The sequence below is a fragment of the Anguilla anguilla genome, chromosome 13 (genome assembly GCF_013347855.1).
Source record: "Anguilla anguilla isolate fAngAng1 chromosome 13, fAngAng1.pri, whole genome shotgun sequence".
In the NCBI taxonomy this organism is placed as follows: Eukaryota; Metazoa; Chordata; class Actinopteri; order Anguilliformes; family Anguillidae; genus Anguilla; species Anguilla anguilla.
This window is the reverse complement of record NC_049213.1, coordinates 16,429,282-16,501,370: the sequence shown is the minus strand read 5'-3', so window position 1 is coordinate 16,501,370 and position 72,089 is coordinate 16,429,282. Positions and strand designations below refer to the sequence as shown.

General features: G+C 42.7%; 1 protein-coding gene across 1 annotated transcript; it reads left to right on the top strand.

Moving 5' to 3' along the window:
• Window positions 1–49,702: 49,702 nt before the first annotated feature.
• Window positions 49,703–63,199, top strand: txnrd3 (thioredoxin reductase 3). The gene is made up of 16 exons (XM_035388424.1): window positions 49,703–50,089; window positions 51,776–51,836; window positions 54,118–54,227; window positions 55,606–55,710; window positions 55,878–55,950; window positions 56,067–56,186; window positions 56,530–56,672; window positions 57,180–57,295; window positions 57,433–57,658; window positions 58,006–58,098; window positions 58,800–58,876; window positions 59,564–59,720; window positions 60,276–60,383; window positions 60,703–60,798; window positions 60,917–61,051; window positions 61,634–63,199. Exons 1-16 carry the CDS (start codon window positions 49,973–49,975, stop codon window positions 61,694–61,696), a joined length of 1,800 nt encoding a protein of 599 aa, XP_035244315.1. The 5' UTR covers window positions 49,703–49,972; the 3' UTR covers window positions 61,697–63,199.
• The last annotated feature ends 8,890 nt before the right edge of the window (window positions 63,200–72,089 follow it).

The window sequence follows — 72,089 nt, the reverse complement described above, 5'->3', positions numbered from 1 at the left end:
AGCCCAGTCTGGACAATGTGTGGGGTATAGTGCCATTTCTACCATTAAAATTTTTAATGGCATTGACTGGCCACTAATCAACATTGGACCTGCCTATTTATCTGTCTAGATAAAGCATACAATGCTGTGAACCATGTGCTACTGTGCTACAACATTGGTTTAAGAACTACTGCTGATGATTGGTCCCAAACTCATTTATGTAATTGGACTTAGTATGTTTATGCTGACACTGTAATGTCTGACTGCTTGAAACAATCAATGGTGTTCTGCGATGTTCTATTCTGGGTCTAGGTACATAAATGATATGGCCAATGGAATTACAAAGGAGGCTACCCAATTCTTCCTCACACCCTTAGTGTACGATGAAAATCCCAGGCTCTTTCCGGTCATATAATAACCACGAATGGCACTGCAATTGAGAATATTTTATTTTACAATTATTGTACATACTGTACAGTAGGTCTTAGGTTTAATAAAAATCTGAATGTTTAATTTGTATTGACAGGATGGTCAAAAGATTTGCTGTTCAATATCCTATTCTGTAAATCCTTCATTGCAAAAGGCCAGAAACTCTGCCTCCTGCCCTTGATTTTGGTGACATACAGTAACAGGCATGTTGCAGCCTCACCCTGTGTCTTGAACTCTTTGAATCATGGGGTCTTACAATTCAGCGCTGGTTTAAACCCCTTACTTATCACTCCACGCTGTGTCATCAGTTGCGGTGGTCTCCTTAGAGACCCACAGAATATAATTAATTATATATATATATATATATATATATATATATGTGTGTGTGTGTGTTTTAATTTATATAGCTTTACTTTGAACTTTCCCTCATATCTGTGTGCACTGAAACCTTTGATCATAGTTCTTATTATCTCCTCTCTCAGTCCTTGGTTAAGTTTCAGCTATTGCGAGCAAGAACTGAGGTAGCGAGGGAAGCTTTCAACTCCTTGGTCCTGGAATAGTCATCTGAAAAGACTTTCTTGCTGAATTCAGAAAGCATTGGTGGACGTTTCTCATCATTTTTAACAAGTGGAATTCTTTGTGTTTATTCTGTATCGCAGTTGTCTGTCATTGTATAATTTTCTGTATATACCAAGCTGGCCTCATGGCAAGGTCTGTCTTGTAAAATAGATTCAATATATCTATAGCTGGTAAAATGAAAAATAAAAAGAAATGTTTGATCAGGAATATTCATGAAGGGAACATGGTGAGAGAAAATGCAGCACAATGCATGTTCTGTCCTTGGCCATTCCTTATCAATAGTCATATGGATAGTCATAAATTTGTATTAGTTATTTATTGGCAGTATCTCCTGTTACCAACCTGGAGACTTTTGTAGTTTGGAAACAGAGAGAACAGAAAGAAAGTTAGTTATAGTCAAGCAATTCTGTGAGTCTCGTTACTGGGGCATCCTGTAGTTAGAGAGATGTTCATACAGTCATCGAGATAATGTGGTATCAAAAACTGAAGGAGAAGACAGAGGAACAGACATTAATATATGTAGGCAATTCTGTCCCTGTTCATAATGGCTCTCAAGAGATCCTTTGGAGGAACAAGTCTTTTCACTTATGCCCTGTGTTTGGGTTTTGCAGCCTATATATTTCAGTTGGAAACTACTGTGTCCCTGTAACCACTCCAGTTTAACACACAAAAATCAATGGCTGTGATTAAGTGGCATATAATTAGATAGGGACCAGTCACGTGTTTGGCGCAATGCAACAAATTATTGAGTAGTGGTTTAGGCTAGGGAATTCTGACAGTGACAGAAACAGTGACACCTAATAGCATTTTATTGAACAAATGCGAGAGGCACTTCACACTTAGCATCAAGCAAAAAGCCCAAAATCACCAGTCGACAATTATTCTGTTATCGATCGACATTAATGTATTAGAGACTCATTGTCGTGAATACTGCTGGATAAATGCGTGTCAATAGCCATGAGCACTGCTCCATGAATCAGTGGACAATTGCGTGTAATTAGTGTCATTAAATTACTAATTGAGATGATTCAGGTACTGCAAATGAAATGGTTGGTAATGATTGCTCAAGAGGCAGCTTCACGAGGACACTGTTGTGGAATCTTAATAAAAATGATCCCCAATTCCCGATTACACAGAACCCAAATAATTACACCTGCATTTGTTTGTATTGTGCTGATGAAACTCTCGTTTGAATTTACGGTCAAGATCACAATACTGTATAAACTTAAACCTGCCATCTTGTAACCATGAATGCGTGACAAAGGAATAACTAATGAATGTTCCGTCACTGCCGTATTTATTAATTTTACTGATATAATAGCCTTTGGAGTTCAATTGGATAACATCCATGGAGTTTTTGGATGAGACAGAGAACAGAAAGATGGAGAACTAATGAATTTGAATGTGTTTGAAAAGTTATTGGCTTTCTCAACTAAAGAAATTTGCCTTTGCATATAGTCTTGAGAAAATTGTTTTCTGGAGCCTCTGTAATTTGGGGAATTAATTTCTGTTCACAGTGTGAGTCCTGGATCTTGGCCTGATTTCTCTCTCTTTTGTCCCCCCCCCCCTTATTTCATTTCCATTCTGTGCTGTTGATGAGAGCCATTGCGCTTTACAAAGTGCTGCATGCCAATTAAATTCCTCCTGTACTCAGTGACTCCTTAATGTTTCTTAAAGCGTGTGTGTGTGTGTGTGTGTGTGTGTGTGTGTGCATGTGTGTGTGTGTGTGTGTGTGTGTGTGTGTTTTGTTAGGAGCACAGAGGGAGTGGAGCACTAGGGGCTGCCAAAATGAGACTAGACTTATTGAGTAGAAAGGGATAAAAACATAAAATATTAATTGCAGGTCTCCCTTGTTTAATTTCTAATGCCCACATTGCATTGTGAATGAGAGCTAAATTGATCAGGCAATCATTTTTTAATTACTTTAGAAAATATCAAATTAAGGCACAGTGAACTTAAAGCTGTTTGTGATTTCTCTTTACATGAATCCATCTATTTTTCTTTATCTCGGTTTAATTATTCCGTCGAGTCTATAACTGCTTGGAGAGACAGACAGGCATTGGTTCTGGGCTTCCTGTGAACTGATTAAATTAAATATCTGAAGTTAAGGCAATATAATTAATTTGTCAACACCGAGCAATTACGAACTGTAGAGCTCTTATAAGCATCCACCTGGGTTACTGCCTGCTCATGCAGGCAAACGCTGGTCTGTACTCACGTCCTCTGTTCTTCAGTGCGGTAGTCGTGCAAAAGCAGGATTGGAGGCGATCCTGGATAAGAGCTAATTAGCTACGCGTTTGTGCCCGTGTGCCGTCGTAGATCAGATGTTAATAGCTCAGAATGAGCCACAGAGCATGAAAGACCAGTCGCAGTGTCAGAGATTACAGTGCCGCCTACACCGTCAGTCCAAAAATACGCACGCCATTTCAAATCAGTCGTCGCTTATGTGTCGTGCAAACTATATTTGTTGATTATGCCGAGTCACCTCAGTCAGCGGTGAAAGGAAAATACTCTTAGAGGACAGTACCGTGTCTGTCTGTATGTATGTTTTATCTGTCAAAGAAGGAAAAATAAACACTTTCGTACCATTTTTTGTGATTTGAAAGAGATGTAGCCTCAAGTATTGTTTTTTTTAAATGAATAAAATATTCAAACATCAATGAGCATTCTTACTAAGAGACAATATAGGACTCAACAACACTAACATGCACCAAAGTTAAACTGAAAGCACTAGTTTCCAGCTCTCTGACTCCTTTTTATAGTTCTTGCAAAATGTAATTGAACATAATGGAAAACTGAAGGGCTAACTCTCAGCTGAATAGTAAGTTATTTGCAAAAAGGGAACATGCTGCAGTTTCAGTCTGAAGACGGATGATCCCCCCCCCCCCCAGCAGTTTCAGTCCCTGCAGGTAACCCAGTGATCAAGACAAAATGCGAAATGACTGTTATTGTATCTCTGAATGTCTGTCCCTGTGGATTCCTCCTGAGAGGCGATGGAGGAGCTGTGTGGTGACGGGCGGGCGGGCGGCGAGGCGGGGGGGGGGGGGGGGGGCGGAGGCTGCGTGCCGCGGTGCGCCACCACACCTGTGTTCCGCCAGACTACACCACAGCCCTGGCACAATACGCTCAGCGGGCAGCCGAAGCTCCCTCCCCCCCCCCCAGGAGAACCACGGCTCCCCCCTGCACCCCCGCTGGGAGTAAACAGGGAGAAAAAAAAAGATTGGGAACACTTTTAAATACATACTGCGAGCAGCTATTACTTTTTTTGTGTGCGTGTTTAAATATACTTTTTTCTTTTTCATCCGCTTCCCCTCTGGCACCAAATCATTCTGTTGCTGGGTTCCAAAGAGCAGACTGCAAACCAGGGGTTACTTTGTGTTTGGACATGTTTGGCGCTTTCATTTCCACACCCCCATCATTTTGTCTTTTTGGCTCTTTGTTCCCCTCAGAACTCTTGACAGTGTAAGCGTGCTTCCTCAGCAGGTGGCTGGGGAGGGAAAAGCGGGGACCCCTGCTAACTCTGGAGACTGGAGAGGAGCCTGCTTCCGTTTTAAAAATGTCATATATTACACACATGAAAAATGTGTGGTACATGCATTTACACAGCATTACTTTAATAAAGTCACATTGCTGATTTTTTAATAAGAAGCTTGTCGTGCGTGTTTTGAGTGTAGCATTCTAAATTGTACGTTCGAGTGCACGTGTGTGATTACCTTAAAGTTCCATTACTGAATACACAACACAAAGCGTTTGCTTGTGATTCATTCGTGCACGCTAGTGTTATTAATGATGGGTGTCTGAGCGCAGTGTGCAGGGGCGCGTGTTTCTGTTCTGTGCCAGTTTATCATGTGCACGTGCCGCTAAGGGGACTTGTGTGTGCCGTGACTGGAGCTTGTTCACTTGTGGGTCCCTTGTCAGTGTGAATTGTGCGCCTGCTCTGTGAGGGCTGTTGCACAGAAGTAAGTCTGGCTGCGTGAAAGGCATTTTCTCTGTGGTCTCTTGGACATTGTGCTGTATGAGTGGGAGAGTGTGAGGTTGTGGGAGTGGCATGTGGTGGGTTGTGTGCCTTCATGGGCCCTCCCTGGCCATCTGCAGCACAGGTTGGCCGCCTCAGAACCTCTCTGAGGGACTTGAGCGGGGTGTCGGAACCAAGAACAATCCCACACAGCTTGGACAAAGGACGGGAAACTCGGACAACTTTTTGCTGGAATCTTGCTTCTGATTCACAAAAGCATGAAGACATTTTGTTAAGTTTTACACTGTATGTTATATCTCAAGAGTCTCCATCAAATTCGACCAGGATTTAGGAGTCTTATGTTTCCAGTTCTCCTCACTCTTTCCTCAGGTAGTCTTTCTGTATAAAAATGAATAAAACAGAATTTTAGACATGGTATCATGCATGGTTTAACAGATACAGGGATTTGAAGAAGTTCCAAAATGGCTGCCAGCTTGAGGCTTGACACTTTTAGCTGATTGTATGTAAGGATATGAATTAAATAAAAATCTGAGTTAATTTACTGTATAGCCATTATTTTACATAGATGGCTTGTTTTTAAAGTATGAATAATTTATTTCCGTTGGCCTAGTAATCTTACAAAAATAATTAGATTCTTCTCCCTATTTTTCCTTGAGATACAGACATCTGAAAATGATGCCTCAGTAAAAGGTGGCCATTTTGGATGATCATTGATAATTTATTTCTCTATAACTATTTGGTATTTGGAGCTCTAGCTTCAATTTAGTCTTTAAAGATAGGTAAGGAATATGTACATTAAAAATGAAGGGATTATGAGTAGCAGGCCCGACAGCCTGGTCCATTTCCTGTGGAATGACTCCATAAGTGTCCATCCAATTTTCCTCAGTTTCTGTGTGGCTGGATAATACAAACCATTCCCAAAAGACTGCTCTTGCAGGACACTTCCCCCACACAATCTGCAGTATTTATATTGAAATGTTGTATTTTTTCACACTTGCAGTATGCATGCACATTGATGTTCTCATGAGTCTAAGGGGGATTGTCTTCGCTTCTGTGGTTCTGTCTCCACTTTACATTAGTTGCTTTCTGATTTATGAATCATGTAGCCTCTCAAACTGATATGGAGGATTGTTTATATGGAGTAGATTGTTAGAATACTTGTGTGATGATGCCTCATTGACTTTAAGTTTCATTATATTATGGAATATTCCAGATAAAAAAAACTCTTATAGGAGAGTGGTCATTGTTGATTAATTCAAATAAGAGCACTGTATGCTTGACTTGTGGCATGCCAGTGCTTTCCAGCACACACAGATTTTCAAAAAGGGACTGTGCTCTATGTGGCTTCATTTCTGTAGGACTGTGTAAAACTGGGAGCTAATTTCATGTCTATATATTTATATATAGTATTAGCATTGCACACACAATATTTGTATTTGCTAAAAATTCTCGCAAATTTTTTTTTATTGTTAAGATTGCTGTTTTATTTCATATAATGTACACCAATGGTTTGGACAGTCTTATCATGTATGGTAAGGGTGTGATGTTGCATGGCTTTTAAGTCTGTTGAGGAGCCACTGTGGCTCAAATGTTACTTGTCTATGATGCTAATAGTTAAGTTGCACTGGGGAGCACACACAGTCTGAACCTGTGTCCTTTGACATCATGCATAATTTATTGAGGAAAACATGTGCCCCAGTGCAGATCTCTGTAGTGTCACTTAAGTGCATTTCTGTTATATATGGTGTGTTAATACCTCATTCCAGCTGGAATTTTGCCTGCAACATTTTATTTTATTTTTTTGTATCCACTGTTGATGTACAGCAGATGGAGATCACTAGAAATGGGCAAAGCCACTATTTCCTTTGACATTTCAATATTGGCATTTTAATTTAAGGTGTGCCCTGCATCACTGTGTGAAACTCGGGCCAGAGGAAAGATGGAAAATAACCACAAGCCTTGGGGTTTTAACAGTTACCATCTGTCTAATTTTCAGCCATTTTACAACATTTTTACTGTTGTGATAGCAGCGAAATAATAAATTGCCAATATATGTGGATTCTATTTTGAAAGCCCAAGAGGGGGGTAAGGTGTGATATGGGAAAACAGCTGCTTTGTGCTTTTGATTGACAGCACCACCTGGCATGGCAAGTCTTCTAATAATAGAATCAAAGGTGTTTGCCACAACGGAAATTATAAGAGAGAACATTATCCACTCTGCAACAAGATATACTCACTGGTTGAAGAAGGGTATTTTGTTGTATATTAAGGTTTACAGTAAATAAAATATAAAGTTTGTATATTAGCTATCACTTGTGTATGTGTGTGTGTATGTATATATATAATGATGCACACAATGTTATGCATCATTGAGGAAATGTTAACAGGAGCTTTTGCTTCAAATCTAGATTGAAAGGCCAACAGAACTACAGGAGTCAGAGTAAGATTTTTGGTTGTTCCCTAGTGATTGATGGTAGGGCAGGGGTTTGTACATGCCATATAATGGGGACTGTTTATCACAGTACTAAACAAGCAAGAATACCTAGTCTTTGCTTTGCCTCTATTTTAGCACAGTGTTGATTACTTCCTATGGACAGGCTTCATGAAAAGGAATGCCACACACACTGAGTCGAACGAAGCGGAAGGAACACAAATATTACGCTCTCTTTTGTGTAGTAATATCACAAACAACAGACAAACTCATACACCCATTCACACACACACAAAGTATACCACAGGCACACACATAGGAATGCATTCTAATCGCATACAGGCACACACAGCTACTGCCCAGGGTTGGGAGACCCTGAAAGTGAGTGTGTAACTGATTTATCACGAGTCGCTGTGATCGCCTGTTTTTGACGCTACTGCAGTGCTTGGTTTCTCCGGTCGTCTAGCCAAACTCTTCTGTGAGTGCCTAACGCCTCGATAATGGAGCCTCCTGCCATCCTGTATAGCATCCCTTAGCACCTGCTGCACTCCTACATCACAGCTTGTACATGCACAACACCTCATATCCCAATGAACCAAGCTGAATCTCAGGAACACATTCTGAGGCAACAGCCACTGGTTCTTAATTGATTCTTATGTGGTTGCCATGGCAATAGTTCCTGCCCAATTGGGCACTGATTGGCAATGGGAATAGCATAACAACGTGTGTGAAACCATTGTGAAACAACATTCGTTAAAGAAGAAAAGAGTCTCCCCTTAACATCTTTGAAGGATTTCCTCAGACTCTCCCCCTTCCCCCACAGCACAAAAAAGGGATAGCACGTGAACCTGCAATGTCATGGGTTTTACACTATACCACATACAAACAGTGTTTAGCATATTGATTGGTGAAACCGTAAATGGAGAAGAGGGGATCAACAGAAGCAGGGACTTAAAAAGCAAAGAAGGATGAAAGGAGAAGGAGTGTAATGTGTAATGTAAAGTAGTCTAATGAGGTGGAAGAAACAAGTTGACCGAACATGGTTCCTTTTTTTGGCAGAGGGGGTCGGGGGTTGGCCTGTTGATCTGTTTGAAGAGATGAGCAAGAGGAAACAGTGAAAGTGGGAGGGGTACATGGAGGAGGAGAGGATAGAGGAGAAGGAAGAGCTGTGGGAAGCCTGAGTCTGAAAACCAGACAGACTCGCAGGAGCGTGCTAACTGAGTCACTGAACCCCCTTAATCAAACACAGCGGCATCGGCGGAGCTGACTGCTTGGGGTTAATGCTGCAGGGACTCTCAGTGAAGAGGCTGCCGTCTTCATCATGCTCACAGACAGAGACAAAAACAAAAGCAGCACCTGCTGGCGTATGAACAGGTCTCTCGATAAAAGAAGTGAAAACAACTTTCCAAAATTTGTGCTTTGAGAGTTCATTTTCAGCACTGCCATATAATGGTTCGGGAACTATAGCCGTAACCATAGTGCTTGCGAGATTGATTTTCAGACGTCAGCGCTGCAATTGTACCTTTCACAAAGGTACTGAACCTGAATTGGCTGAATCACCAAACTTTGTTTTGCGGGGGAAAAGCAAATGTAGCATTAAGAAGTCAAAATGAAAGAGAAATCTTGATTGGATCAAGGTCAGCGTACAAAACAAGAACCTTGCCCAGTTTGTTAGAGTTCTGAGAAGATATGAAATAAACCGTAAACTCCAAAATTAACGGTATTTACCTTTGATTTCCATATGAAACACCTAGTTTAATGACACAAATAAAAATACATTGTGGGGTGTACTTTTTGGGTGTACTATGTCCCAGGAAACAACAAGCCTTGGTTTATAAATACTTGGCTTGGGAGAGCACCATAATCAGGTCATATGCAAAATAATGCAGCTTTTAATACCCTTTAATGACTTGCTTTGCATCGCTTTTAATATGAGCTTAATAGCAAGAAAGATCTTGTTACAGACCAGTGATCCCTTTTGTCTGCACAAAAGCTTTGGCAAAAGCAAAGGAGTTTTTAATGCTGTATCAGAAAGAGAACATGTGAGGATTAGACTGCACTCGTTCTCCAAGGACATGCACGCACGCACGCACGCACGCACGCACGCACGTACGCACGCACGCACGCACGCATGCACGCATGCACGTTCCCACGCACACACACACATGCAAACACACACGCACACACACACATGCATGCGTGCACGCATGCAGGTACACGCACACACTTGCATGCACACGCACGCATGCACACACTCACATGCACTCGCACACACACACACACATACACTCGCATACACACATACTAAACAAAACAATTTTCTTGTGTAATTTGTTATTTCGTAAGTTACTTTTTCCATAGCGGCATTTCATTACAATTTCTTATTTTGTAAGAACACAAGGTTGTAGGAAAGTGTTTTAACCAGAATAGACCATTCTGCTGATGCTTCTCATCTTTGAGACCCCCACACCTGTTTTGACTGGTTCATCTTCACTGGAGGAACTGGTCCAAGTGGTTAATTAAAGAAGCATTTAACAGCAAGAAAAATAATAATCTTCTTTTTTTAACAGTCAAATTTGGACTTTGATGAAAGCTTAGATTGTTGCTACATTTCTTGAATCCCTTGCTGAAGGGCTAGACTTGTGAAAATAAGCAAGCAATGCTATATGTTTTACAGAGCAGCAATAACATTCAGTAAACTCATAATGGTATTCATCAAGGCTAAAGTCACATTGTGGGCTCTTGATTTTTATGTATGAGATGCAAATAAATAAACAATGAGGGTGCTTTTTTTCCAGTCTGCTTCTTTGATCTCTTCTGGATATCTGCTTAGGTAGTCTGGTGAAGTCAGCGTTACTAACGTTTAACAACATGTTCTCTTTTGATACGTTCCCGTTTTAGTCAGAAGGAAGTCAGCCACCAGCGACTGCAAATATGGAGTCCCTACTTTGGGCATGTGACACCGACAGAAGTACTTCAGCTAGAGACGAGTATTATGTTAGATTCGAAACGGCTATATTGGTACCGGGAAGGAAAATACCTTTTCCTTTAGGCATGCTAATATGTGTGAGGCACAGTTTTGGAAGCTACATTAAGGAAAGCTCCGTCCCGCTCTCTATCTTTTCTGCCCTCTTGCAGCCTGCCTCCAGAAAAGCTTCAGGTATCAAATCAAAGACACCCCTGAACCATCAACACTCCCCCCAGGAAACACTCTCGACCGCAACAATGGTTCCTCTTTATCTCCCCTAAAACACCTGTGATGCTTGTTCCAACATGTTATGATTACAGCCATGACCATTTTGAGATAATTTACCAAAAAATTGCAAAAATAAATACATAAAATGAAACAAGGTTCAGTCGCCGCTGCCTGGTAGACAGGAATAAACATGTTGCTGAGTTTTGAGTTTTTAAACCGCTGTAGTTAAGTAAAATATGAATGTGGCCCAGCCGTTCAGGCCAACAAAACAGATTTGATAGTGTTTTATCAGTTTGAACTGCCACAGAGTGAGAGAAGTCACACATGAATACTTTTTTTCAGCTGTGCATTTCATTGTGTGTGTGTGTGTGTGTGTGTGTGTGTGTGAGGGAGAAAGATTTTCTTTTTGTATTGAATATTTAATGTGAAATATCTGGACCCTCAGATACATTTTAGAAGCTAATCCCCATCTGAAGGAATTTTTATATGGAATTTGTATGGAATGTTATATTTGAATGTTATCTGGCAGTTTGGCTTGTTCCTTACATGTGCACTTGTGCTGAAAGGTTGTCCCTGTCTGAAAGGATTGGTCTTCTGCTCAGAGAAAATGACATGACAGTGATGCGGTCCGAACCCTGTCCACTCGCCAGGGATCTCTTCTCTCTCGCCAGTCCTGCCGCCGTTCTTCAAGAAGCAGCCTTTTGATTGGGTGATACTGAGAATTAGAACATCATTGTGTCAAGCAGAGCATTGAATGGCACATCAGACTCATTAATGTGCCCTAATGCTGCTGATAAATACTACATTACCTGAGGTCTGTGTAATGTATTAGTTACTCTGTAATTATACCCGAGGACCTTTCTGTAATCTATTTGTTTATATTGTCATTCATATATATTTATTTGACATGCTGCTTGAATCATTGTGGGCTCTGTTGTAAAATTCTTTGCAAAATGACTGCGGTCTCATTTTGCGAAGAATTTCAGATTTAGCTATATTTAGATTTAGCTAGAAACATTGTTTATAGTAAGGAACAATATGGTTAAATGATATTTCTGTAAGTTGCTTATTATTAAGGAGTTATGATTGGCAAATATAATTGTACAATCACAAGGATTAATCTTTTTATAATGATTTTTTTTTTTTGAACAGTAGAATTAATAGCAGTGATAGAATTAGGATAATTGACAGAATTATTATATTGCAAAATGCAACAATATGTTGTTTATTAGCTGGAGTATATTATTAATTATCCTGCTGTATGCCTCAGAGACCAGAGAGTGTATGAACACGCCAGTGTGCAATACTGTTGAATGCAGCACCAGTGCACAACATAAGCCTTCCTTAGGTACAATCAAGTGAAGCAAAGACAGGCCAGTCTTTGCTTCCTTAGGCCAGTGATTACTGAATGGAGGCGGAGAGTCTCATGCATTTACACTGTTGTGTTAATGTTAGTCTCTACATGTCAAATTGCATAGTCAATAATGATGGACCTTTTTATTACCTTTTTTTAGCTGAGTATGTACAGTTTTGAAAGAAAGAAAAGGACTCTCTTGAAAATTATATTAATTTAATAAAATGTAAGAACATTCGTTTAGCACGTGCTCTTATCTAGAATGACTTTACTAGAGAAGGAAATGCTTCATTTGTGCATTTTAAATGCATACAGACTACACCACTAACAAGGAAGAGAAACAAAAAAACATAATAATACAATCCAATACCATTACCTTGATTAACAGAAAAGGAGAGGGTGGTATGGGATGTGGATGGGAGGGGAATTCACGTGTTTTTGGTTGAATAGCATGCAACCTGGATTCAGCTCGCACGGTGAAACCGATCAAATCACAAATCATGTCTCGTCAAAAGAGGTCTGATGAAGTGTTCACAAAGTGAGATGAATGTGTACATGGTTCTTAACTGTTACATTGAATACAGACCGCTGGAAAAAAGGTAGTTATACGTACGCTAGCATTAACACTGTATGTAAAACTCATGTAAAATACTGTGTATCTTTTGAAACCTTTTGCAGCAATATATTTTTTTATATTTTCCATTCGACATACACTTCCTATCGACATACACTTCCTAAAGTGAGCATGTAAAAAAACTGGAGGAACATTATTTTGTAGTCAAATGCTTTTGTGAGTTTGATGCAACAGGCAAGACAGCAGACGGGGGGACACACCATTGTGCCCCAGAAATGTACTCGCCATTAGAGCACGTGTTCGGTAGTGTTTTCAGCCAAATCAGTCAAGCGGAGTTTGTCCCGTCATAATTTCCAGTGACAGCAGTCGTGCTCCCATTTTCTCAGCTGCTGGAGCGACAGTGGGGCAGCAGCCATTTCAGCAGCTCTGTCATTTCAGATGATCCTCTCTTCCGCCTCCTCTCAAAAAATATCTGTTTGTATTTTCGATCAGTAAAAAGTCCATCATTTCATTCTTTCGAGACGGGCTTTGAATTTCATTATTAATGTTATTAGGGTACAGCTGTCTGCGTGCAGTGCGCCCACCAATCTGTCATGTGATGCTCTGCTTCCAGTCCGAGGTTTCCGTCCATCTAAGTGATTCACATGATTAATATTTATTTAATCCTAACTGATGTACACTACATTGATATATAGCCATTTTATTTTAATATGTATTTTATGGTTATGTGATGGGTATGTCCTTTGCAGGGCAAGATCAATGCATGAATGCAATTACAGTACAGATGGATGTTTGTACACTTCGATTGCTATTTAAGTTACATGAGAAGAATGGTGTTGCAATAGCAAGATCACCACCTCATGCAAGCAATATTTAGGGACGATTGGTAATAGAGAAATAAGCTCTTTAAACAATGTACACATTCTATTAAGTTGTTACAAATCTTTAACTGCCTCCTGTACATTTTGAAATGATAGAACTTGTGAGCTTTGCAGGTCAAATTTGGGCCCACAGTGTCAATTTTTCTTTCCATTTCAAACTTTTCCTTCCATTTCCCCCCAATTTTGCTGCTAAGCACCCCTTTCAACTCTAAGAAATTATTTTAAGATTTTTGGTTGGAACTGGTATGACAGGAGCATACAGTATCACAGCTTAGGGCTAGGTTCAGTCAATGTATTTAATTAGCTTTAACTCACATATAAATGCGAATTTTCACTTTTGTGTCAAAAACCCAGTTTGACAAGTTCAGCAAGGATCTCACCAAACTACATTTGTGAACAAAAACCACTTACAGTGCCATGAGAAAGTATTTGACCCCATCCTGATTTCCTCTATCATTACGTATTTGTCACACTGAATAGTTTCATATCTTTGTAATACAGACAAAATGTAATATTAGACAAAGGGAAACTGAATACAGGAAAAAATAAATATGCAATAATAGAGGAAATCTGGATCCGGAAATTCACGGCACTGTACTTTCATTTTCAAGTCAAATTTAAGGAAGGGTGTTGTTTCATCCTAGGCCTCAGTTATTGAAGTTCTGCACGTGAACGTCACCATGTCACTGCGCACATCCATTTGCATTGCTGCATGTTGCAAAAGACCGCATGACGATAGAAATGTGTAGTGGTAGTGTAGTGCTGTAGAACTGTTGAGGAAATGGGAACTGCGAAATGGATGATTGTACCTCTCAGACAACAGCAGGCTTCTGGGACCGTTAGCCTTAGGCTTGGATTCAATCAATATGTGCTCCTACCTTTAACTTGCAAATGGACTTGTTTCTTTTCTCTTTACTTTTATAGACTTTTTTCTTTGTGCATCAAACTTAAGGAAAAAGATTTTCACAAATCCAGCCGTGATAATCATTCTGTCATATGAGAGCCCATGTGTGATATTGCATTTCCATAAGTATGTATTAATTGATTTACAAATAAAAAAGAAGGTTGCATAATGTTTATGGACCAGACAGGATCCCAGAATAAATGCCAAAAAACAGTGCATTCAAACCTTCAACAGCAGTCATGGAAAAACTCACAAATTACTACAATATTTTTAATCCTATAATCTTTGAAAATAACTGAATCACTAGCTACAGTTGCTACCTGCGATAAATCCGATTCCACATTTATGACTGCAAGTCACAAGTGGACACCTGCCTCAACAGGGGCATTACTTTTAAAGAATTTTCAATTAAAGCAGAAGTTTATTTCTCATTTCCTGAAATGGGTGTACAAGCTTTTCAAAGATTCAGTGGATTTAAGAGCCCAGTATATCTTCAGAATAGTCCAGTTTCCAGATTCATCCATGACTAGAATAACCTCAGTTTTTTAGCCAAATGTAATGCAATACACTTAATAACATTAGCTGCACAACTCATCCAAAGTATATATATGCTCATTTTGGAGGATGTTAAAAAGTTAGATGAAAAATAAATTCAAATAAGTAACAATGTATTCTGGATTACTAACAGATGTGACCCTCATCTCATATCGAATGAGCTTTACTCCTATTAGTATATTGTAATTTGGATTAACAGATTTTTCAGAGAGCAAGTAAGATCCTTCTCTTCCATTTTTTTCTGTGTTCAACACACAGGCCTTCAAAATACTCTCTGACTGTGGGTTCATCCCCATTTAACACTGGATTCTTTTGATATTTGGAAAGAGAGTCTAATCTTACTAATTAAATGAAGCAATACTGGTTGGACTAGCACTGGTCCCTTGGAATCATGGTCTGGATCTTCTAGATGCTTCTTTTGTCTTTGGAAAACTTAAGTGTCAGTCCTGCTTTGAATGTATTATCCTTCACTGGTTAAAAAAATGCAGCTTATGACCATAAATTACCGTGAGAGTGTTTTGTTTTAATAAGAGAGACACACTGAAAGGAGTTATCTATAGAGAGCTGTACTCTGGAGCCAGTCTTTTTGGGGTGGATGAATATAAGCGAGGCAATTGCAAAAGAGACTCAGGAGGTCAGCTTATTACTGCTGAAGGGCCTTTTGTTCTACGGTAGGAACAATGGCCTTTATAACATGGGCTCCTTTGGGCCTTCTATCAGATTGAACATTGTTCATTCTGAAATGTATTCTGTGTTCTAAACATCCCATGATATTTTTCTTTGACCACAGCCATTTCATCTTACACTTCTGCCATGTATGTAATAATCAATCTGAAAAAAAAAAAAAATCAATAATGCAACTGCAACTCTGTCTTGCTACCAAGCAACCGGACATCTCGAGGGAATATTCTTTGGAAAGTTCCAGAAGAGGCCAGACATTCTTCTACATAATTGGTTAACCTGCTGTGCAATGCCTTTATGAGACTCAAAAGCCATGTTAGATGACGGTCAATTGTTATGCTCTTGTTTTTCTTTATTTATTTCTTCCACAAGAATTTCTTGAAAATATTTAGAACCACATGCGTTCAGTCAAAATATGATGCGTTCAATGTATGTTAACTTATTTGCCATAGTTATACCTAATCTTACCTCGTCAATAACATTAAACATCTCAAACATGAACCATATCATGAAGTAGTCTGGGAGCACGTAAGACTTTTACATAAAAATCCCAAAATTAAACTATGCTCATTGCACTGTTCACCAGTGTAATAAACATAATCTTAAATAACTATTTTACTTATTTAATGAAGAACAACCCTGACTATATAGAAGGAGAAGGTGGGCGAGAGGGGGCTTGGCTCAGTGTTGATAGAGGTTTTCTGGAGTTTTAAAAGGGTTCAATGAACTGGATGACTAAAGCTGTTTAGGCTTGAATTCTGCCAGTAGGAGACAAGGAGTCCTTGCTGGAATTTAATTGAAGTTTCACACTGCTTGGAATTTTTAACACAGGGTTTAACTGAGCTCTGGGTGCATTCAACATCTGCTTCCGAGGTCCTGACTCTACTTTGTCATTAAAGATCCCTTCACACTTATCATAAAGGGTAGGGGATTCCCCAGTGCTCTGGCCCAATTCTGAACGAGGCTCTCTTGATCTGGCCACAGAATCATCCCTAAGTTTAAATGAGATATAAATCCCCCTGCCCTTCTTCACCTTGGTTGACGTGTGCTGAATGTTCTGGCACAAAATGGCTGCTGTTTCTTACCCAGGTGAGTGCACACATTGGGGGTGTTTGAGGGGGAACGTTCCCTCTACAATGTAAAGTGCTTCCAGATCCTCAAAGTGTTATATAAATACAATCCATTAGGATTATTACGTTCTCTGTTTGTCTGACAACTTTTGACACATCAATTTGCCTGGATTCAATCAACATTTATAAACACTTCTTCATAATTTACTTCCAGATAAATTCAAGTTGTACTTGGAGAGTCAGATTTAGTGCTAAGGTTTGGTGTGTGCAGAAAAGTTCAGGACAGCTTAATTGAGTTCAGGCCAGTGTTTCAAAATTTCCTTAAAAATAACTACTCAGCATGCCAATCTTGTACAGTACCATCTTGCAGCCTCTAGTTCGGGAGGAGAGTGCTTGTGTTGAAAGTCAACCATTATACATGAAAAGGAAAGTTGAAAAGGAATGTAATCCCTTTTATTCCACTCCATAACACTGGAAAAAATGGGCTACTTCTTTGCACCCACTCTTTGGAGAAGAAAAAAAAAAAAAAAAACTAGTAAAAAATAGTATTTTCCCTATGGAAACAAAATGTATTTCCACCTTCAGACATTTTAAAATTGCAAATTAAAAGTGTTTTAATTAGTTTAAGGGCTGTTTGAAAAAAGCATATTTCATTCCGAGTACATTTTTGTTTGAACACATAAAAGCATTTTCTTTTGATGTGAACTCTTTCTCACTTTAAGACAAGGCGGCCGCTTGCTTATCTCTCTAATGCCATTGCTTCATTCATTTTTTACATAAATAGAATTCCATTTTTTTCCCAGCTTTATCAACATTAAAGGACCGTTTTCTTGTATTTGCTTGTAGGATTATTGGGGGGCGTATGAAATGGCATGCTTTAATCACGCTCCGTGGCGCAGTGTGTGAGAGATGCATCCGAGCACAGCACAGCCTGCGGAACAGCACAGCCTGCGGAACAGCACAGCCTAGAGTACAGCACAGCCTGCGGAACAGCACAGCCTGCGGAACAGCGCAGCCTGCGGAACAGCGCAGCCTGCGGAACAGCGCAGCCTGCGGAACAGCACCGGAGTCCAACGCAAACTCAGTCACCGCTGACATTTCCACTGGCAGGTTTTAACAACAGTTCAAGTGTTGCACATTTTCCAACGTATGACAGAAACAGTACTCACACTTTCCAACGTATGACGTAAGCGGTACTCCTAATTTTAAAAGAAGCAGACTTTTCTAGATCCGTTTGTCCAAATTCGCTGGATTACCTGGCAACTGCGTCTCTTCTAACCGGTCATTTTTTTTTACAATGCCAGAGCATCTTGGTATTTTTAATGATGCTTATTCCTTTCAAATAATGGGTTATGTGTGTTGTGGAGATAAACGTGTCTTGTCGAGTGGATGCTGTCTTCCCGCACACAGTCTGGTTCAGCTGGTACTTTCAGCTGAATGACAGTTATTCAGGCCATGCCTTGAGCCTGCCTCTGGGCAGGTTTACCATATGCTATATCTTCAGGTTCCTAATTCCAGTTACCTTGAAGCCAAGGGCAAAGGCCCACTAATGATTCCGGTATGTAAACTCATCAACATGTGCAACTGAATTCAAAATTCACGACTTCTCCCAATTCAAATTAATCCCATACATGGAGCACGCAATGCTGTCTTTCTGTTGAACGAAATGCAAGTTAGGCGGTGCTCAAATCAATAAGGTACAATGTGTGTTTTGGAGCAAGGCGTGTGCCGAATGAACTAATGAGAAATAAATGTTACCTGAGGCAAGAGAGGGCAAAAAGCCTATGCTTATTATCATTTTTGCAAAAAAATAAATACATTTTTAAAAAGTCTCGACAACCCTTTTCAATTAACCTAAGGGCTCCAGAGAGAGCAACATGCCCTTTGATGTACGCGTGCGTGCGCGTGTAAAAGTGGAGACGCTAACAGCATGTTTCCTCCTCTGGCTCATTTCCCTTTCAAATGATCTGGAAACACTTTGGTGATTTTGCATGGCCGCTGGTCCTCTGTGTAAGCGCTGGCTTGAGCGAGGAGTGGCCGCAGAAGGCCAGGATTCAATTAGGATTCGTCCTTAACTTTGACCTACAAATCCGAGCATTTGTTTTTTTTTTCCCACAAACTTTGTTTGGCTGTTCCTGAACTCTCCAGACTATGTTTAGGGGGTGGGAAATGACACAAGCTCCTGAATTTGTTTACATTTGTTGCATTTGCCGTAGGTAAGGATAGATTTTGATTGAATGCTAATCATTAGCGCCTCAGTCGCCTCTTCTCTCCTCAGTCTTGCGCACGCACTTGGGCTGCGGACGGTAAATCATTTCTGCGGGGCCTCCTTCATCCTTATCGAGCCGAAGCCTGGCCGCAGCGTGAGAATGCTCGCGTGCGAGCCGGCCGGCCGCTCCCGCGGTAACGAAGGAGGATGAAGCCAGAGCACACCCGCCGGGTGCGACTAGCGAAACGATTTAATCAATATGGCAATGTTTGCTAAAACACGAGCGCGTACGAACAGGAGCGGGGCTGAAAGGATTGGCCCGCGGTGATCCGAACAGGAAGCTCGGTCTTGTGTGGAGCTCAAACACTGGAGACGGGCGGGAGACGGGCCGAGGGTCCCCTCGATTCCCCTTGAGGGGATCGGTGACAGAAAGCTGTCACTTACAGGCCCTGGTTTAGGGATGATGGATACACCTGTGGTGAGCAGCTCAGAAGGCACCAGGAGATAAATCAACACCATGGGTTCTGTATTAATTGCAAGAATGCGATTTGTGAATTCATTGTGAGACAAGGGTTGGATTAATAGTGAGAAATTGGACTGAGGCTGATATTGAGTAACCGACCATGAGAACGGAGCAGAATTATAGCTTCAGAAAGTGACATTTGGTAATTAGTTGTAAGAATAGGATAGGGTAATACACAGATAATGGGATTAAGCTGTTGTTTGTATTGGACTGGGTAATTGATTGTGAGACCAGAATTAGATAACTTGTCGGAGGGACACTGGATAATAAATTGTGAGAATGAGATTCTATAGTAAATTTTGAAAATGGGATTGGATAATTAGTTGCGAGAATAAGATTGGATTGTAAATTGTGAAAACAGGATTGCTTTCGTTCCTTTATTTTAGTTGCTCGGGTTTAGGCGGAATGGTTTTTCTTGGCTGAGAATCGCATTAGATAATTCATTGTGACAACAGGACTGGACGATTTTCTGGGTAGGTTTGCGTCCTCCGATCTTAGCTAAATCGCAATTACAGACCTCCTTATCACATTCGTTCACGCAAGCGTTGTCCCTGCACCGAGACTCAGTGTGAAAAGGGAGCATCCCAAGCGGTTAATATCTGTCCTCCATTTTGATGTATAGCTGTCTTCCCCTCCTTCGGTCTCCTGCTGGTGAGAGATCTTGCAGGTTGTTTCCTGGTCCTTTCGCACCAAAGGCGATTTACTTATTTTTACTTATTCCATCTCAGGCCCAGCATCATGTTGTCCTGCTCATTCAGCCTAGAAGACTTCTTCAAGGGCCAAATATACTTATTTGAAGCTTTTCTTCTGCTCTGTGCTCTCTGTTTCTGTCCCTGCCCCCCTCTCTTCCTCTCCCTGATTTTTCTGCATTCATTTGGGGGTTGATAAAATAATAGAATATGAATTATAGATATGTATGCAATCATGTACTTTGTCTGTAGTTGCTAATATAGGGCTTTTAAAAAGTAAATATCTCTCTCTGTGTCACTCTCTCTCACTCTCAACTTACACAAGCAGTCTCTAAACAGCGCAAGGGCTTCGCCGGCTGTTTTTCACTTTTACGCGTGAGTTTCGGCCTTTCGACCTTTGGCAGCATCTTCATTTCCGAGCGCAGGGGCCCCCGGAGTTTGTGCCGGAGAGCGAGACGAGGCACCTGCCCCCGGGCCGCCTCCCCACCTCCCCCCCCCCTCGCCGTCGGGGGTCGGGGGTCGCCGCACCTCTTTGAACCCCGGCGTGACAGCTTCCTTCCAGAGCCGCGGGCGTAGCTTCCGTGGCGGCCGCCCACCTGACGCGAGGCAAACGGCCGGGTGAACGCGCGGACCTGTCTCAGCAGCCGGGGGCACCTCCCAGCACTGCCGCCAGCGGGGCCGAGCGGGGGCGGGCCGCAGACCGCAGCCTGCCTCCGCCATTTTATTCCGCTCACGGTGACTGGAAATCATACGGGCGACACCGCCAAACACATTACCTTTGGCTTATTTCTGCCGCATCACACGAAACCTCATCTACGGGCAAATTTATACGGCTGTCTTCCCATCGTAGGATTTTTATGTGCCGTCCAATGCAGATATGTGACAAAGGGGTTTATAAGATCATAAATATCACACCTCAGTATAGCTGTAGCGTACAGATAAACCGCGCATGAATAAATGCAGCCATGCATCTGTGTCCATGCAATGTCAAAGGCAGTGCATGAAATATGCATGCAAGTGGGAGCCATTATCTTCCCCCGGAAAGATTTACCTTAAGGTTTACAAGAGTGCGGGATGATGACAGAGATGTTGATGATGTATACCTCTTCCTGTGTCATAGGTCATTTTGATTTTTACAGCTACAAAAAGAGTAATAACAAGAAATACTTTTGAAACAACACATAAGGTGAAATATATACTCGTCTGTTCTATGAATTGATGCTTTATATAAAAAAACAGAACATAGGCCAACAATCCCCCTGTTTTTTCAGTGATTGGAGGGAACAACAGCACCCTCTAGTGTTATAAATTAGCCCTTGCAAAAGAAAAAAAATAGATTATTCCCTCACCAAAATGCACCTCTTCAGGATAGAAAGGCATCTTGGATGTATTTCAGGAACTGCAATCATTGGCAATTTAGGGTTTGAGTTATCCCCCTTTCTGCCCACAAAATGGTTATGCAGGCCACACTGTACCTTATGACTGATACAAAGGCCATTACTGAGTGAACTTTAGAGCTATACAATAATAATATGCAATTCGCCATTACATTTTATGTAATGATTCATTACTTATTACTTATTCAATGTTTAGGCAGGATTATTGGGCTGTGAGTATCAAATATCATTTATAGTACTACGGAACATATGAATCTTTATGTTGTTACCAAATGTATCGTAATAGTAGTAGGGTTTGTTGGGCCTATGAGGCTCCGATCTTCTTCAGATACGGCTCTATATTCAGCTATAAAGAGCTCTGTAGCCATCGTGACATATTGAGTATGTTTTATTGGTGCATTGTGGGAGCCTGCTGTCCCTGTGCTGGTATTGGCTTTGTTTCCCAGCATCTGTAACGATGTAAAGCCTAAGATTTGAGGTGCAGGATTGACAGACAGCGCAATGGTGTCTTATTTTACCTTTTATTTGTTTTCAGAGGGGAAGATGTGGGATATTCAAACAGTGGAGATGATTATGAGAAAGGCCTTCTTTTAGAAAGTCTCTCAGTTTCCAGAGTGTGGTGTTCTTCACTTGAATATCAGTGCACTGTTGTACCAGACTTCATTTCTGACTGCTGATATACTCAGGATGCAGCCGTATTTGTTACATAAAACAGCAAAAGAAATTTCAGCTGTTTCAGCTATTGTCTGATGAAGGCATTTGTCTCTGAAACGCGTCAGTCTCCTTGTTTCCCTTGATTTAGTAAATATTTTCCAAAGAAGAGTGCTGTCCTGAGGTCTCGCAGCTTTATGTTTCACATTCACAATCTTTCATCACTTCAAAAGAGCACACATAAACAAAGGCCGTAAACGTTTTATTTAAACCTTCAAGTACTTACAGAAGGTTATACATGAGTAAAAAGGTATAAAACAGGAATCCCACAGCGAACTATAATTTTAAGGGTTTTAAGGGTTTAAGTAATCATTTGAAAGTTGAACAGCAGCCACTCCATCTGAAAATATATATTTTTTCTCATCTGTGCAAGAATTGGTACTGCGGCAGTAAAATGGCTGAAACTGTTTGAACAGCTTCCTCGTGTTTGTGAACCAGTCTAGTAGGGGTCAGTGTAATGAGGGTTGAACAGACAATGAGGACCAAATCCAAACACTGAAATCTCAAAACCTAATAATGGCTGAGCATTGATTGCGTTTTTACCCATTACAGTGCAGTGTCGCAGAGCCTAATTTTCTTCCTTTGGTACAATTACTCCATTTTTAGTGTTCTCTGCTTATCGCTGGCATCATCTTTCTGTGCCACAGTTCAAATTAAATTCCTCTGTGTGATAATAAAACTCATTAAAATCATCTGGAAACTCCTAAAGCTGGCAGCCAATGCTCAGTACGTGTTGTATAGCATTCAGGGACAATAAACTTGCCTCTGGTGCAAAAAATATCTACGTGCTTTTTGAAAAAGAACACACAGGGAAATATTTTAACCTTTGACTCCATTTGAATATCCAATATCCTGTCCCTCCATGTCGTTCTCTTCTGTTTTGTTCAGTTTCTTGAATCCTAAATACAGAACGCTGGGAAAGTCCCGTTTGGCAACTGGATGCATTTGCTCAGGACATTGTCAGTCTTTTCAATGAAGGAAGGATGAGTGTGCCCATTGAATTTTATTCATCTCAGGTATTTGTTTGAGAATGTGGCAGCTGTTGCTCAATCAAACAGACAAACAAAAGGGGCAGAGTTTTGAAATCTTGATGTTAATGTTAACCTGCATTAGCGTTAGCATTGCTCATGGTGGAGTACTCTTTACTGCTTGGGTGTTCTACCATCTCCTGAGCTAGAGCAACCGTGGAAGCAAACCACAAAGTTTAGAGATTGTGGTATTCAAACAATAATGTTCAAGGTTACTCATGGTGGCCTTACATGTGTTTGCTTATGGGTATGGAAGACTGTGTATATCCTGAATTCATTTGATATTTGTCCTCAGTTTAAACATAATGTATGTGTGGTACACTGGCTGCACTGTCTGTGAGGGAAAAGGAAATATGTGTATGCCTTCACATTTTACTTAGAAAGGACAAATGTCAACTGAAACCAGGCCTTTGTGGGTGCCCACACACATGTGAATATATCTCTCCTCGTCAATAAATTGAAAAGGCATTGCAATAACGTGAGAAATCACTTGAGGTGAAAACCTTTGGATGCATTAGAGAAGAAAAATAATAATTCTGAAACAAAATTCAAGGCAATTAAGAATTCAGGGACTGCTTCTTGAGCAGGCATTTTCCAGACTAGTGCTGAGGTAATACTGGGGTGAGTGCTTTGTAAAAGTAATTAATGAGGCTCTGACAGCAGTTCAATATGTTATGGGCTTTATTGGAATAAAAACCGAGTGTGTAGAATAAGGCGAGGATTAAATCTAAGTATACGAATATAACCTGATGCATTGAATATCACTACATTCCAATAGAAGGGAGGGACAAAGAGATCAAACATCACCTCAAATGGCCTGAGGTCTAGTTCTGAATTATAAATACAAATTACAAGAAAAGGCACATGCCATTTATATTGCAAAACCCAAAAAGCTGTTGAAACCACTCACAGCGTGTGCATATTCGAACAAGAGGTTCGTATTTTAGACTTCTGCTTTGCTCCTAAGGTTGTCAGGAAATGCATACCAATCTATTTAAAACCCTAATGGCTTTGCAGACACATACAGTAGGTCCCAGTGAACTTGTACAACTAGATGCTAAGTGAAACTCAGTGAGGTTTGAGCCTTAATCAGCACTACACCAGCGGTGACACATCACAGGCCCAACGTGGAATTTTATTCAAATCAGTCTGACTTCACTGTTCCCAGCGGGTTAATTAATTTGGTCTTTTGCAGTAACAAATAAAACAAATTTAAAAAAAGAATGACAATTGAATGACACCAAAAGACCAAATATCAGAAACAACACCATCTTAAAGCACCATGACACCAAAGCTCATGTTGAGTCATGGCTGTCATTGCTGTAGCTTGTCAGACTTCTGACTGGACTACTGATGAAGATGTTGAGGAATGAAGACTTGAAACACGTACAGCAGTGAGAGGAGAGACGATGGTTGCTCAGGGTAACGTGTGTACCGAGCGATCTTTGCTCGATGGTTGTCATCCTCCCAGTGTTTATCATGTATTTATTTCGTAAAATAAAAAAGTCTTTAAAAACTTCCACTGCGGAGTTTCTTTTATGCCAGTGTTCTTTTTATTATTCATAAAATGCATGCACGATTTACCTGCTCAACAGCCATCATAGCGTGAAAGTCCCAGCAGAAGAAAAGAGTGTACCCTGACATACATAGAGCTGGCTAAATGAAATTACATCTTATAGTTCAGAATTGCCATTCAGCATTTATTCCAGCTTTTAGCGCCAGGTCAGGGTGGCTTGAGTCAACATATAGGCTTACTGATCAATAACAGTCAGTGGTCGCGCTAACGCAGGATTCTGCTATTTTTAAGCAGAAAAAAGAGCCAAAATGCAGGGGAAAATGCACCGCGTTCTGCATGTACAAACACAGATGTTCTAGGGTCTTTTTTAAGCTTACAGTGGGCGATGACCCAGACTTGAATCACAACAAGATATAATCACTCCGGTTTCTTTGAGCCAATCACCTTTTGGTGTCTGACATTTGTGATGTTTATTGATCTTGTTTGCACAGCCATTGGTAGCATTGCCAGATTCAAAGAGAAAGAGTGGCCAGATATTCTGAGGTCTTTTTTAACCCCTTCCTGCAGATTGGCCAAATCTGGCCAGTCCTCACCCATTTAGGGGGTGTCCTGTTTAAGGCTTTATAACTCCAGATGTGCATATCACAGAAATTCGAAAAATGGCTTAAATGAAGCAAGACATCTGTTCCATTTCCAGTAGATTAGTTTATAGTTTATGGATATTAAACTCCTTGACCACAAGTATGCCAAATCTCATACAACTCAGTTATTTGCATGATTTTCTTTAGTTTGTTTTTACCTGTGTGGTAATGAGATCATGTTTATGTATTTGTTTAGTAGCAGTGGATGTCTGACCACAGCCACAGCCCGTGATTATTATGAGATGTACTCATTTGCTATAATTAGAGGGAGAGATCGGCCCTTCTGTCTGTAATAGTCAGGGAAATAAATTATCAAGCACATTTAAAGAAGGAGAAATGCATGCATTTGGATTATTTCCAAAGCTGTACATTTTAGGATGCTGCAGTGTGTGACTGTACTGGGCTGTTACAGGGTGGGGGTGGGGGTGGGTGTTGGTTGTTATGGCTTGGTACTGAGACCTCATAAAGTGCGATTGTTCTTCTCTTCCTCAAAGGAGCCATACAGAGCCCAGTGGCACGGTCCATCACTATTTCTAACGCCGTAGGCCGAGGGGTGGTGGGGTGGGGGGGGTGTGGTTATGGGACCACAATGGGGGTGGGGGGCAATTGATTTCGGCTCATTCGCTCGTTCATTTGCAAAGGACTTATGCCGCCGCCGACTGCGCCACAATACGCAGTCTGGCCTGTGGGCTGTCCCGGTGGGCTGGGCGCTGTGGGCTGTGGGCTGTGCGCTGTGGGCTGTGGGCTGTGCGCTGTGGGCTGTGGGCTGTGGGCTGTGGGCTGTGGGCTGTGGGCTGTGTGCTGTGGGCTGTGGGCTGTGGGCTGTGGGCTGTGGGCTGTGGGCTGTGGGCTGTGCGCTGTGGGCTGTGGGCTGTGGGCTGTGGGCTGTGGTCATAATGAACTGCGACCTCTGGAGACGGCGGGTGGAATCCGCCTTTCGGCTCCTCCTACTTCCTTTGCACCGGTTCCATCCCCCAGCATGAAGGCCGGCCGAGTGTCCTCTTTAAAACCCGCCCTTTCGGGGACGGAATGAAAAGATTCATTTGATGGCCTCGCTTCAGAGTGTTTGGTAAATAGCGCGTCCCTCTCGGCTCTTGTTCCGCGTGCGGACGGGCTCCGCGGCCAGGCGTAGAACCCGGGCCGTGCCGGGGCTGACCGTGGCTGGCCGCCCCGCACGGTGACTCACGGTTGGCTCTAGCGTGGCCCAGGCGAGGGAGGGTTTCAGCTGGCCTGACTAACGGCGTCTCCTCACTCATTCGCTACGGTTTCCTCTGTCTGGATGAGGGCGCCTGCTGAATGATTGCAATGTGAAGCAATGCCATCGTGTATGGGCGCCCCCTGCTGGTTGGTTCATGTGCTGAACGTATTTAAATTGAAAACAGTAACACTGCAGTGTATCTTATTTTGTCATTATTCATGGTTACAGAACTTGTAAATAGATCTATTATGGAAATTGCATACAGGTAAAGCGCAATGTGCAAGTTGTTAGTTTAGTGTGTGTGTATTATATTGTATCTAACAAACAAGGATAAAATGTGCATGTTTTTATATTCAGTCATCTGAAGATACATTGGATTCACTTGAGCCCTGAATGTAATTAAATTCATTGTAGCCTCCCGACTTGGTGAGGTATGTTGTGCATTAATACTCTCTCTGTACATAGAGCAGTAATACAGCACGACAAGCAGGAGTCCAGGAGGTCTATTTCATTCCTCCTCTCTGCAGACACAGACCAGCAGTCTCTTCTCATTAATCCTGTTATTTACTCCGCAAACAAATGATTTTAAATGCAAAACCTTGCGGGAAAAACGGGGAGAAAAAAAGGGAAAGAAGGGAAGAAGGGAATCCATTTTCATTAAAACAGTTCATGTGTGAAAGACAGTGAGTGCGGGGCTTTAGTGGGTGCGGGGGGTGGGGGAAGTGGGGGGGGGGCTTAGGGGGGGCAGGGTCTAGTCCGACATCCTTATCATCAGCTGAGGAGGAGCAGAGAGGGCCCGTATTGCTCCTGTTATGTAAAGTTAATGAATTCTCTGTATCTCCCCTCTCCTGCGGGGGCTGTGAATTACCACAGAGAAGCGCTGTGATATTTACCCAGGTAGATGATATCCCACAGGCCCCTGCTCCCGCTTCCTTATCGCCAGTGCACTCTTTCTGCTGCCTGTAATTGCTCTGATGTTAAGGAAACAAGTACAGTACCCGTTTCCACCGCCATTATTCATAAGTGGCTGCTGCTGAGAGGAGTGCAGAGGTGCCGGTGGTTGTGGGAAGGTGGGGGCGGGCGCTGCGGCTGCTGGTGTCGTCTTCTCAAAAAAGGCAAGGTTTTGGGCAGTAACCCAACTTTGTCTGAGAGACCATTATAATAATATTGTATACGAGCTGCTTTCCATTTACCCAAAATGCTGTACAGACTAAACGAAACGAGTAACAGATAACACAATATTTGATTAAAAGCTGCGTAAACAAACATGAAACCAAAACAAGGAAGGAATTCTGTGTACCTGCTGCATTTCATTCCAAATCTTTGAATGTTGTAGCGTATGGTGTCTGGCGTATGTAAGGGGTGTGTGATGCATTGGCTACTGTTGTTCTCCTGCTCCGTATCAGTCAGAGACCTTGGTGTGCGGCGCAGGTGTGGTGTGCGCGTTAGGGGCGCATGCTATCGCTGCTTGGGTTTTACTGGGAGAGGGCAAGCAGAAGGGAGGGGAAGGCAAAACAGCCCTGGGGGAGGAGCTGCCTCCCTGGGAAAATGAAGGCAGTCTGTAGCGGAACAGCGCCTGTGACATGAGGTCAAGATGGCTGAAGAACTGCGGCTTCACGGTGACAAGTATAATAAAAATAAGTGTGTTTCCTGAATTTATCCCTGATATGTCAGAAATTGTGTGTGTGTGTCTGTGAGTGAGAGAGAGAAAGAGAAAGAGGGGGGGGGAGGGGAGGGCGAGAGCATTGTAACAAACAACTTGTCATAAAAAAAACGTCCCTTTTCCTTCCCGCTGCTAAGGAGGTATTTAACATGCTTCAGAGACATGGTTGCAGTGGCTGTCTCATTCAGCTTGCCTCCCCTGGCAGTGGAAGAGACGGCGTTCTAATTAACACTCCCACTCACCTGAATATAAACATTTATTTATCCATCTTCTGCACACATTGAGTGAAGAGTTCTGACTTCATCCTTTGATAGCTCTGATTTACGTGCATCCCTTTCATGCCCCCTCTGTATTTCATCAGTTCAGTGCTCAATCACATTCTATATAATGTGATCCTGTATAATTCATTTTACATCCACAAATGTCTGATCATTAAAATACCCAAACAAATATGTTCATAATGCAGAGTGTACAGCATAGGTCTCCTTAATTAAAAATAAACAGGAATTTTCTATATTTATTTATGAATCTGTCATTTTTCCCAGGAGACAGAGTCTGTAGACCCTGCCAGAGAGAGAGGAACCAAAATGACTCACTGCCGCGTCTCCACTAAAATGAACACTTTTAAAAAAAGACCATTTCAACATTTACAGACACTTTTAATCTGGTTTATTTTCTAACTCAGGAGACAGTTATGAAAATGAGCTCTGACGTCAGAACGTTCTACTGTTCCACACGTGCACAAAAACTATGACCGACTCGTGACATAAACTAAACAAGTCAGGAGACTTAATGAAGCCGCGGTGTTCTTGGGCTGATACACTTCCGGACTCACTGAATCATACAAAGTGCCCGAGTGCACGTTTTTCGCGCTGACGCTGTCATTGATTTGTGCGCACTGTCATCTTCAGAACCCTGAGTCTCACCCAGTACTCAAGCCTGTGGAACATTCAGAACAGCTGGGATGGCCCTTGGGAATCGCCTGACTCTGCCTTACAGTTGATTATGCTGATATTGATTTTTGCCTCAAACTGGCTGTGGCAAAAGAATGCATAACATTAAGTGACTCGTGGAAGTTTAAGAAAAATCTCGTCTCCATAATTTTGGAGAAAACCGGTCCCTGTCATCTTGCATGGCAGCAGACAGTGAAGGTGCTATTGTTGATATTTGTGTTGGAGGGATAGTAAAATTATGGTCCTTTTTGTTAAATGACAGCTCCACTTGAGTCCAGAGTAACGTTAGGGACTCTGTGTGTCTGCCTCGTACTGTGAAATGACAAATTATCTGCTAATTTCACACACGTAATGTTCTAGTTACACGGAGAAACCGGCCAAGTCCTTTGTCCCCCTCCAAGTTTCTTATCTCTCCGGTGATAAAGGACTGGATTAATTCAACACATTCAAATCCCTACATTGGATCATAATAAGTATTGCATGCTGTTTTTTCTTTCTTTTTTACAACCAAACATAATTTAAGGAGCCCAAATAACTGACCATACTGTGTTTGTGAAGAAAAGACTAACAATTGCATTCAATTTGAGTCAAAGTTAAAAACAAATCTTGGCCATAGTATCGATATAAAAGCAATACCAGGGAAAATATAAAAAACAATTGTCTGTATATATCCTATTGAATAACAACATTTTAGTCACTCTGGTTGAGAACATATGCTAATTGAAGGTAATTATCAGATATAAGATTCAATGTAATATATTCAATCATCAAAGACTGCCTTTGCTTTTCCTTTTTAAAACTACAGTTCAATAAAGTAGATCGTATTTAATAACTACAACTGCTGAGCAGATTTTGACATGGTTATCTCTCTGGTAGGTCAGTCAGTATGTCTTTCTGTCTTTATCTTGGGCCTGGGATCCCCATTGTACCATCTCCCAATTATTAAACCTTAGGAAGTATGAAATTAATTTATTTATATTGCATATTTTTGGCATATGCATTCCGATGTCGACAAAAACTATGTTAGTCAGCCACAATGGTAGGGCGGTGATAGACGCAGCTGTATTTCATGATGGAAACAGTTCTTTTTTGATCATTCAGAAAGCCCTTTTCATTACATTCAGCCTGCTCGCCGGACGTATCGATTGACTACCGTTGAAAGGACTGGATCTTTTCCATACAGTCCTCTGAGGAGAGAAGTGGAGGCGGTGAAAGGACAGACGACACGGCAAGCATATGGGAGGGGGGGGAGAGGTTAAATAAATGCAGATGCTTATCTAAAGCGGAGTGGAGTGATCCATAAAAAAAACAAATGTCAAATTAATGCGGCTGTCACCATACCCAGTCAATTAATAACCCTGCTTGGGTCGGGCGTGTAATGGAGCTGCAGATTTATCAGGCTCCGCTTAATGCTCCTGCGCTGGGGCAGCCGGCCCCATTTGTCAGTCATTAGAGTGCCGCTCTTTCCCCTGCTATTCTAACTTTGACCGTTTCCCCGCTCCCTTTGGTTCCTTTAATGCACATAAATGTCACATTAAAGGACATGAAAGTTTGTTTCAACTTGCGCAATCAATCCTGTGTGTGTGTGTGTGCGTGCGTGTGCGTGTGTTATAACATTGCTTCAGACAGCGAGAGAGAGAACAAAGGAGTGAAGGAACATTTGATTCTGGGATTAAATGAAATATCCATGGATTTACTGCATTGCTGTATTTATCAATAAAAAAAAGTACTTGTCAGGCCTGTTATGAAACGAAATTACAATGCTCACTCAGGCACTTTTAAAAAAAAAAAGAAAGGTTTGTAAATGTCTTCACAACCAAGTGCAAGACTCCTGAACAAACTCCTATTATCCCAGTTTTATCACCTACACGATTCTTTATTTGACCTTGTTTTTCACACCTTGACTCAAAATAATGAAGACTAGTCAAATAATCACTGCACATGAATGAAAACCCATATAGGGTCCATATAGTTTTTGCTTTATCTTCACATCCATGTTACCAGGATTCTTTGGGCCATGTGCAAGAAACAAACAAGCAAAGAAAAAAGCTTTCTTTGTTCCAAAGCCAGTCGTTTTTGTTTTCACACAAAACTTTGATTTGCCATTTCGCAAGATTGTAGGCTTTAAAAATTTTATTTTATTTTTTCTCCTCTGGAGGGCTGGACAAAGCATATGCCAAAGTAGAGAAGAAAAATACCTACATTGAGTGCATACAGTGTGTCACACTTTCCTGTAAATAAGGCCGGGCTTCTTTTATACCTTTCGGTTGAGCAATGACCAGTGAGCATCACTCTTGCCACCACATTTGGCACTAAGCCTTCCACCATTAATAATTCGTGAGATGATATGTCTGAGATGGATAATGATTCTTCCTGTTTTCTGTACGTTCTGGTCCTTCACCAGCTTGCGGAGAGCTGGAGAACAGGCTCCCCCTTCAGATATCCATATGTAACGCCCTGTGGCTGCCTACACTTTCACCATTGATCACACTCACAAGTTCACTACACATCCTCGGACGATTTCATTATCTGACGTTAGGGAAGGTGGACCACACCTGATTACAATCACCTTATCGAGAACACTGATCTACTTCCTGTTGCACCAGTCGCTGTGTGGTAATCAAAGACACCAATTTAAACAAGACTTCAGTCTTATTGGAAGTTCCATTCCAATGGTCTCTCCTCTAATGGCCCATGTAAGGTAAAGTCTCCCTACATCCTCACACCCAGGAACTGGGTTACAGCACCAGCTCTATGAAAGTATGCATGAGACCGAGCTGCCGACATTCAATTTGCTGCAGGGATGAAATCTGAAATAAAATATATCCTCACTGGCCAGAATTGAAGTTATATTTTGTGTATGAGTTCAGCTTTTTACAAAATGGAATACTGGCAAAAATCATGCAGGATATATCAATCTGGAAACTGCTACTAAGATATTGTTGTTTGCTTACACTGTACAGGCTAGCAAACATTATATATCATACAATAAATATGTCAAAAAGAATGCATGCAATTTTTTTTTCAGTGTAACATAAAAAGGCACGATTATCTTTTGTTCCTACAGTTTACAGTGCGGTTTTGCTGTTTTCTCTGCCTAGTAGCTGAGCTAAAACAGTGAAACAGCCTGCGCGCCTGTAAAAAGCATTGCATAGATTTTTGGGATCTAGGGAGACTTGCCGCATGACCTCCGTTCTCTCTTGAATAAGGAACTGAAAACTATTTCAGACAGCCTATTGAAAACTGTCTTGATCAGAACCTCATGGGTGACAGGTACAGCAGGATATAACAACCCAGCTCGTGGAAGAACTCAAGACCTTCCGATATGCGACTGCACTAAGTACCTGGATCAGCAGGAAACCTCCCTTGGAACAAAATTATTATAAAAGAATGAAGATCATTTCATTGATTTTCCTGTCTTCTGTGCATCACACTGTAGCGCTTATTGGAATTCACTGCTGTTGTCGTTGCCACGGCGAACCCAGGGTTTCCTTTAGGACTGTATATATTTACTGTCGATACTCCTGTATTAGGGGCATAACGATGCAGTACGTGCAGGCTTAATTAAAAAAAAAAAAGTATTAAGGCACAAACCGACATGTTACAATTACCACTGTAATAATATGAACATGCTCCAGTAAACTCACATTTATCTTGCTGTAGTCATGCACGTTTTAATCTGGCCCTGCTGTTGAATGAATAAAGGCTGTGAAGTATATTGCTTGTACTTATAAAATGTGTAAAATGTAGTGTATTGATTGCTCCTCCTTTAATGATTTGGACTTTTATTTTGTATACATGTAGAGTTTGTCAGCTTCAGTTGCCCGTTCCTCTTAGCAGAATTGAGATTTTTTATCAGCCTGTTGAACCCCATATTAAATTCCCTATCAGTTCCCATCCCTTCGCCTTAACCTGGGTGCTCAGCGTACAGTGGGCTTATGCCTGCTTGGTCTTCTCAGATTTTTGTGGGAATTGGCTTCAGACATAATGGCACCTGAGTATCTAAGTCTTCCATCCCAACTTTAAGTACTAGTCTTCAACCTTAAACAAACTGAATCCAAAAACAGTTTTTAGTGGTTTACTCATATACAGTTTGTGATGACGGAGGTTTTGGAGTTGTGTGTGAGGAAAAAAGAGGTGACTGTAGAAGCGATAATTAGAGAACATCCTCAAACGTCGGTTCCACTAGCTTAGAATTCTTTCCCCCTGTTATGCAATCTGGCACTTTAATACCCTCTGGCCCAAATGACAATTTTCTGCTATGCTAGGGCTGCTTCAGAGGAATTGCTTATGTAAATAAAGGGGATAAAATATTTGAGCAATTAAATTCTAAAAGTAATTAAAAAATAGTGGAATGGTAATGCTTTTCAGCCAAGATATGGACTATGCTCTTATTCATATTTCCCCTCAAATGTATTAAAAAGTTTGCGACCTGGGAAAATCCTTTATTATTATCTTGCCTAAAATATGATCTTTGATGTGCTGAATGTTGACTGTGTTTGACCTTGTGAGCTGTATGGTTTTTATTCCTCGGTAGTGAAGTTAAACAGAAAAAGTTAGCTCACCATCACTGACTTATGGGTGAACACCAACCATATGTTGTGCGTTTGAACATTTAGGGTACAATTTACCAAAATGTGTAAAAAGCTGCAGCAGAAAAGGCGGTCCTAAGGGCATTAAAAAGCAGTAAATTGTATTTACTTTGTGGTTTCGGTCGGCTCAACTCAACATTAAGAGCCCAAGCTCAATGAATGGGGATCATGCCTTTGGGAACCTTCACTGTGGTTGTGTAAGCTATTTTTCAGCCTTGTTACAATCTCACTGGGCCTCGGATAGGATATTGTAAATGGGACAGATTAAGTATTTTGCTGAGTTTACCAAAGCCCATGTTAAGGAAAGGCCTTACATTCTACAGGCCTTAGAAAACCAAGCACACACTCTTGCTTCTGGCGCTCAAAATATTGTTTATATCTCTTGCTTTGTATGCAGTTGTACAGTAGCAATAGGCAAAATATGTCCTTCCCATTAAAATACTAAATCTGCATGTACCAGCAACATTCAGGGACACGATCACAGAAAAAATGTATTCAAATAATTACCATCATTTGCTTCTCTGAACTGCTGCGCATCAGTACAAGTTCACGTGATTGTAGACAGACATACAAAAACGAATATTAGCCCTTTAATAGAAGAGTCACATTATCCGTGTACGCCATAGATCATACGTACTGCCGCAAAATGTGAAAATGTTTTAAAAGGTGCCTGCACCCCAAGTGATGTGCCTTTATCGACAATAAGTACATTACATCTGGGAGAAGAGGAATCCCATGCGTTTAATGTGTTTCCTTTATGCGATCATCCATGCATTACAGACGCATTTAAAGGGTTCGGGGTTCCATCTGTGTGAATTATAACCAGCTTAGTAGGCCTTGTCCATCCGTAAATGGCAGATAAGTCTCAGTATTCCATGAATTGGTGACATTATGATTTTCCACAGCCGACAGGGCAGCTGGGGCTGAGGAGAGATCGGATCTTTGGCCAGTTAAGGAAAGGATGCTTTTGACAGCTGAGTGTTGGCTTTGTGTGTGTGTGTGTGTGTGTCTGTGTGTGTGTGTGTCTGTGTGTGTGTGTGCGTGTGTGTGTGTGTGCGTGTGTGTGTGTGTGTGTGTGTCTGTGTGTGTGTGTCTGTGTGTGTGTGTGTGTGTGTGTGTGTGTCTGTACATACATGTGTATGCTTGCATTGGGCTGCCTTTAGTAATCCCAGATTTGTCTATGTGTGCACTGGCAATAATAAAATAAAAAACCGATCAACAGATGGAGATGTGTGCCCAGCTGAGGGGAAAAATAAAAACATTTTCCTTTTTTTACTTTCCCCATCCCCGATTTATCTAAATCTCGTCTCGGTGGTGACGATGGGAGAGAGGAGGAGAGAGAAAGCTCAGACCAGATGCACAGCAAATCTGTTTATTCTGCACAATTTGGCATCGCGCACAACAGACTGCTGAGTGGCTGGTGATGTAGCGGATCCCCATTAAAACCAAATTTACCGCTACCTTAGGAGCCCCGTCGCGTTACGTGTGCCCCCCTCCCCCCACCCCCCCCTTCTCCCCGGTTTGCTCTCATTTGTCCTTTCCTGCGCACGATCTGTTCTTCCTCTGGCAGCTGTCAAAGAAGCTGTCAGTTGCTCATTACGGACCCAAATGGCGGGAGAAGGGGGCCTCGGAGCGTAACCTTGGCTGCCCGGAGATTCCCCAGCAGGCCCGGCCCCACCCCCTCCAGGCCTCTAATTGAAACGAGCCTGTCGGCGAGCCCGGAGCCACCGATAGCGCGCGAGTGAGGGATGATTGACAGCGACGGCCCCGCGGCCCCGGCCGGGGGCTCGGGTCAAGGCCGCGCCTCCCTTTCATCTTCCGCCTCTCGGCCTTCGAACCCGAGCTCGCCCCGCACGTTTCCTTCTGAGGCTGCTGCAGTCGGCCGGTCGGCCAATTGCCACTGAGGAGCGGGCTACGCATCACTGAGTGAGTTTGTTATTCTGAGAAACTTGGAGTTTCATGAGGTGCTTTGGTGTGGCAAAGGCGCCGAGCTGAACACTGCACAAATTTTACAGTGTGATAGAGTAGTCCTACGTCTGTGCGGAGCCAGTAGCTGTGGAGTAACACTAGTCTACTATGAGCTCCCTAACCATTTATATATAACCTCAGAGTTATGGACTGAGTGGTCTAGGTGCGACTCCTGAAGTACCATAATCAATTATGCCTTTTCAGGCTCCATATTATAAAACACATTGTTTGTTATTATTATTATGTGTTATTATCGCAGATGCAAAAAAATATTGAGTGAGCATTCATTAAATCGATAAAAACTGAAAATATGTAAGTTCCTCTATAGCTGCCTGTTGGGTCTAGGATCTAGTTTTAAGGGAGTGATGTTGTGTAACAAAAACAATGATACCTTAAATGGCATTTTAAAAAATGTATTCCCGAAGTATTGATTAATTAGCCTCACTGGAAGCAGTTCACGTTGAGCTGGGTTGTCAGAAGCTGCTTGCTCCTCAGAAGACTGCTGTTTTTTTTTTCCAATGTTGCCCTCCCTAATTCCACGTCTACAGCAAACTTTATCCCTGGCTTACTTTGAACTCACAGTCTGGCCTGTGTACTGCTTTGCTCTTTTCTCGGTGGGTTCCCTATAATTGACACGCATCCATTCTTCAAGATATTTCAGCTGAAATCTTCAGCTGTTTTTAGCAAGACAGGTAGCACTCTTTAACAGCTATCCACAGCTGACAAGCTGTTAGGCCTATTTTTATATCTTTCGGGAAGCAAACATTTTTTTAAAGTAATGATTTTATATCCTGTGTACATTCCATGATACTGTATTTCAGCTTAGTTTGTAAAGTTTTCATTTTTGAGTGTGCAAGACAAGCAAAATTTTTATGCTATTATTTTATGCTGCAGCATTCAGAGAGCCAACAAAGAAAAAAACAAAAGTTTTAATGAGATTCCGCTTGTGGCTTGTTTTATTACTGGCTATTAACTTATAAAATATGTACCGCTACAAAATAAGAGCCTGTTTAAAAAATAAGGCTAGTGCAACGCAAGTAACTTTTTCAGCAAATTTTTCACTTACAACCTGCAATTGCTTTGTAAAAACTTGTAGACCACATTGACAGAACTGCCTGTTCAAGGGTGAAATGCTTGTAGCTCAAATCACATTGGCTGTTGAATGTCCAAATTCTTCATGAATGAAATAAATGTACTCGGGTTCACACACACACGCACACACACACACACACACACGCGTATGAAAGCACTAGCTTTCATTTTAAAACAAATAGACTACCATTCCAAAATCTAAACGGACAATTATACGGTATTGGAATATGGCAGCTGCATAAAAATGTATAATCCCCTCAAGCCACAGGTCCCGCCCCCTGGGTTTGGCCCTCGCTCGGACAGCCGAAGCCAAAGCGTGTAAACAGGTAGCTCTTGTGCGCGGGAAGATGCGGGAGAGACATGCAGCTCAGCGCCGGGACCGCATACGCCCACGCCTATTCGGTTTGAGCTCGCACCCCCGGGGGCGGGGCGGCCGTTTTAAAGCCAGCCCATCGCGGCGCGTGTGGCCGTCTCCGGCCCGGCCTCATTTATTCAACGCACGCCCGGACCGCGCAGCCCCGCCGGGCAGCGGAAGGTCGGGGTGAGGGATTGTAAACACGGCTGGGCGGCTCATCCATTTCAGACGGCGGGAGAGCGTGGGGCCGCCATGCGACGTCGGGCCACGGGGCCCGGAGACAGATAAGGGCCCGTATCTGGAACCTGTGGCTCGTTGTCCCTAGTTTCAGCGCGTAATAACTGATAATAGCGCTGCAGGTTGGTTTTATTTTCAGGGTAATTCAATGACCTACCACCAAAAGACAAATGAGGATTTTCTCTCAGGTTTATCTTTGGTCATCCATTAAGAGAGTATGGGGGGAATTTAGGTGAATAAAGTCAGCCTTCCAACAAATGATTCCTACGTTCACAGCATAGTTTGGAGACTTCTTTGGAAAACTAGCCGTGATGCACTTTTAGGTTTCCTTTCTCTGACCCCATATTCACACATTATTCTGTTCATAGTATTAATTGTATTGTTATGAGCATGGCATTATATGGAGTCCTGATTAGTATGAATAGTTGATTGATAAGTGGAGAGAGAGCCTGGGAAAACATAATGATATGCCCTGTTGCTGTGGAAACTTCATGCTTTGGTCTTCCTGTGCCACACGGCCTGCTGTGATATCACTCCAGGAAGTCCCTGCATGGGGTAGGAGTTAAACCTTTCCTTTTCCTCCTTTTTGAAAGACAGCTAGTCTGCTGCTTCTGAGGACAGACCACTGGAGAATCCTTCCAAAAATATATTCTAGCGGTCAAAGCGCCTCACCACTTGGTAATTTGGTCTTGTTTACAGGCACAAATCATAGAGGCCTTGTCAGCCTTACGAAATGCATTTTAGTCTTGGGGTCAAGTGTCAAAGGTCACTAATGTGAAAACTCCTTGCCTGCAGCTGCCGATAGCGCTCTTTGTTTTATGCTTGTTGACGGGTGGCCAGGAGAAACCGAGCCAGCCTAATCTGATATGACGACCGTGTTAGCAGCGGTCAAAGGTAGTCGGGTCCATGTGACAAAGCTGCCAAGGAAGCCTCCTCGAGTCATTTTTTCACTCGACACTGAAAAGTTTAGTTGGTGCACTGTTCTCACATAATGCACTGCATTGTCTATTAATAGCTATAATTGGTTTACTAGAAGGGAGAGATGTCCACTGCCGCTCGTTAGAATGGAAAATTATACAATCAATTTAAATATTTACAGCTAAAATGCATGTTTTTTGTTCGCAGGGTTTTGTTGCCTGTTTTATAGCCTTTCCCAGCCTGCCATGCTTTCTGAAGATTTGCCTTTGTGTTGTATCATCTTTGTAGTTTCTGGACATAAAAGAAGCAGCCGACAAAATATATAACAGACATATTTTTGTGCTTTGAATCTTCAGCCTAATTTAAAAAAAGCTCCCGCATTGTGAAAATCTACAGAGCAAATTACTCTTGACATTCAAAGATAAAAGGACAGAAAAAAATGGGTGTGGGGAAGAGTGTGTGAGGAGAAAAAATGAGAGAAACAGTTCCTCTCAGCAGCGACAAAGATTTCCATGTAACTGTGATTTGACTGGACAGTCATTCACACCTCAAGCTGTAAACCTTCCAGGTCTTTCTCATACTTACTTAGATTCACATTTCTTCTGCTGTTAGACTTTGAAAACAAAAGGCTGGAGAGTGGGGGACCTAGAGACATCACAGTCATTCTTATTGGCCTTCATACTGGCAGGGACATGTCATTTGTGAGGCTAGTCCTTCATTCTCACACCCAGAGGCATAAAAACCAAAAGCACTGTTTTCATTTGCAATTATATATTGACCTCTTTATGGTGTGATTCATACCTACAAGGTTAAGAGGACGGACCAACCACAGTTTGCTATTTTTTCAAATAACACTGCAAAGTCCATGGCTGTTCGGTGCATGCAATTCCATCCATACATTCTTTGACCCATATTTAAACTCACACTAGGCCCATTAGGGGACCAAGGCATCTTGAGGGGGCCATATTATAAAATCAATCCAGTATTGTTCCACCAACAAGGTTCAGCCACCAGACCTTCTGCTTCAACTTTCTTTCCTTTGTACCATTTTTGCTTCAAGGTCTATTTTACTTGCTGCTAAGTCTTAATAATACATGTTAAGGTGCACTACTCCTTGGTATGGCCTGGACCTCAGGTAAGAGGAGATGGAAGGTTTTTTTTTGTTGAGGTGAGAAAGCTCACAGAGATAGAGGCATTGATGATAACGGTTTAATTCCATCTTAAAAATTAGAGGTAAAATACGGAGACACTACCTTACTCTGTACGCTTCCAGGTCATTTGCCAACCTTGATTACTGTTTGTGACCCTGGATCTAGAGTGCGGAAGGCATGGCTACCTGCGCGAGCAGAACACCTGATGAGGAAATAAGAGGCTGTGATCTACGAAAGGTCAGTGAGTAAATCAAACACTGGCTGAATCGGCTTGGCTTAATTCATTGTGTCCGTGAGTGAATAATGAGCCGACTGCAGAAGGTCAACTGATAGCATCTGAAGAGGGGAAGAATCTGAGAGTGGGAGGAGTGGAAAAAAGGATGAGAGTACCTCAGAGCTTGTCACAAAGTTTGATCAAAGTCTTTTTCCGGAGGAAAGAAGAGAGGGGAAGCGAAAGGAGCGGAGGAGGGAAGGGTAAGCGCGTGTTATTTTCTCCTGCGTGAGACTAGCAGCGACACGCACACCTTTGAGTGGATACGTCTGTGTGTGTGTGCATGTGTGTGTGTACGTGCGCTGTGGCTTGTTTGACTCCAGCTTTCCATGTGTGGGCTATTAAGGCTGTTTGAGAAACTCAGGAACTGAAACTGGCATCAAAGAGCAGATGAATTCCAGACTGTCGTTTTGAGCCGGGAGGACGTACAGTCTGAAATGAGCTCAGCGTTATACTATTCCACATTCAATGTCTCTCAGAAACCATACATGCAAGAAAGCTTCACAAATGGCATTACCTTCCTTTCAAGTACAAGGCCGCATATCCTTCCCTGACTCCCTCATCCCCCTTGTGATTTGTGTCATGCTGTGTGTATATATATATATATATATATATATATATATGTGTGTGTGTGTGTGTGTGTATTAGAATACCTAAAATGCTTACATCAGTACTCAGAATAGAAATGTACAGGTCTTCTTGGGAATCACAGTACAGTGAAACCTGCCTTGGTAGTCAACATTGTATGGCAGCCACCTGTCTATGATGGTCATTTTTGGCACTTTGGTATTTTCATTTTTCACTACATATTACCTGCATCACAGTCACCTGCACAGCACAGCACAGCACAGTCAGTGTCCATGCTGTTGCTGTCCTACAGGGGCTTTATTGATCCATGTATGTCCAATAGTCAAAGCTGAGTTTCACAAATCTTGGTTTATGAGGAGGATAGTTTTTGTGGATTTTTGTTCTTTTTTAAAATGAAATTGTAAATCAGTAAGAGTAATCCTGGCATGAATTGTGTTATCTTTATCATTTTATGTTCTTTGATTTTTAAAATATTTTTAAAACAACTCATGAAATCGGGTGACAACCACAGTGAATTTGTATTTAAGGGCATGATGCCGTCACCTCCGCCACATCGTGGATCGTATTCTTACTCTCTGAAAGTCACTTGTATCGGTTTTGAAATGACAGCTTGCAAGCCAGTTATGCTGACAATCGACCAAAAAAAATCAATTAGAAAAGTTGATGGAGGCAAAATGGCTCTGAAAAGTGCAGAGGAAATGGGTGTTGGTCGTACACAAATGCAGTGAAGCCTGCCTTAGGGGTCACCTTTGTATACTGGTCACCTGCGCATGGCGGCCATATTTCATCACTCTCCTGGATGGCCCTGTTAGACAGGTTTCATTGTAGGCTGTTTAGTTGCATATATTATACCCTTTTATTTGCATTATCCGTTTAAACAAACATTCTTGAATGCATTCAGAACAAGCAGCTAAGTCCCACAGGTTCACCTGCAGGACCCTATGCCTGATTTGAACGGGCATCCTTCTGGTTACGCATGATCTTTAAAGTCTTTTTCAGTCACTACACCGCTCAGTCACCCCACAGCTGAGGCGCCGGGACGCAAAGTTTGGGGAGTGGAGGGGTGTTCATTACATCCCTATTTACTCCCCGGCCCTTTTCAGCTTCTTTATTTTGAGTGCAATAAGAAAGCGCTTCACTCAAGAACCCGTGACCAAGCCCGCTGAGAGGAGAGCGTGTTTCAGCTGAAGCCTGGCAGAGCAGGAGAGCTCCAGGAGTGATGAATTTATATTTAATAACAGCTGGTATCAAGGGGGAGGGAGGGATCCTTTTTCATTACCCCCCCCCCCCCCACCACCACCACCACCACCAACACCCACCCACCCTCCTCCCGCTTTATTGAGGTAATTGATTTCTCAGTGGTAACAAGGTATCGACCAAATGAAAGATCCCGCAAAGACGAGGGCTTCGATTTAAAAGCAAGCAAGAAGGAAAAAAAAAAGAAAAGTCAATGCCTAACCAGTGGCCTGGACATTTATTATACAGAGAGAGGTATCATTACCCCTGTACAGCAGTCACACTGCACTGTTCACACTGAGTTAAATTGGAAAAAAAGTGGACAGCTATTTGGAAGCTTTTTGTGCAAAGCTTATTAAAGATTAAATACACTTTGGTTATCATTTCTGTTTGGGATATGATGTGCAGCTTGTTGGAATAGTATTAATAAAAAAGAGAAAGCATAGTATGGTAGGCAATATATTTTTATGACTTTTTATCAAAAGTGAATGGTTAAGAGGTTTGGGGGAGAGCGCGTAATGCAGCTGCAGCCTTTTGCGTTTTTTTTCCTTAAGGGACTGGTGATGTACATACCAACACTGTTCCTCATTTGCTTTCAGGGAATTTGGTGAACGCCGCGTTCAGAGTTTGTGAAAAAGGGGACACTTGCCACTTGAATTCAATTGTGAGTCAGGACTAATGCTGATGCCTGTGTTCCTGCATATTCCCCCGTGGCAAATCATGAACAATTCTCTGCACTCTGATTGATCCCCCTCGAGATGACGCTAATCAATATGAACAGTGTATTGAGCCGCTAAATTAATCTTAATGGAGCGCCGTCTCGTATGAAAGGTATTGACGCTCTCTCTCCCCTGCCGTTCTGCGCCAACGCGGCCTCCACGTCTGCACAGACGGGCGGTGGAGCGCAGCGTCTGTTCTGCATCCACCGTTTGATGACGGTTGGGTGAAAAATGAAAGCCTCCTCCTCCTTGCTGCTGTCGGGATATTGATTAATTACAGTGCTATCGGCACCACTTGGTCATATGGATTATTGCTGTGCCGAGCTGCTCGCAGTGTTCGTATTGTTCTGGATCTGCACCTACCCCTGAAAGGGTCTGTCAGTTGGATGGACGCTTTCGGCGGGTCCCATGAGCGGTGTAATTAGCTGTTAACTCTTTCAATTGCAGTCAAGGCCTGAGCCATGTGTGCCATTTGCTTGCGCACAGACTGTTTTGTTCTCTGATGCTAGACATGCACCTAAAAGCAGTCATTTAAACTAATACCTAATGTCATTGGTCTGGATCCAGTCAAGATTGTCCTTTTGACTCATGGTTGAATGCTAACATTTTTGTTTTGTTTGTTTTGTTTTTTTTACCAATGCAGTTTGGCAAGTTCGTTTTTGGTGACTGCTAAACTCACCACACTGTTTGTGAAGAAAGAAAAATAACAACTGGATTGAACTATGAGTGAGGGAAAGTTAGGGGCACATGTTGAATGAGTCCAGGCCATTCTCCCAACAATCAGCTTTAAAGAATATGTCTGAGGAAACATCTTGAATGGATGTAATGAATGTAATATCTGTATGTCTACCATATGAGAAATTAATGCAAGCATCCCTCCTAGAAAAAATTGAAAAGGCACAATGTGCATATTAATTTAATCCATACCTAAAGAAACTGTAGTTAACTGGAAATAAAGTTTAATATATATGAGAACTTATCTTAAGCAACTTTGTTATATATATATATATATGTATATGTATTTTTTTGACTCCAGTTACAATACCTGTCCCTACCTCAATGGAGGAGCAAAGTTCCTGTGGTGGTCACAACACCAAAATTCATCATCATATGCAGTCTATAACTCTTTCCTTTTGTGCTGGTTTTTATTTTTATTTTTTTCTCTTAGGGCTTGTTATTGATGTAATCTGTTTGTATTCAGTATTTGTATTTTGGCTCTTGCTTAGCATAGTTAATTTGCATTAGCGCTTTATTGATTTTGCATATATACTGCTCTGGGAATGTTGTTAGCCAGGTCTGCAGTCACTGTTACTCATGATAATCAGGTGAATGCACTTATGTTCTTCTATGTGGTAAGTCACTCTGGATAGGACTGTCTGTTAAATGAGTGTAATATAATGAAATGTAATTTAATTGTCAATGTCTTAAAGCATGTCTATAAGAAAAAACATTTATTGTCTGTGTTATAATCCTCCTGTAAAGTGTTTTATTTATTTAAAAAAACAAGAAGAATATGGCATTATTTTTATGTGTTCTGGACTAGTAGATTTTAAAGAGCTCCTAATTGGACTTTAATTCATTTGGGCTCTATAAAACTCATACAACATTTCTCTATGATGGAACCAATAGTCTTTGGGGAGATGTTGATTGAATATCACACTGTTTGATGCTAGTCTGAGCTATTTCCTGAAGTGAGGAAGCATGCAGCACAGTGAAATAGCTCGGTGCACGAGAGGCATTATTTAAAACTAATAAGCCATTATGTTTGTTTTTGTTTTTTTTTGTGCTTGTAGAAAGTGCGAGTTGGTATGCAGAATACAGGCTTTAGAGGCTGTTCCGTTTCTTTTCTAGTCACTGTGCGCCTAATCATACATTCTTACGATGGCAAGAGAAGATAAACGGAAGATGTCCTGTCAGCGTTTAACCGGGAGGATGTCTTTCAAACTCTCCTCGCGCACATTCGCAGTGTTCAGGTGAGAAACCCCAGCGGATCGGATCGTGACTGTCACTACCTCCACTGCTATTGCCATGTGACACATGCAGACAGGGAGAAAGCCAGGCTTCACACACATTATTTAACCGTGTATGTGTTATCTTCTCGGTTCAGGAGAGGGCAGAGTTCCTGTTTGAAAGCCCACCCTGGTGTTGGGCACTCAATATGTCGACTAAATTACTTGACTCTTAAGGCACTTAGGGGTGGGAATGAAGTCCAGGAAACTCACACGGAGCAGAGGGTGGCCATTTTGTAGTTGCCTAATCATTGTTCAGCAATGAGAATCTGACCATAACACCTGGTTCCTATCCTTCCAATGATGCGAAGGTCACTTGTATAATATTGCTTGTTAAGCTAAATCTTTTGCAGGGGACAATGGAATTTGTATAAATGAACATAATTTCATTTTCAATTTTCTCATACACAATATAGCTCATTACCAGTATTGTTTTTTTAAGCCTTCTTTGCTCATATTTATCAAGGGGGTGACTATTTGAGGGGCGGTGTAGATTTTTGTCTGACTGTAGAACTATCAGAATTTTATTTTCACTTTTCAATTCAAATCACTCAACTAACTGAAGGGCTCCAGCTCAGCTGTACACTGTGAATGTCAAAAATTCATGAAGTGGCTTCCTGTACATCGCAAGAGATTTTTCATTCTGCTCTGCACACAGGACATGCATCCAGAAACAATTAAGGTGCCAGAAGGACAGATGTATTTGGGCTACATAGCAACCAAAGAAGAAAATATAAAACCTTGAAATGGCAAGTCTAATGCAATTGGATCATAATGCATAATTTCAAAATTGCATTTGTATAATTCCAATTAAAATAAAACGGCTAACTTTCACCTACTAGGTCTGTAGTAATTGCAGGTGCCATTGTTTTTGTGTTAACATTTACAATTACACTATACAATGACTGCTCTCACATGAGGGCTAAAATTTGTAGTTGGTTTCCCCCAGTTGTACTGTGAGATCACACTATATCTTTACTTATCTATCCATCTCTCTTGACACATATGAATTAAGCACCAGCAACAACTGATCCCGTGCTTTTCCACTCTCCTCTAAGGCCTCTGACTGCTTTTCCACCTTCCAGTTTGGGATCTGCCGTTATTTTAGCATGAACCTCAAAGGTAGCCATTCTGTGTAGTAATCAGAATGAGCCAAAATATTTGGACAATGATGGAAGAAAATAAACAAGAACAGTCTAGCTCTGAGGCTATGAGTATTCAGAATAGCATACCATTGGTTAATTATTGTGTAGGACTTTGATTCCATGGGGAAACATGAACAAATGTGTAAATAAGCAGTTCTGTTTGTACATGCAAGGAACCCGCTTTTCTCAACGTATGCAATAACAATCACGCAGCTGCACTCCTGGAGAACCACAATCTGAAATACTCAGCAAAGCAGAAACGTATAGCCAACACTGCTCTGCATTGATGGCTTAGTAGTAACACTAATTGTGATAAACAAAAAGGGAAGATGAGATTCAAAGTCCATCGAAATACAGAGGTACTGAGTCTTTCTTGTGACTTGTGACTAAAGGAAGAATCAAAACTGTCTGTGCCAATGAGAGAATTTCCTCTACTACTTAATAGATTAGGCCAGCGTGCCTTTCATCAGTTGAGTTTTATCACGTCCTCATGTTCATTTAAAAAACACTGGGATAAAAACAGGCTATAGCTGTAAATAATTATGTTAATAAATAATAAGCCACTTCTCATTCAGGAAGCTCCCACAGATCACAGCATGGGCAGGTTTTCTGACTGTACCCCCCACCTCCTTCCACCTTTTGAGTTTATTTATTTATTTATTTATCCAGCAAATGGTGAGTCCTTCCGTATCATAATTTTACAGATATAACTTTTGACCTTTCCTCTTTCGTTTACTCACTTTCTTTGGCAGTTTTATTGAATGTTTTTCCATGGGTCACCTCACTGCACCACATGTAGGCACAGGTAGCTCTGGGCAACATTGTTTCGACTCTGTGAACTTGGGGTGATGACTGGGGCAGTGGTAGGCGTAAAAGGATATTGGAAAGTGCAATGCCTTTTTGAAAGGTTAAAAAAGGCTGAATGTTGAGAAGTATTGTTTTTTTTTTTCTCCTCACCATCTGCCTTAACCTGATTGACAGCGAGGACAAAAATAGTTAATTATGCTGGGTCCAGGGTAAGGCCTTAGTGGCAACTGGCATCTGGAAACTGGAGTGGGAAGGCCTTCATAAGTCACTGAGAAATACAAATGGCCTTATTTTCATTTCATTACTTGCTGATGGATGGTCGCATTTGAAAACATTGAGGAACCACGTGACAATTGATGATTTTAGGAAAAATTAGCTATCAGTAATCAATTTCTATGCATATTCCATGAGGATGCAGTTTCACAGCAGTAATGATTCAGCCTGTAACTTATAGTCTGGATTGTCTAATGATTAGATTGGATTGTGGGGGTGTGTGTGCAGTTTAAACCTTTATTCAGAAACTATGCATTTTTATTGGAAGTAGTTCCAGCAGCCCATTCAGCTCAGACTGTGTGCTGTGACCAAAAGGCAGAGATTGTGTGCTTTGGGAATTGTGATCTACTCTTACTTGATATGGCCATCAGTAACAAATAGAAGTTACATTTGCAACTAACACAATTAAGGATGTAGAAACGCTCAGGCAAAGTAAAGGGCAACTAGACTGGTTCCAAATACCCTTTTCTGTCTGTGTAATATGTCCTATTTTTCTCTATTTCCTATTATCCAGAGTATGGGATTATTACCTTTCATGTTTATTACCTTCCATGTTTATATTTATTATTGGAAGATGTCAATAAGACACCTTGCCTGACAACCTGATTATAAATGGTGCTATACAACATATAGACTGATTTAACATTGATTGGTCGACTTGGATAACAGCTGTGAGAAAAGCTGTGAGTCAGCGCTCATGTCCAAAGCGGTGTGCATGAACTGCAATGGCTCTTTATTGTTCAGACAGCTCACACTTGCTCAAATCGTGTGTCGGGGAAATCTGACACCTTGTCATCCGTTATTAAGTGTAGGATGCCAAGCTTTGACTGAGAGCAGTCAAGGACATCAGGTCCGGCGCTACCAGACAAAATCATTTCATTTATTATCATCCTGAGAAGATCTCAGAAATACAGGCGATCCTGCAACCTTTTCCTCATCTCATGCATTTTGGTTATGAGAAAAGATGAAAACGGATAATCTTACCAGTTCTTCATTGTGATCCCCAGGGTGAGGAGAATGGTGGAGAGTGTAGATGTTTGTATTGATTCATAAGCTCAATGTTCCAGCTATACAGATTTGAGCCTCAGTGCCCAGCAGATAAGGATTTGGGGAAAATGCAAGGAGGCCTTTGCACAAATTAAATCGACTGAAAGTCAGAAGTGCACCAGTTTACTTCTTTGCTATTGTTTAAAAGGTTTCGGTTTTGCTGGACTTGTGTGCCTGAAACTGTAAGTCTGAACAATCACAGTCAGAAGGAATGCAGCAACCTTGATACACTATTTATTTTTCTCTTTCTATGCTGGATGCATAGCAAATTATTATGGCTACTTGCTTTTGCACCATGGACACCGCATAAAAAAGTATGTTGCACGTAAAACAATCTGGGCAAATCATTGTGGCTCCTCAGTAGATCCTGTTATCCTATTAGCATGATTTCTATCATTTTATAATAAAACCACACAACAGCCTATAATAACAAAGATGTAAAAGCATGCTGCATATGGCTGTAAAACCGGGCCAAAAAAAAAAAAAACTTCTACAACGTCAGTGGAAACTGTGTGAATTGATTGTTCAGCACAGTGCAATGGCACCCTCCAGTGGATATAAACAAAAGATCAAAGATTTTCGTGCAACAAAAGGTTCCCTTTATGGTTATGACCCAGGAGAGCCTAGATGCAGTGTGTAACTCAGTACAAGAAAAACCCAGTAGAGCCCACGTACAGTGTGTACTCAGCACAAGAAAAACTCAGTAGAGACCACGTACAGTATGTACTCAGTAGAGGAAAAACCCATGAGAACTTCAGTACAGTATTTCAAGGGGGTTGTTTCTGAGAACTGAGAATAAGAGCGTCTGCCAAATGCCTGTAATGTAATGTAATGTAATTTCATTACGGATCCTATCCTAGTATCAAGTGCATGTATAATAATAATAATAATAATAATAATAGAGAGCCTTTTATTTGTATCAATCAGTTCTCCGGCAAGAGCATTTTTATGTTTGACAGGGTTGAATGAAATTTTAATCACACCCTTTTTCCTCATTAGAAGAACAATAAATGGGTTTGGGAGCAGGAGATTAAATGAAAATAGCTAAACTGGTCAAATGCAAATTCAGTCCTACATTGCTGTTTTTTTTTTTTTTGTTTTTTTTTTTTTATCACAGCGTCAGAAAACTGCTTGTCATGGATAAAAAATAGCTTGGCCACCAGAGACAGGTAAGAAACTGGTATCCAGGATGAAGGGGTGTGGTGGAGACAGAAGTCTTTTGCTTTTGGAGGAATTTGTAGGGCAGGTAGGATGGGCATGGTCTGAGTGTCTGAGCAGGCTGCAGGCCAAATCCCCTCCATACTGTAGCCTACACTCCTTCTATCCTAAGCCTGGTGCAGCTGCAGACCGTGGTCCTTCCATCCCTCCTACTGCATCAAATCAGTTCCCTTGTTGCTGTGTCTCTGTAGGTCTCTCTTCACAATGGTGAGGTTCATGTGTAGCGGGTGTCTCTCGAGCTCAGGCAAATCTCTAACTTGTTACACGTGAGTGGTTCATCTTAGTAAAAACTACATGCAAATTCAGCTCACTTGAAAAGCTATTTGTGTCAGTAAAATTTTTGTCCAATGGCTGAAATTCCCGAGTCTCGGTAGTGCAGTTGTGCATTTTCTATCCTTTACTACTCTGAAAGTGCAACAGAAGGAAACAAGCAATACAGCAGGAAATACAGCAAAAAAAACATGAAAAGAAACCATGGTAGCCTTAAAAAATTAATGCTTGTAGGTCCATCGGTTGTACAGTGCTGTATTTTTTAATGGATTCATGGATTTTAGCCCACAGCACTTTTTAAGTATTGTAGGCTAGTTTTGAACACATTTTATTTCTACTTAACCGAGAAGCAACTGTATTGATGCTTGAATAAAACTACGCACTTTTACTACAGTAATGCATTTCATTTCAATGTTTTGTCACCAAGTGGCGCTATGGTGCAAAAAATAATAAACTAGGTTCAGAATATTTGTAACATAGCTGTTCGAATATGTTGCCTTAATGTAATATATTGCTAAACACGGATGCAGTATGAAATAATAACATTATTGCGATAATTATTTTATTTTTTTTACTTTTAAAGCAACATATATTGTTCTGAGTTGGGATATTGCGATCAGGCATATTGATAGATGCCTATACGGGCTTTGTCAGGACATCTACATAGACTACAGAAGTTCTTTACTACGCAAAACATTTCGCGGGGTTGGTGCCGGTGTAGTTGAAGATGGCGGGGCTAGAAGTATTTGACCTATAGCTTAGCAGCTCAGCTAAATTGGTGTGGATTCTTGCTTTTGAGCAACATTGGAACGACTACTGCGGGTGTTGTGTGGTTTTATATTTCGACTCCAATTTATACGGACAGTCAACACCGAAGACGACTCTAACGAAGAACGTACTAGTATAGTTAGCTCGTCAACGTAGGTAGTCAATTTTGCTATGCCGCCAACTGGCTGTAATTCCGGCCGGGATCAAATTAAATCCCGGATCCAGGAGCTCATCGATTCGAGCGAAGTGCTGGTATTCAGCAAAAGCTCCTGTCCATATTGCGTTAAGGTATGTGTAACCGCCTGTTCTTTCTATGTAGCTAGTTAGTTAATGGTAACTGGCTAACTTTTGCCCCCTTCTTCCGTCGTAGCTAGCTAGCTAACATTACATTAGCTGGGTAGTTGACTTTTTGCCGCCTGTCATACTGTATGGGTAGTGTAGTGTGAAGTCACTTTAGCAAATGTGTTTGGTCGTGATGGTCTCTTGAAAATGTCTTAATTCCATCAAACAACACATCAGTAACCGCGGCACGGCAATATGATCCCACTAGATCACTATTCTTCCGTAGCGTCAGACAGGACCTTGGATGTCAAACTGTCACAGACCTCACTTGACTAGTCAGCTGAGTTTCCTGGCTTTAAACTAGCTAACTTGGTTAGCCACACTAAACAAGGAAGTTAGTGTAGCTAGTCTAGGTATTCTAAGTTAGACTTACCATTGCTCGCTATCATACTAAGCAGTGTATTTCAGATTCATCAAGGGATATTCGCTCTGGTTAGCCTGCTAACTTTAATTATAGACACAGCTAGCGTTAGCTAACTAACCAGAGTAAGATATCCATTAGTGTTAGTCACCGTGACACAGCTAACTTTGCTACGTTTGTTAACCTGACATGCTCCAGATTCAGTTCTTCAGCGGTGGTAGCTGTCCTCAACTTAGATTTGCAAACTTTTTTAAAAGGCACTATTAGTTTAATTTGTTGAAATAGACTTTGTAAACAAGTTTATATTTTAGAGAAGTCATGTGCTTAGCCAGCCGACTGATTTAACTCACCGGTCGAGTATTGAAAGTGCTTTTTATGTTAACACGTACACTATTTATTTTCCGAACACATTACTGTTAGTTTGAACTTGACCCTTAATGTAGCATTAGTTACCCAGAGACACACAGTAAAAACATGTCGAATACATATTAGAATTTTTTTGGGGGGAGACTTGAGTTTTCCCAATTTGTTACTGGATAACTTAGTTGCACGCTTTACTAAGCTAGTAAAGTAGGTGAATTATGAACTTCTGCACCTGCTTGTAAATGGGTCTCTTAGGTGTAGGTTTAGGACATGACGTGTAAAATGTGGGATATGAGCGGAGGGGCTGTCATACTACTGCCATTTCCGTAAAACCCACGTTTGCGTTTCGGTCTTATCCTTGTGAAACTCACAAATGAATCATTTTAATGTCTCCAATACGGCCGACTTATCAGCAGAGCACGTGGAACACAACTGCTACTGTCAGTGTTGAATGCGATGTGGGGGATATTTACTTTGTAATTTTAAAGGGAAAATTAAGCTAACAACATGTTCTCAGAGTAAATGAATGTAACGTTTTACTCAAGCTCTGGGTGATTAAAGTGGGCTCATATTGTAATTTTCAGATTAGGTTTGTGAAACAGGCAGGCAGATTATGTCTGGCCAGTTAGTGCTGAGGTTTATTGAGAAGCACTCCTGAGACTGAAATTGGAAGAGACTGAGTGTCAGTCATGTAATAATTTAAAAGCGGTATCCGTGACGGAAAGAGTTGGTTCTAGTGGAGTGCCGGGAACAAGTTAAGCAGTCAGTGTTCGATTACAGGATGTGTTTTCACATCTGAATCTTTGTATTGAATTCATTGATTCTTTGTATATCTTTAATATTTGTGTGTGTGTGTATACTATACGTAGTGTGTGTGACACTGGTTTTTTCTGAATTGTTTTTTTCAGGTAAAGGATCTCTTCAGAGAGCTCAATGTTAAGTACAAGGTGGTGGAGCTGGATTTAATGGGTGAGATTCAGAAATTGTTGAAAGTGCACTCAGTTTAACACAGGACTTAATGAGGCGCACGGCCACTAAACACACTTATCAAATAATAAAAAACGCACCGTGTAATAAACTTAACATTAAGACTACTTTATGTTGCTAAAAAAAGCTGGCTTTTCTTAAGGGCTAATGTTCAGTGTTTAATGATACAAACAGTACCAAAACAAAATAGGTATTTTTATGTTTGTGTATGCGTGGGAATATGCAAAGATATGCATATATGTAATTTATGTTTGCAATATACAATGTATGCAATACACACAAACACACATGGACATGCTAAACAGATGTCTATGTACAGAGTTGTACATCACCGAATGGAATACAAGTACAATCTTTGTTACTTCTTCACCAGAATTTTTGATTTATTGGAACAGGATTCCAAGCTGTGTTATAAATGTTCCCTGCTGTACACTGGGCTGAATGGCACTGCACTTTGAGCCTCAGCCGGTGTTTCCAGCCAGTGTGCACATGCATGTTATTCAGTGCTTGGGGTAGCCTATATTGCGTCTTTGCCTCTGGGTGTTGAAGTGATGTCTTGTCTGCAGGTAGTGCTTCTATGTTTAAGACTTTTTTTTGTTTTCTTTTTCTGTAGGGAGAGTCTCCACATATTGAGTCTCTCCTGTCGCTTTCCTTTTCCTAATCAGAAGTCATGTGACCTTACAACACATGTCCTTGAACACACCGAAGAAGGCGAAACGTGCGTGTTTCATCTAAACTCCATTTAGCCTCAAACATTGTGAAGAGGTCAACTATCTGAGTACGGGTTCACCCACTCTTAAAGAAGGCTCTTCACTTGCAGTGGTTTTAAAATGCCGAGCTTCTTAAAACATAGCGAGCATTGTCCCGCCGCTAGCCGTTATGTGGGCAATGAATTGCATTAAGCGTGTTTGTGTTCCTCCCGTTTCAGAGAGCGCTTCCTGCAGTCTCTGTACTCGGTGAAATGTAATTTGAGAGGCGGACGGTTTTCATCACTTCCCGTCCGCTAATCTATCATAATAGGGCCCCGTCTGGTTCGCTGAAATATGAGGCACTGGCCCATCTCTCTGTGCGAGAGACAAGAAATGAATACATTTTGCTGTGTCATTCTCCATTTCAGTCAATGGTTGGGGGTGAACGCTGTTCTGAAGGGGGAGAGGGAAGCCAGAAGAAATGAGTGTATCTGAGGTGAATAGAGTATCTGAGGTGTGGTGGCTGAGGGATGCTGTGCAGGATTTATTTTCTCCTTGTACATGGCAGACGTCCACTTGCGAAAGCAGCTCTTTCCGTTCCAGCACATCCTCTTCCTTTTGCCTCCGTCGGAGGTTTTCAGACCCTCTCGGAAGGGCGACCCGGGGCCCGTCTTAGTGTTTGCTGCTTTGCGGCCTGTGGTCGGTACGGCGGCCTGGCCTGCGGTGGCGGGGGGCCGTATCTCTGTAGCTGAGGCAGTAATGTTCCAGGTGGCAGGACGCTGTCGTTCCGCGCTGCCACAGAAGCTGCTGAGTCACCGCTAGCTGTCTGGCTGCGTTCCACGTCTCTCCTCCTCCACCCCCCCCCCCCACCGGATCGCTCGCTCGCTCGCCTGCTCTCTCCCTAATCTCTCTGTCTCATCTCGTAGTCGCTCGTATGCATATATAAGATGTGTTCTTGGCACAGTGCATGCTTCGCTCTGGCCAGTAGAGCTTGTTTAATAGCGGCTATAGCAATTCAGCACTGCCTTTACGTTTTAGAAGGGTTTTGATAAGGGCTTATTAAGTAATACCATTACAAAATTCAGGGATCACGCGTTTGCATGCATGTCATTTCTCATTGGGGTTATTTTTTTGCAGATGGACTTAATTAGATTTGCATACTGTTTGGAAGCGCAGTGCAGCGATCTGATTGGCTGATCTGAGGAGCAGCTCGCTATAATACTCTCTCCCTTGCTTGGCCCTCTGTTAGTCAAGAGCCAGTGCAGCCAGTGCAAAGGAAAGAAATTTTGCACAGCTTTATTTTTCAGGATTAAGACGGCAGTTGACATTTCTATCCACCCCGCGCCAGCCCTCACCTGATGTCTGGGCCCCACCCTGTCTCATGTTAACTTGTTTTTCTGTATACGCCTGTAATGTCTTGTCTTGCGCCCTTCATTTCCTGTAAAAAAGTATTATCTGATCACATGCCAGGTAATTCAGTCAAGGTTTGGCAGACGCTCTTCGCCGAAAGGGGGATAAAATTGGATTAACTGCGATTGTTTGGAACTGAGCAAGGCCTTCCTGTACTCTTTCAGATGATGGCTCTGGCTACCAGGACATGCTGCTCGAAATGACCGGGCAGAAAACCGTCCCCAACGTCTTCATCAACAAGACCCATGTCGGCGGGTGTGACAAGACGATGCAGGTACAGCTGCCTTGAACCCTGTGTGTGCTTTCGTCCGGCACGGTCGCTGTGTGTAACTGCAGCTATTGCTAAATGACCGCAGCCATTGCTAAAGAAAGGAAATTGCTTCCACACTTTTATGGTAATGAGGCCCCTGTCTTATGTAACGTATCGGAGTGCCATCAGAGAAGTTTTTCATCCGAAGATTCTGCAGAATGCTGTAGACCAGTCGATCAGGTGTCACGCGAGTGTTCGTCATAGATTTGGCGTTGGGTTACGGAGTTGAATCTACTGCAATCAAACGGCGTCAAGCATGACCGATGCTGGCAGATAGCTGGCCGCGAACGATCACTGGAGGCTAACAAACTCAGCCGTCAACACTGTTACCTGTTCCGCCATCGCTACACTCATTACGGCTAGCGGGACGCTAAAAGCAGGGAGGCATCAGATGACGGAGTCTGAAAGGATGATTGTAATTCTGAAATAATACAGGGCTTATTAGTAATTGTGGGGGGGGCGGGGGGTATTGAGTGCCTGAGCTGTGCTGGGGAGATGGGGCCGCTCGGGGCTTTTTGGCCCTGCAGGGCCGCACACCAGTACTCATTTGCATGAAAATGGCGGACTGTTAATGGGGCTTCCCTCAGATCTGAAGCCCTCTCCTCTGATCAGCCTCTCATCAAGGCTGCGCCCGCGCGGCTCATCCAGGGCTCTCACAGGAAATGAGCCCAATTCACCAGCCTGTCCGTGATCCTTCAAAGCAGGGCTCAGACTGCAGACATGTTAGATCACCGAGTCTTTGTGGCCCATTGATGCATTAATTATATTTAAGAATATGCATCGAGGTGCATTTATTTATTTTTTTTATACTGACTAGTTATGCCAGATTGGCTCGCATCCCTTTCATTGATTTCCGTATCCCAGTACGTCACACGGTGAACCACCAAAACAGCAGTTTTTCTGGCACAAACTTTGGATACAACTTACATCCTCAGTGTTTTTACATTTATTTAAATCTGCTCTTGTGCTCTACCTAATCTGCGAGCCCTGAACAGAAGGAGGACATGTCCCTCCTGGGCTTGGACAGAACCCACTTCCTCACGCTGCAGAACTGGCTGTGAAAAAATCAAATAAAATAAAGTAAAATCAGCTCGGCTGGGTTTCTTTTCCAGTCAGTTTGAATTTGCGTGAAGTGGCTGTTGTGGGGAGGCTGTAGAGCCTTCTGCAGAATTCCCCTCCCCTCCACCTGCCGGTCCTAAATCTCACAGGGCTGTGAGTGTTTCTCTAACCCTTGCACACACAGGCCGGTCCAATTTTTCATCAGACCTCCCTACAGTAACTGAATGAAATCGGAGACCACAGCTGCGGTCACGGTCACCCAACACTCTGGCTCTTTTGGCAGGCCCACCAGGACGGCCTCCTGCAGCAGCTGCTGGGCGGCGGCGAGGCCTACGACTACGACCTCATCGTGATCGGCGGCGGCTCAGGGGGCCTGGCCTGCTCGAAGGTGAGCGGCGCTCACGCTCGGCCCCGCCCTGCTTCCCGCCTGACACATTAAAGCCGCACTAACACGCCTTCACAACGGTGTGGTTATGTTAGTCACTGGTGTAAAGTATTTCAAAGTTCAAAAGTTTCTCACATAGAGCTTTAAAAGGCTAACGTTGGGCTCCACAGGAAGCATCGTTGCTGGGGAAGAAAGTGATGGTGCTGGACTACGTGGTCCCCACGCCCAAAGGAACCACCTGGGGTAAGTCCCGACCCGCACTGCCAAGGCTCCCGAAACCAGGGGCCATCCGGGTGCGTGCGACGCACCCATCCCGTCTGATGCGTCTGAGTCTGACGTGCGAGCTCTCTCCCCCGCAGGGCTGGGGGGCACGTGTGTCAACGTGGGCTGCATCCCCAAGAAGCTCATGCACCAGACCGCCCTGCTGGGAACGGCGCTGCAGGACGCCCGCAGTTTCGGCTGGGAGTTCGACGAGAACGGTGAGTCCCGCTGCCCGTGGACAGAGTGCATTATGGGAGTTAGTGTGAGATTCTCCGGGTACTCAGCTGTAAAGTAGAAGTGTCGTTCATAAATATTTGTGAACTGGAAGCGTCCATTTTGGTAAGTATTTTGTGAATATTATATGGTCCTTAAAAATTGTGCATGTGGTACTAGTACTTCTCACTTACTTTGCTTTATTAAATTTTTATGTTATCTCCTAAGTGTGCTGTTTAGTCTCCTTAGTTGCTTTGAAGCCAGGGACAGTCCTTATGTATATTAGTTATGACTTGCGCGGCTCCTAATAAGTTGGCCAGGCTGAGCGGTGCTCTTGCTCGATTGCAGTGAAGCACAACTGGGAGACGATGAAGACGGCGGTGAACAACTACATCGGCTCCCTCAACTGGGGGTACAGGGTCCAGCTCCGCGAGAAGAGCGTCAACTACGTCAACTCCTTCGCCGAGTTCGTCGAGCCGCACAAGATCAAGGTGACCCCCCCCCCCCCCCCGGGCCTTCAGCCTCCTCAGGGCTGGCGGAGTGGGAATCGCCAGCATGTCTGATTAAGCTTGTGTTTAACTACCGATGAGATTAAGCACCACAAGTCTTTGATCAGCTTGTGGTTGATGGGGGATTCATTGATTTCTACTCTGCTGCCTTCAACTGAAAGTCCTGCTTGCTATGGATTATCTTATAATGCAAATACCATAGAAACGCTTAAGTTTTGCATTGAACAGAGCTGGAAAAGTGGTTGTCCGAGCAACACCTGGCTGCCATAAATTGACATGCCCAATTTATAGTTTCCAAACTTTCTCATGTAATAAAGCATAAGAATTCTGTAAGATTGAACCCTCGGAAAAGACTCTGTAAAGAGTAAGGGTTGAGTGGATTAACGTAAGGGCGAAGTTCTCTATACTTGCAGGATTGGAGATGCATTGCGTACTGGGAGCGGTAATTGGGGCGATTGTGTAACCATGCCGCTGCTTGCGTTTCCATAGGCGACAAACAAGCGAGGCAAAGAGACTTTCCACACGGCAGCCAAGTTTGTCCTGGCGACAGGGGAGCGCCCGCGCTACCTGGGCATCCCCGGGGATCGGGAGCTGTGCATCACCAGGTGTGTGTTTGCGTGTGTGTGTTCATTAATGTTTCCCCCTGGAGCCTGCCTGATGGCACACTGAGTGAGTACTGTAGGGAAGTGAATGGCTGCCCGCTGTATACCCCTCAGCTGACCGTGCCCCTCTCTCCTCCCAGCGATGACCTGTTCTCCCTGCCCTACTGCCCCGGTAAGACCCTGGTGATCGGCGCGTCCTACGTGGCGCTGGAGTGCGCCGGCTTCCTGGCGGGGCTGGGCCTGGACGTGACGGTCATGGTGCGGTCCATCCTGCTCCGCGGCTTCGACCAGGACATGGCCAACCGCGCCGGGGAGCACATGGAGGCGCACGGGGTCACGTTCGTCCGCAAGTTCGTCCCCACCAGCGTAAGCGGCCCGGCCGGAGTTTTGTCACATTCATTTATCAAGCGTGTAGCTCCAGCTTTTGGTCAAATGTGCTTGAGGTGTTTTTGTAGGATACATCTGAATAATTTATGCCTCTCAAAAAAAAGTTGGCCAATCCCTGCTTTAGTAAAACGTGCTTTTGGATCCATAGGCCATTTGCAAATTTGGCAGCAGTTCACGGAATCCATTAAAGACCTGGCCTGGTTTTGGTGAAGCGTTTCACTGGAGTAACTCTCACATCGAGCTATATCTGTCCAGCGAGATGCGACTAGCATAGCGTGCATTGAAGCCCGTTAGCAGCGCTAACGGTGAGCTGGTTCTTCTGTCAGGTGGAGGAGCTGGAGAAGGGCACGCCTGGGCGGCTGAAGGTCACTGCCAAGTCCACCGAGTCGGACGAGGTCTTCGAGGGCGAGTACAACACGGTGAGCGGCCCGTCCTTTACCACTCTGGAGTAGAGCACTCCCAGGAGCCGGCTAGGGAGCGCGGTGACCTGGCTAAGCTGGTACACCTGGCAGCAGAGGCGTAGTCCTTCTTAATTCATGTGACACGGGGATTTTTACAGATGGATATCAGATCAAAAAATGTGCTTTGTATTCTTTGTTAAACAATACTATATTGTTTAATACTGTTATGTAATACCTATCATCTGATTACTTTCATTTATTTATTTTTTTTTATCGCGTTGGAGCTTGCATAAAATGCCACGTTGTCTGTATTTTGGCTTCACTCAAGAAGCAAGAGGGCAGGCTAATTGGATCTGAGCCCTCATTGTTACTCACTGTAATACGATGCCTTTGAGGAAGAGGAACAAATGAGGGCAGAATTAAGATAACACTGTGCAAGGCAACAGCATTTATCTTGGCACTTCCTCAAAACAAGAAGAAAAGACGGCGCTGTAATTTGCTGATTTAAATCACAATTTGTGAGTGAAAAGGGTGTCAAGCTAGGCTAATAACTGACACAAGCTAGGCTAAAAGCTGTCACGAACTTGGCTAAAAACTGTAACAAACTAGGCTGAAATCTGCCCAAGTTAGGCTGAAAACTGTCACAGGTTTGGCTAGGATAGGGTCTAACCTTCTTATTAAGTGCTGAAACAATCGGCCGTCTTGTCCTGTCCTTGCAGGTCCTTATAGCCGTGGGCCGGGACGCCTGCACGGGGACCATCGGCCTGGACAAAGTGGGAGTCGAAGTGAACAAGAAGTGCGTGCCCCTCTCCCCCCTCCCTCCTTCCCCCTCTCCCCTCCCCTCCCCTCTCCCCTGCTCTGGGCATGCCTGCGCCTTTAAGAGCTTCCTACGATCACCATGATTCAGCAGTCCTGGCACTCAGCTGTGACAGCAGGGCGCTGGGGGGTGAGGGGGAGGGCACTGAAGTGGCCAGTTGTCATGGCGAGCAGCAGGGCGCGGTGTAAATAAATCTAGGGGGGGGTTTTGAGTTTCGGGTGTAAGTCCCCCCGGCACCAGGCAGCATGCTGGGGGGGGGTAGGATTTGTAAGACAGCGGTGGAAGCTGGAACATGTGAGGGAGGTGTGGGCTGTGTTTCTGTGTGTGGCTGCATGCCTCTGTGTATGTAAAGAGCTGTGCAGATTGGCCTGATCCCAGCTGTGTTTCCCGCTGCTCTGCACTCTGCTTTACGGTTTGCTAGGGCACGGCTAATAGTGTCACTAGCAGCCGCAGCCCCTAAGCCCCATTCACTCCTTCACCTTTCAGTAATTCATTTCTCAGAAAGGAAGGACATCCAACACTAGAATTTAGCGAGAGGGTCATTTCCGTTAGGCGGAATAAGCAGAAAGACGAGGGTGGCATGACTCGCGTTCGTAGCCTGTAGTTCATGACCGGGTCGCGCTAACCCCCCCCCCCCCCCCCCCCCCTCGTGTTTGTGGTTGCCAGGAACGGGAAGATCCCCGTGAACGACGAGGAGCAGACCAACGTGCCGCACATCTACGCCATCGGGGACATCCTGCAGGGGAAGTGGGAGCTGACGCCGGTGGCCATCCAGGCCGGCAAGCTGCTGGCCCGCAGGCTGTTCGGAGGAGCCACGCTGAAGGTGAGGGCTTCCCCAAGAGGGAGGAGAGGGGGTCGCTCCCATAAATTGCATTACACCAGATAGTGCTGTCACTGTAAATTGGAAATATTCATGAAATGTTTTATTCTTGCAAATAGCTGTGTTGTATGTGTTGTATAGATTTGTGCCATGTAAACCACAAAGAAATCGCAGCTTTGACATGCTTCCAAGCATCAGTGTGCTTAATAGGTGTATCACAGCCTGTAGCAGGTGTTCGATTACAATGTCAAACATTTGTTTTACTGATGTCAGGGGGTGGTAGGGTTAGGGTTAGGGTCATTTTAAGGACCACTTCTTGAAAGAAGGGCTTCTGGCTGAAAAAAGACCATAGAAGAGGGTATTGTTGTTAATATGCACAGACAGAATTGGTAGTTCTGGTTTGCTTTTGATGCATCGATGCTGGTAGTCTCATTTGTGCTTTTTCAACTCAATTTTGAAAAGATTTTTACATTGAGGGTAAGGACTGACAGCTGAACTTTGTGTGTGTGTGTGTGTGTGTGTCCGTGTGTGTGTGTGTGTGTGTCCGTGTGCGTGCAGTGCGATTACGTGAACGTGCCCACCACCGTGTTCACGCCGCTGGAGTACGGCTGCTGCGGGCTGTCGGAGGAGAAGGCCCTGGAGATGTACGGCCAGGACAACATCGAGGTAAAGAGCTTCGCTAACACTGCTGCACTTCATCAGGATGTGCGTTCGTATTGGTTGTGGCTGTCAGTGTAAACGTGTGTTCAGGGGTGGAAACCACTCGCCCAGCGCACAGCATTGTGGGCCGACCCAGGTGTTTATGGAAGTGTTGTAGATCCCTTTGTGAGCTTGCCCTGCTGCTGGCTTCCTGGCAGTACTTGCTTATTCTGCTAATAAATCCCGTTAGCGGGGGAGCTGCTGTGCGCTGGGGGTGTTTCCAGCCTTGTCGGACACGGCGTCTGTGTGTTTCGTGCTAACGCGCGGCATGTTTCCCGCTACGCAGGTGTACCACAGCCTGTTCTGGCCTCTGGAGTTCACTGTGCCCGGCAGGGACAACAACCGATGCTACGCCAAGATCATCTGTAACAAACTGGACAGCGTAAGTACACCCGGACAGCTGGTCTGTGCGTCCGTCTGCTTCACGTGTGGTACGGAACGTACGTGCTACCGCACGGGGTCTGTAAGTCTTGCCTCTCCCCCTCCCCCCCCCCCCGCAGGACCGCGTGGTCGGGTTCCACTACCTGGGCCCCAACGCCGGTGAGGTAACGCAGGGCTACGGGGCGGCCATGAAGTGCGGCATGACCAAGGAGCAGCTGAGCGGCACCATCGGCATCCACCCCACCTGCGCCGAGGTGAGAGAACGGGCCGCTGGGTCACGCCGCCATCTTCAGACCCGTCGCTACCTGCGTCTGTTACCAGCTCCAGTGAGACTGGCGCCTGTGAGCTCTGCTCCCAGAACGCTGGAGAAAGACCCCGTGACCTTGCGCTTGCCCTGCGGTTTGCAAAGCCAAGCCGCCACTGAGGCTGATGAGCTCGGCCGTGGTCAGGAACAAACAACAGGAGGCCATCATTGGGTTACAGAAGCGTGTTAAATTGCAGCGTGCAGCTGGAACGTGTTTACATCACGCAGCTGGCAGCGCTGCAGTCTCGTTACGCCATCGTCCTGCCTTTGGGGCCGTTTGAGTATGTCTAGAAAGAATATGTCTGCTAAAGCAAATTTACAAATCTGTGGTGTGAACTAATTGACGACGGTACCATATGAATCTTTACGTTATGATGACTTGAGTTTAATTATTTTTACATTTTTAATGAATTTTTAAAAAATTATTTTATGAGAATTGAAAAAATCTGCAGTGTGTGTTTGGAGATGGTGTTCAGTTGTTGCGGGGGGTAGCAAAACAGGAGAAGCATTGACTGATGTTTCTCCCTGGCAGATCTACACCACGATGGAGGTGACGAAGAGTTCGGGCGGCGACATCACCCAGGCCGGCTGCTGAGGTTAAACCCTGCTGCTTTAACGGGCTGTCCTGTCCTGTGTAGATCCCCCTGCCCCCTCCGCCCCTCCCTCGGGTCCGGCCCCCTTCCGAGTCTGCGCTCTAAGTGACTGATTCTCAGGTAAATCGAACATCGTACGGAACGAACCCGCGGAGGAAGCGGTCAAACGAGACGCAGAAGAGCTGAACGTACTGAGCGCACATGCACTTTTGGGGCCCGGACACAGAGAGAGAGAGAGAGACCGGAGACCGGGGCAGCGTGCAGGACAGCCTGTTAAACGGCGGGGTTACTCTGCTGAACTCTTTGCCCCCCCGTCCCGCTCGGAAGTGCGCCACTCTCGGCGCCGTTTGACGTCCTGGCTCGTAACCCAGCCACTGCGGTGGGCCAGGACCGATGTCCCCCCTGAGCGGGCCGCGGGGCACACACACCACTTCGTCCAACTCCCAGTTCTACCCCCCCCCCACCCCCACCTACCCCTCCCTCTCCCTTATCATGAGACACAGCTGTGGGGTTGACTAGGATTAGATTCAGTGTTAACGACACTCAGATTACTCACCTAGGGCTGTGCAGGCCCTGCCGCTGGTAGAAGTGGAAGTGCTTCTTGTTCCTTTGTTTGTTTTCTTTCCCCCCCAAATGTGTGTACAGTTTTATTTACTCAAGATCAGATTAGCCATGAGTGAACATTCCAGACATAAGTCTATGTTGCTTTTGTTATTTTGTGTGTACAAGTCATTAAAAATTTCCCACGCTGCAGAAGTTATCTTTCAATACTGCTGGCATGTCATCAACCTCAGATAATCTCATAAGCACTTCCCTCTACCACCTTCTACCAAAGCGTTGACCAAAAGGTGTACGAGCATAGAAACCCACAGCAAATGTGTGACGTGTGTTGAATGCAACTCGACACACAGCTGAAAAGATTAAACTCATTCTTTTGTTCATTTTCCATGCAAATCTACCAGACTTGTGCTGCTTTCCCAATTTCGTCATCATTAAAGTTTGGTTCTGTCAATAAAATACTGAGAATAGTATGAATGTGTCTTTTTAAAACATTTTCATTCAAAGAAAAAAAATAATGCTTATTTGTATGGACCTGATTTACTGTTGCTGTTTATTTTCGTTTTGGGTTATGCATAGAGTATGTTATATGTACCTGTTATTATAGAACTCTGAATTGTAAAGATGGTAAGTAAATTCGCACTGTGCTCTCTTAGAGCAGTGAGCCAGTCAGATGTATAGATACCATTTTCCTGGCATCATTGTTTGCAGAGCAATTCTCTTACTGAAATAAAAAAGCAAACCAAAAATATAGGCCTCAGTTATGTTTTATTTATTCATTGAATTTTTTTCAGTGTAATATTTCATCATGTAAGATATTCACAAAATTTTATTGACTGGGTAACATATCCCTGAGTTTGTCGCAAGTTACTTTCTCTGTCCATGATACTGCCATTCTCAGCTCATTCTCTCCCCAAAAAAAAAATTAAAAATGTATATATACAGTATATGTGTGTGTGTGTGTAATATATATATATATATCGGCCTCTCATATGTTTAATTTATGCATGTGAATTTATATTTATTCACATGTCAGATATTCAAGAAATTCAATAGTCTCAAATAGCGTATCCTGGAGTTCCAGTTTTACAAGTTGCACTTACAATGTTTTATCGCTGTGTAACGTTTTGTTAAATATTAATTTAAAATCCACTGACCTCGAAACTTCTGGGTGTGGTATGGCAGACTTGCCTTTCCGTGTTCGCACTGTGATATCCTCCGTAGCCCTGCTACGGTTTCAGAAAAGCCGCTGAAAGCGTTAGCGTTGTCCAGTGTTGCTAAGTAACACGGTTCCTTGTTTCCTGGCAGAGCTGCCAGTAGTGGCTTGGCGTGTAAATGGTTTCTCTTTCCTTTGGTGTTGACTTCCCTTGGCGTGGGCAGTGCATATAGTTAAAAAGATTGGCTGTGCACACCCTTCCTTCGTTCCTTTGCTGCATCGCAAACGCACATAGCAGGCTGGGGATGTGTGCTGAGGTTTACCCACTGCAATACCTAAACGCTATTCTTGTAATATTTTGTTACATTTTGGGAAGACTGCTGTGGCATTGGCCATGATGGTATCTGGTAGATTCTGTCTGGATGAGCTCTGATTCACAATAATTTTGAGGTCTATTCTGTGCCACATCACATTATTTGCTATGGATAGAAATAGTCCGCGCCATTGGGAGTTTCTCTTCTGACTTCCGAAATGAGGGCTCAATGGTTACATTTGGGAGGGGTGACTTCAGTTGTGTCTTAGGCTTTGTCAGCTTTATGACTATTGAAATTGCCTACTCATATCCACAATGTGATAATTATTTTGGGAAAAAATTAATAAATGGAAGGACGAAGAACGAACAATATTATTGTTTGTGTGATTGGCTATCCGTCCATAGCCAACTGTAACACTACTTTAGGCTCGCTTTCTGAATTAGGTTTCTTATTTTATCAAACAATCATTTGATTGTTCTAATTTTTGTTGTTAAATTAAGATTTTGTCAATGGAATATTAGGCCTATTCCGCACAGGAGTGTTTTTACAGATAAAAGGCCAATGACAGCACCCACCGGTCTGAACCGCAATAAAAGATCAAGGAAGGCGAGGGTTTTTACAGGCTTTTCATATTCGCGGTTTTTTCATAGTTCGGTTTTTTTTTCACGCTCGTGCGTTTGTCACCTGCAGAGGTTGCTACGGCAACGGTGTTCAGCACTTCAATAGAGGTGCAGTACTGTATGTAAGTGGGGTTATGTAAATATGAATAATGACGATAGTACCATTTTTAACCTTTTTGATAGAAATGGAAATGAGTTTATTTTGAGTGGCCCACCGGTCTCTTGTCATCATTTCTGAGAACCATAAAACATAAAATGGGTGGTAGGATACAAATTGATTCCTTGGTCCTTTTGTTATAGTAGCCTACTTTCCTGAGAAAACTAATCCCAATTGCCTGTTGGACACCTGTTATACCTCTGTATTCCATTAACTGACGGTATATATTTAAATGACTTTTGTCTCTTCTAACCTTATTTTAAATACAGCTTTGTCTTCTCTGAAAGAAACTGCGTATGGAGTATTAGGCACGTTTACTTCATGGTTTTGTAAACACTGAGTCAGACCGCTTCCATTATACTAAACAGTCTGTAAGCTGAATCACTGGTTACATCCAGGGCTTGGTCTCACCCTTAATTCAAAGGAATAATGGTGTGAGCTGAACTCTGTCCAACATTGTTTGCTTTCTTGTTGAATATTTGCATAGTCACCATGAATTGTCAGTGGTGTTTTTCTGGTAAATCATGCATGCAGTGGTAGTGATCAGGTCATGGTTTCCCTGATCTAATGCAATGCCTCTTCCTCTTCTTGGCTATTTGATCCACAGGTACTACTGTTTTTTTTCTCCCTATAATTAGGAAGCAGTCCAGCCCCAATAAACTAGACGAAGTAATTTATCAACTGCTCTAATTCATTAATGACGAAATTATAAAATAACAAATCAAATTTGAATCTGGTCTTCCAGGAACAGGGTTGAGTACCCGTGCTCTTCAGAGAATAAGAGTCCATCATTTATCATATCTGTGAAAAATATTTTGAACATTAAAAAAAAAATCCAAGCTAGCTTCTCTCAAGCACATATTGTCTACACCTAAATACGTCTTCATAAAAATTGGTCTGCGTGTCAAAGTATTTGAAATCACAAGTTGAAGAACAGTTTGGTGACCATAAATAAGTAGTAAATAAACCCCTTTTATAATGTAGTGCTACCCCATGTACTTAAATATCATTTTGTCCTGAGTTGTCCACGTTGTGTCTTGATTTAAGAAGATTATGGGTAGGGGTTGAGCGTGTTCTCTTGTTCAGGCAGATAGTGCGGGGAACCTGAGACAAATGAACTGTAAGAGTGTCTCCTCACAATGTGTTCCCGCACGTGTGGCGTAGGTGCTGAGGTGGCATGGCTGGCAGGCATGCCCATGCACCCATAGTGAACCAGTTTCACCATGATAGGAAACGTTTCAGTTCATGATAGAAACAGACTGCAAGTACTGATCTAAAACCAGCACTGTTGACCGAATCAGACCAGCATCAGCTCTGTCCTAAACCCAGCCCTGCTGATAGAATCATGCCAGCACCAGCACTGACCTATAACCAGCCCTGTGGACAGAAACAGACCATCGCCAGCACTGACCCAAGACCAGCCCTGCGGACAGAAACAGACCAGCACCAGCACTGACCCAAGACCAGCCCTGCGAAGAGAAACAGACCAGCGCCAGCACTGACCCAAGACCAGCTCTGCGAACAGAAACAGACCAGCACCAGCACTGACCCAAGACCAGCCCTGCGAACAGAAACAGACCAGCGCCAGCACTGACACAAAACTAGCCCGGCTGGTGGAAAAAGGAACAGAAAATTGGAAGTATGTAGTGTACCTTTCATACAATCTACACATTTCTCCAATTGGGGAAGCTTTGAATCACTTGGGGAAGCTTTGATGCTTTGATCATTTCTGTTTGCGGTCACTTTTGTGTTGTAAGCAGAGAAGCTACGCTGTTAGCACAGTGAATTAGCCATTCATTTATATAGGCAGGTTTTAGTAGAATTCCTTTATTACAGGATTTTAAAAAATAGTGTATTTATTGTGCTAGTTATTCAGTAGGTTGAAACAATTAACATTTGTGAACATTTCTATACCTAAGTCCATAGCTAAGAATTTGTATTTTAAATAGCCCCCCCCCCCCCCCCCCCGCCCAAAAAAAGCTCTAGATCCATGAAGGTTTATAGGTGGCTCATAAGCTCCTATAACCCTAATAGTAGTACTTTATTTGTGAAACAAACCAAGGCCCCTTAATTCCAGGCTGAGCTCAGGCCACAAAAAAAATCCCTGAACATGAGCAAATGCTTAACGCTGTCATTACCTAACCCACTAAACATGGAACCCCGACCACTGTCCAGACTGTGTGTCTGTGTGTGTGTGCGGCATGTGCGTGCGTGTGTGGGGGTGCGTGCGTGCGTGCGTGTCAGGGTCTATGAAAGGGGGAAATTTTTTGCGGTGTTTATTGGTTGAGTACATTGCATGTGGCTCATGGGGATGCTCAGATCAGGATTGTTCAGTCCACATGTGTTTAGTACACCAGTGTATGGCAGAGTGGGGTTAGCCTGATACAGGACAGGACTGGTACAGAAGGACATTTCCTACCAAACTGGAGGCGCACCAGAGAGGGAATTATAATGTCTCTTTCCCTGTCAGAGGGCAGTCAGTCTACAACATGGCAATTGAGCATTTAGGTCTGTGGTCTGTGTTTCTATTTCATCCCCTCATTGGAGAAAAACCAACCATTCTTCTACAAGATGGACAGATGAGTAGATGGATAGATTGATACTTTATGTCCTCTAAAGAGCATTTTCTTTCTACAGCTTGTACTTGACATGACTTGCCCAACTTAAATACCCATTACAATTACTGCATTTACTAGCAAACTAGCAAAGCATGCTGACTAATGCAAGTTTTAGAAAGCACAGAGTTTGGCTTTGTTTTTATTTGTTTAAAATAAATATGCTTTGTCACACACAGGGAAGTCCAGAAGAAAAAGAGACCACCCTTTTCCCATAAAAGCCACTTACACAAGGGTGAGTTTTGTTCGTGACTTGCACAATTTCACTAATCTCGTAATTCGCATTGCACATCTTCTGCCTTGTTCCTGTTTGTAGCTTATCTAGATAATATAATTTTGTGGGACTGCACAGGTTCTGCTCAGAATTGATCCTCGTGGACACAAAGGTGGGCCCCAGCATGACAGCCCTGTTAGTCATGCCGGTACGCTGTTATCTACTGAACGTCGACAAGCCAATCGGCATGCTGGAAGCCTGCACTGGCGTAACGCATTCAAACATTAATCAAGGTGAGCTGCGCGTTGTGACACTTCCGCCTAATTCTGCCACCACCGGCCTTGAACTCTTGAACTCCTAACAGTCACTTGCGAGTGACCAAGCATTTTTTGACCCAAAAAGGTCACTTTTACATTTGAATTCTGAAATCTGTGGGGGGCATTGAGAATTTTTAAGACTCCACCGGTACGGTAGATTCAAATGATGGTCAAACAAATTTATGCGATTACGAGTTTGTAAGTAAAACCATAAATTAAGAATACGGTTCTTCCTTAAGCACATTGTTTTTCACTGTTGATGCCTCCTTGACCATGTTGGGGACAGTGGCCTCCCCTCTGTCCCTACAGTGTGAAAAATGCATTCGTCATCCTATCCTGGCTGCAAACAACCGGTGTGTGCCACCTTGCTCACCTGATGTGAACCTGATCGAGCTCCTCTGCGAAGTCTGTGGAGAGCTGCGTAAGCCCTCGAGACACATGATCGTGCTCTCGCTTAGCTGTGTGCTGTATTTTGCACTGAGAGCAAAACGATATCCCACAGATGCACACTCATGTCATGCCACTGCCAGAACTACTTGTGGCAAATAGAAGACACATGAGACATGTGACAAGTTATTTGAAAAAATATGGTGTGCTAGCATTTAGCTGCCTTTTCTTCTATAGTGGATTTGAGAATGAATGTGTGAGGAGCCACAGCATTACACAAAACCACATTGTAAATCGGTCTGTAGTTAGTTATTTGTTTAGTAAAATTTGATGTCAAAAATAGGCAGCTGCATTGCAGAGTCTGTAGGTCTTTAACATATATTTTACAATATTCCTTTGTTTGCTTTCCAAGGAAATGATTCTCATTATTGTAAGAGGACACCCATTTACAGCAAATGACGCGCTCCCATAAATGGCACTTATTGGGTTTCATTCTTACGCAGACAGCAGATAAGGCATTAAGGACCCTGCCTGCGTTCTGCGTCCTCGCGCCATCTATTGAACAATTGTGTCTGTGCACTGCTGCCACCTGCTGACGAAGTCGTGTGTGTGGCGTTTCGTTTTCTCCAAATACTTCGTTTCTCAAGAAACTTGTTTTTTTTTGGCCTGGTTTTCGGTTAAATACGTTTCCCTTGCAGAAATTGTTACAATTATCCAACCATTTGTAAATGCATAAATAAATACATGTTTTTATGAATACATGAAAATAACAACTATGAATCACCATAAGCAGTTTGTTTTAAAATAATGAATCATTTGGGTTAATTAAGCAACATCATCGAACATGTGAACTTTGAGTAATGATGTTGGTCACTATTTCTTCATGCACTGCACTTCTGTTGCAATATAACCTAAAAAAAAAAAAAGAAAGAAACCAAAGTGTTTTGAGCAATGCAAAACTGAAAAAATTATTTACAAAATATCATAATGCATTTGAAGTACATTTCCATGAAATAAAGCTTTAGATACAGACATATCAAACCCTCTGATCTCTTTGGCCATATACCTCTTACAGTCAAATAGGGAAATTACAATGCTACAAAACAGCCACAGGCATGGTGACATTTCCTTTACTGTGTTGTAACAACTGACACCTCTACTTAAACCACATGGCCATGAGCCAATCTACAGACTTTTCAGTTAAGATCCTGTTTCTACTTATTGTTACAATGTGATCGATGTGCTAAAAGCAGTTTAAAAATTTAATTTTTTTGGCAAATTGCACTTCTACAAAAAACAAATGCCACTGGTGTCGAATACTTTGAATTAGGAGCCAGACTTGATAATTATGCCAATCTTTTCAGGATTTTATAATAATATTATAATTTCAATAAAACAAATTTGTGTTTGAGTGATTGGAAGAGTTTTGAATATATTCATCTTCAGTGAGAAAATATCTACTAGCTGAAGTCAGAGAGTATCCTCTAAAATTAAAAATGATTTTTGTGTCTTCACGCTGAATTATGGTAAATGGACTGCATTTATATAGCGCTTTTATCCAAAGCGCTTTACAATTGATGCCTCTTATCCACCAGAGCAGTTAGGGGTTAGGTGTCTTGCTCAGGAACACTTCGACACGCCCAGTGCGGGGATCGAACCGGCAACCCTCTGACTGCCAGACAACCGCTCTTACCTCCTGAGCTATGTCGCCTCTGTTGCTTTGCTCCATAATTCCCATAAGCAGACAGCTGTCTTACTGTGTCTAAACATGTCAGTCAACCACAGCAAACAAATGCCATTAAAAACTGTACTGGAACAAGGTTGAAATATGTTCTGTATCGATTTCTGGGTTATACCACAAGGCAATATGTACTTTCATTGTTGGTTCAGTCCATGACATATTTCCCACCGAGACAAATACATCCAGTGCCAACCAAAAATCTCACTGTATATTTTGGGATTTTGTCAAATAATATGTTTCTTGAAAAAATATGACTTTCAATGGGATTTTCTTTCAATTCAAATGAATCCACCTGGGCACACTGCTTTCATTTATTTTCATTTCAGCTGAAATTTTATTTCTTTGATGTGTGGTGACTGGTGTGACATTGGAGGCTGCCATGCATCATACGGGTGGGTGTAGCTGCACAGTGCTGGGATTTGAGGTCATCCATTCACTGTACAGCACTTTGAAATCATGAGATGAAAGCCACTGTGTAATTGCAATGCATCATTTCATCTAAGCAGGCACAGTCAGCTAGCATGTCAGAGAGAAGCCTGTAAACAGTGAATATAATATGATTTACCATAACATGACGGGCCCATTGTAGCAATCATTTATATATCAATGCATGTGGAACAGTATGTTCCTGTGTACTGAACTGCTAAAAGCCATGTAATGCTATTAAAATAATAAAAGTGCAATGTCACTTTTATATTTAAGAAAGTGAGCACTGCATAACACTATCTTGAATGCTTTGAGGGGAAACCCAAAATGACATGATTCTCTCTTTACGTCTCTCAGAGAATCCCCAGTGCAACTCCTTGGCCACAGCATGCTTAAATATCAAAAGCAACAAAATTCATCTGGAGTTAATTCAGGTTAATGTGAGTAGCACTATTTGTTTGTGCGAAGGAATGCTTCTTTGATAAGGAGTTGTTTAAATTTGTCCAGCACCTAATTGGTTGTGCATGTGTAGATTTCACCTTGTCAGGGAATTACCTGAGCCATTTCCAGGTTACAGCCATCCAATAAATGTACTCATCTAATTCAACTGTATAATGCGGTCTCTGCAAGGCCACAGCCAGGAGCCCTCTGTAGGTAATGCCAAGATTTCCCAGTAGAGGGCAGTGTAGTGCAGCAGGAGCTCTTATATGACATTACGTTCTACTCAGTTCTGCCTTGCCGATTAGGGGATTGTTGATTTAAATTAGCTACTCAATGAAGGTAAAATAATATAATGGGGCCTAATAGCTTAAAATGGCCAACAACATAAAATTGAGTTCAGTAAAAGAAGGGCTGCCTGAAATGTATCGTTCAAAGACCACCACAAGTCTGTTATGTAGAAAATAAGCATTTGCACTTGCATAATTTGTTTCAAAAACTTTGATGAACACTGCACGAGATGATATTTTTAATTCTTCTATTAATCCCTTAATCCTGTACTTGATTGCACGCTAACTACTTGTATCCTTCCGGCACTCAAATTTTTGACAAAGGTGACTAAATGTAGATAGCGCAGTGGATGCATCTACATTCTCTTTGACTCATATTTCTTTTTATCAGATCACATTTATAACATGCCACAAAGGTTATTGTGATAAATATACTGGAATGTAGTTCAATTAAACAATTACTATAAAATAGTAATTGTCAAAGTCATAAATTACTTAGTTTAGAACAACTAAGATTGTAATTACTTTGGAAAATACACGTACAGTGAATTGCGCAGGAAAAACCAGATAAAATCATTAATGAATGCCTGTTTGTAAATAGATTAAATGCACTGTTTTATTCAGTCTATTCTTCCAGGTAAACAGTGTTAACAGTTGATATGATAAACCTGACTATAAGCTGAAGCTAGGAATCTAGGACACAATGTTCCCACTACTGATGTTCACTGGATTTAGCAAATAAATCCGGTGTGCTACAATGAGAACACGGTAGATAGCTGGGGCTGTTGGGAGAGGGGATGTGATCTCATGTCCTGCTGGAGTATGAGAAACGGCTATTGGTGGACTTTATTTCTGGTCCCCACATTCCACACAAGAAACCGTGCAGGAAAATCTACAGAGAAAAGTATCTGTGCCCCCCCCCCCCCCCCCCATAATGCAGTCTGCAAGAGTCATCAATTCAAATCAGCATTTTTTTTGCCTGACATGACAGGACTCTGCATGTGCTTCTGCCATGTGCACCAGTCTTATTACCACAGGGGGACCGTGGGAGAAGTGCATGGGGGGGCAATGAAATGCTGTGTTTCTGCAGTTTATCACAAACTCCACAGAGATGGCTTTTATTGCCTCGCACCACCTCAGCTTTAGGCTTAGCCGTTTGGTC

Bases quoted from the DNA above. Each gene is read 5' to 3' on its own strand.
- txnrd3 (XM_035388424.1), top strand. From the start codon at position 49,973: ATGCCGCCAACTGGCTGTAATTCCGGCCGGGATCAAATTAAATCCCGG. The intron at 55,711-55,877 runs GTGAGCGGCGCT...TGGGCTCCACAG, and splicing joins GGGGCCTGGCCTGCTCGAAG to GAAGCATCGTTGCTGGGGAA. The intron at 60,384-60,702 runs GTAAAGAGCTTC...CCCGCTACGCAG, and splicing joins ACGGCCAGGACAACATCGAG to GTGTACCACAGCCTGTTCTG.